This window comes from Mixophyes fleayi, chromosome 6, assembly GCF_038048845.1.
Source record: "Mixophyes fleayi isolate aMixFle1 chromosome 6, aMixFle1.hap1, whole genome shotgun sequence".
NCBI lineage: Eukaryota > Metazoa > Chordata > Amphibia > Anura > Limnodynastidae > Mixophyes > Mixophyes fleayi.
In genome coordinates, this window is record NC_134407.1 from 108,167,614 (window position 1) to 108,239,702 (window position 72,089).

Below are 72,089 nucleotides of genomic sequence, written 5' to 3' on the forward strand. Positions count from 1 at the left end.
TCCAAACACTTAAGAAAAAAGGGTTGGGAAAGGGAGGGGGAATGGGCGGAGATTGGGGCGGAGATCATCTGATTTAAGAAGAGTTGGCATTTATCTCCGGATCCGCTGAATAGATAAGAAGGAATGCTAAGAGTTTTCCTTAATTTCTTGCTTAATCTTAAAGTAGCTGGGGGTCATTGTTAAGCCCAAAGCAGCTATAGTAGCCGCACTGATTAACAACACTAAACTGTTTAAAAAGCATCATTCGTTTAAAAACTCACAACTAGAGATGCTCAGGCTCGGTTCCCCGAGAATCGAACACACCCAAACATAACAGATCTGAGTACAGAGCCGAGCCGGCTGAATACTTTCGCGTACCCCCGGAATTGAAAACGAGGCATAACGTCATTGTTACTTCGTCGGATCTCAGATCTCGCGAACTTTGGATTTTATAAGTGCTGCCCTCCACGGCAATCCAACACCATTTCACAGAGGGGCACAGAACGGGTAACACAGTTCTTGGCAGTCTCTAGTGCAGTGTTATAGGTAGAAAAGAAAGAGGAGGGATAGCAGTGTTCTTCAAAGTCTCCAGTGACATTGCTAATTGTTATTGCTGAAATAGAAATAATAGGTCTGGCAAGCTTGGTTTTCTAAGCTGCAGTCATATTGTACTGTGTTATATAGGTAACATACAAAAAGGAGTGCTCTATTGCTCCATTACTAATTGTCATTGCTGAAATAGAAATATGTCACGAACCGTGGCTCCACTGCTGGCCGCGGCGGCTCGCTTCTTTCTGCTTCAAGCGTCCCAGCCGTCACAAAGACAACAGGGACGTCACTTCCACCTTGTTCATCTCGGCTGCCTAGGCAACAACCTGGACACTTGGTTCACCCTGCCGCTGCGCCCGGCCAGCTGTCTAACAGTAGGGCGCGTGCGCAGGTCTGTGTCTGTAGGAGCTCAGCCTCCTATGGCTGATTGGGGGATTGGTATTAGCAACCTGGACTGAGTTTTCATCTAAGCACCCTGCATGTTCATTGGGCCACATCACTATTTAAGGCAGTGAGGACTGATCCTCACTGTCGGTTATAGCTTTCTGTCCCTGGTTGCTGACCTGCTCCTTTCTTCTGTTCATGTGCTATTTTGGATTGATTCTTTATGTATGACCCCTGGCTTGCTTACTGGACTTTGTTGGATTGCCTGTGATCCTGACCTCTGCCTGTTTTCCGGATACGCTGTTTTCTGCCGGCCCTGACCCTTACCTGGACATCACTCTGCTGCCTGCTGTTGCCCCTCTGATCTCGGCCTCCACTAATTCTACCATCAGGCCCTTGTCTGTGCTGCAGTAATATTATAAACTTGTACTAATCTGAGTTAAGACCTGGGGGGCATCTGAGTACCTGTGAACGTGTACAGCTCTACGGGAAAGGCAGCTGCTATTGGTGAAGATCTCTCCTGCCTGTTCTGCAAGTTTATGATATTAACTGTCAGCCCTAACAAAATAATAGGTCTGGCAGACTTGGCCTTCCAAATCTGCAGTCACATTGTACTGTGTAATATAGGTAAAACACAAAGAGGAGAGCTCCATTGCTCCATTGCTGATTGTCATTGCTGAAATAGAAATAATAGGTCTGGCAGGTTTGGTCTTCTAAATCTGCAGTCACATTTTACAAGGCAGCGCCGCTTTAAATTTAAGCGCTGAAGACACCGAACTCGCGGGAGTTCAAGAATCCGGAGATTAATACATTTACGCCCGGGTGTCTTGGGAAAGCTAAGTTTTTTCCTAGCAGCAATTTCCAGAGAAACTGAAGGAGAAGAAGTCATTGTGTCATGTACCACTTGAGCTTTCAGTTTGCTGACCAGGAGCTCATTGCATCTCTTGAGATCTGAGTCAGTTGGAAAAAAGAAAAGACAAAGTTCTTAAACCTAGGATCAAGCACAGTTTCCAAAATGTAATGATCCAATTTCAAGATGTTGATAAATCTTGAATCCTGGCAAAGCGAATAAAGTATTTCATCTACAAGTCCAACATTATTAATGGAATCGCTTTGTTTCATTTCCTCCTTCAATTTCTCTGGCTGCTTTTCAAAAAGTCTAATTAGAGGAATCACTTGACTCAAGCTAACAGTGTCTGCACTCTCTTCACAGGTGACTACTTCGATTGGTTTCAGCACCTTGCACAACACGTAAAGTATTCTCCACTGCACTGGACTAAAGTACATTCCCCCTAAATTATATTCTGCTTGCAGCTGCTGCATTCTCCTATATGCTGTAGCAGAATCCCGAAAATTACCCTAAAAATTTTGGGACAAAGACAGCATCTCCTGCATGTCATTGTTATTTTTTACAAAGTGCTGTACCACCAAGTTTATTGTGTTTGCAAAACAGGGACTGTGATGGAACTTCCCCCGCTGTAATGCTCTAACAATATTGGTGGTGTTATCAGAAATCACATATCCTCAGGAGAGTCCAAGCAGGATAAGCCATGTTGCAATGACATCCCTTAGTTTTTCAAACAGAATGTCAGTGGTATTACCTCAGACCTGCCCCTTGTCTAGTCTTTGATATCCACCTCTCACTCCCTCCTTCAAGACTTCTTCCGTGCTGCTCCCCACTTATGGAATTCCCTACCACGCTCAATCAGACTTTCCCACAGCCTTCAAATCTTTAGATACTCTTTGAAAACTCATCCCTTTTTTAGAGGTGACCTTATTATCGATAACACTAATCACACTAATACACCCTCACAACTATCCCAATCTCAACTCTGAGCCACACTTGCTCCTCTTGTTTCAGCTGTGCCTTCTTCACTTTAAAATGTAAGCTCTCTAATGAGCAGGGTCCTCCATACCCTTTGTTTTCATGTCTACATTAATTTTGTCTGCCTTGTCTGTTCTTGTTTTCTGTATGTCTTGTTTTATGTATGTAAGGAGATACATAAAACAAGACATACAGAAAACAAGAACAGTCTTCCCTGCAGCACTGTGGTGCCTTACAAATCTACGATGATAATAATAATAATAATAATAATATGCCTCTTAGTGAAGCAGATGATACACAGAGTAGCCTGCTTCTGAAAAATGTGACGTTCTTGGCAGGGACAGCTGCTGCTGTCCCTGCTGCTGAAGGCGAATCACCAACCCAGTGGGCTGTCACAATCATATAATATTTAGTTTGCCCAGTTCCGCTTCTCCACATATCTGTGGTTAAGTGTACAGTGGGTAGAATGACATTTTGTAAGCCCAATAATTACATTTTTACGAACCTTCTGGTAGAGGTGAGGAATAGCTTTTCCAGTAGAAAGGTGTCGTCATGAAATTTGGTAACGGGGACAGAAGACCTCAAGTAACTGTTTAAAACCAGCTGCATTAATAGTGCATATTGGACCCAGATCTAATACTAGCATAGTCGCCATGGCGTCTGTGATCCGCTTTGCAACTGGGTGACAGCTGCCATACTTGCTTCCTCTTGCAAAGGACTGTTTAACAGTTAATTGTTGTAAACTACTAGTAGTCTTCTTCTTGGTCTGCTTCTGGGTTGAAGATCCACCCTCAGCAGCAAGAGCAGCAGCAGTGGGCCTAACGCTCAAGGATTCTTTTGAAGAGTCCTGAATATGGGAGGAGTCATCTTGCCTTAGAATCTTGGATACAGGACTAACTCTGATCACTTGTGAGGATATTGATGAAGAAAGTGTTGGGGGTGTAGATTGTAGGCGATAGGATCTAGCTGAGAGAAGGGAGGTAGCTGATGCTAGACTGCTTGTTATTAATTTTTAGCATAAGTTTCTGAATTTCACAAAAACTTTCCAACTTGCTTCAAATGGCGTAACATGGACGAGGTTCCTAGATGGTTAAGGTCCCAACCTCTACTGACTGTGGCTTTACAATGCTACAAATGGCTAGACAACTGATGTCAGGATTTGTGTAACAATAATTCCACACATAAGAGGTGGATTTTTTGGTCTTATCCCAGGCATGACAATGGCCTTCTTCTTATCACTGGCAAGAACTGCTGCAGTCTTTGTTTGAAAGTGTATGTAAATAATATTATGATCTGTGAGGTGGTCAAAATTGACTGCAAATGACTTGAAATTAGTGTTATTGAGGTTTATAATAATGTAGGGGGGAAAAAGCAAAAATATGTGATTTTAGTAAAAAAAAATAGGGATTTTAGAAAAAAATCGGTATCCAAATCCAAAACATGCCAAAACCGAAACCAAAACACGAAGTCAATCCAAATCCAAAACCAAAACCAGAACATGGGGGTCAGTGAACATCTCTACTCACAACTAATATGCACAACATACATCTTGATACACTTCACTCAATAATTTTTTGTTTGTAGTTTTATTTTATATTAATATCAAACTTGAGACAATGTATTTGTACTCTTTTATAAAAACAACCATGGTGGATGCACAGTTCTAATAAATTGCATTGTAAAGTGGTTGATGTGTAATTTCTAATAGTTAGCCTATACCTTTTTTGGTATAGGCGTTAAAAAACGCCTAATAATAAAATATGAAAGGCATAGCAGGTTAATTTGTTCGGATACATTTAGCGAACTTAAACCAAGCATGTTCTTGCATAAGGGACACATAGGAAATACACAGAAATATGGGAAGGATATATAAACTCCATAGAGATAAGGCCGTGAGTGAGAATTCGAACTCCGTTTCCCACTGTTGAAAGGTGGATTGTCTAGCCACTAAGCCAACGTGCGAGTTGAAACAATATGTGCATGATATATACTAGAACGAAAAGCTGAGCATGAACTTCTCCCAAACTTTTTTTCTTTTATAATTTTTCTTAATGTCAATAATTATACAATTAAATGTTATAGCCCTAAATCTCTGGTAGATACACACAGTTTAAATAATTTGCTATGGACATTCATTGATGTATAATAATAATAATTGGACTTAAAATTGATTGTCATTTCTTCCTTCTGCTTTTTTTTGGGCACTTAGGTGTTTTTTGCGTTTAGCTGTGTATATTTTCTATTTGTTTGGATTCAACTTATTTGGAACAGCTGCTTGTCTGTGTTGTAGATCCACACAAATTTCAACATGCAATATAGGCATTATTCCACAAAATGGGTCAGGAGTCGAACTCATGACCTCACTGATGAAAAGTGGATTGTCTAACCACTAAGTCAGTGTTGGCTTACCTGCGACACTCCAGGTGTTGTGAAATTACAAGTCCCAGCTTACCCTTCCAGCAATAAGCTGCTATATATTGGCAAAGCAAGCTGGGACTTGTAGCTTCACAACACCTGGAGTGTCACAGGTTAGCCAACACTGCACAAAGGCAACGTGCTGATTGAACATTACACACATTATATAGACTTGAATGACAAGCACCATGTTTAAAAGTCCTCCTAAAAAATCATACAACACAACACATGCACCACTGCCAACATGAAGGTTTAAGGATAAACGATAAAAATTTACACACACACATTCTCTTGTTCTCCGACATTAAAAATGTGTCATCTGTAATTTTGAATTGTAAATAACCATGGATGCAGATGTAACGGCTAATAATTCGCAATCATAAATATGTATGATACTCTGTAGATAGAGCAAGCACCAAAACGTATACTTGCGTACTCTTCTATAAGTGACACATTGGAGTAAACCCACAGACACATGGGTAAATACAAATCCTGCACACATACAGTCATGATTCTGGATGCAAACTCATGACCTGACTGTTGACAGCGCATTTGTCTAACCACTAAGGCATACTTCAGATTGAAACAAACATACAACACAACACAGACACTAGTGGCAACCTAAAGTGTTAATGAGCATAACTAAATTAACAATTGCACACACCTTCTTAGTAACAGACATAAAGGATTATGTTTTTTTATAAAAAATAAAATATGAAGTTCTTTGCTAATGCATCTCAGAATAATTCACAATTTAAAATAAACGCAAACATTTTTTATTCTGTATAAAAGTAAACAACAGATTTCCGTAACCAGCGTTGCATAGACCCAGCATCAGATTTAGTCATTTTATACCACAGTGGCCCATACACCTGCATATACTTGTCTCATTACAATCCACTATAAAAGGCTGTGTCATGTACACTTGAAGTTGGCTATGGTGCAGTTTTCTGGTGTGGCTTTGTATAGTGGACTTTTATTTGTATTGAGAGCTATATTTTAGCTTACTCTTTTATAGACACTTTAAAAGTTTATGTTTGTAAGATATTATATGTTTCCACAATAACAGTGCACCTCTATTTTCATATGTAATGTGCATTTTAATGTGTGTGTTGTTTGTCTTATAAATTTTAAAACATTTTTTTTTATTTTTTGTTGGGAGTGGGTGTTGTGAAGCTTTTCGCTCTAATATCTATTAAGATGATTCTTATGTGTTTTTGGTACTTCCCCATGTTGCATGTTTGTCCAACAGATCTCTAGCCCTCCTGAAACTGTGGAGGCAGGACACTTCAGGTTCCATACTGATTTGCAAGGTAAAATCTTTTTTTTAATTTTTTTATATGGTTTATATCACACTTTTCTCTAACATCCTAAAAATACAATTGTTTGGTGATGAAAGTAAAGGCCTGTTTCATTTTCTTAAACATATACAAATGCATGCACCAGACCATTTGGACTTTGAAATCTGCAATTTTGAAATTGGGCTGTAAAGGCTGCCTCTGCTCCTGCTGAGATTATCACATGTGACTTTTAGAGTATAGGTTAAAATAGACCAAAATAAAGGCATTCATTGGTGTACTACGAGGCCTTAGCTGGGACATGTCTGTCTCACCTGGATAATATTCAGTAATTAAGCATAGTCTGTGTTAATCATAAATCTGACTCACTATGTGAATGTTCATTTCTGCCCAGGTACATAAAGTAAGTGTTGTCTGTTTATTGATTTTAAGGCACCGATTTGTCAATGTGTTTAAATGGAGATACCTTACATTCTCTTTCATTTTGAGGATAAGTGAGAAAAAGACACCATTTTAGTAAATAGCTAATTGTTTGTAATTTATTCCAACAGACCTTATGACCCAGCTGTCAGCTGGAGCACAAACGAGGTGCGGCACGGATCATTTCATGGAGGAAGATCAACACATGAAGGAGTTGCCTTTTGCAGCATGTAAGCATCTATAGTTAACAATGTTAATCTTTTTAGGTTATTGGGGGACCTGTGTTACAGTTAAGGCATTATAATTTTAAGATTTTACATCTTAAAAGTACAGGTGTCTTGAAAATACTCACAGTCCAGTAATATTTTGTTTCAAAATGGCCTTAGGTTGATTGCTTTTTCTCTAATATTTTAAACAGATAAAGAAGACAGCCATTATGGGTTCCAGCATGATCTGCCTTTCAACACTTCTAACCAATGGAATAAAAGCAACATGTATGTGTTTGTATTTGATATTTGTTAATAATTTTTTAACAAAGGAGTTCGAGTCAGTTTGTTTTCATTTTTTGTTTAATTTGATTACTGAAAATGTGTTTATAAATATATATATTTTTTAAATTTCAATACTCATTCTCCTGTAACTCTCTGCTGCTTTGGACACTGTTAAACACCCTCTTCTCCTACACATCCTTCACTCCATTGTCTTTCTAGACACAGTTCTCTCCTAGGTCACTTTCTAGCTCTCTAAAAGCTCCTGTAGTGTACCCACCTCTGGCACATTCTCCCTTCCAGTTTCTATTGAGCTCTCATAAGGCTCCTTTTTTAAAAAAATGTAGTACATTAATATTGTATATCTCTTGTCTTGGGTACTAATTTGGTCATTTTGCCTCCAATACCACTACTCCCCCGAGGACACCTGACCGTTTTCTTTCAGCGCTATCTATTGCAATTTAATTACAAGAAATGTGTTCAGGTTGTTTAAGCCAATAATAGATGGACATTTAAAACATACCCTAATATTTAATTTACATTGGTCCCTTTGCAGTACATCATCATTTCTTTCATTTCAATTAATTGATTTGTTACAGGTGACCTTAGACTATTTAGCAATATTTTCAAGTAAAACCACATGAAATCACAACAAAACTACACTTTGCCTCTTACACTTAGTAAATTAGTATTAGCTATAATTACCCAGGTGCTTAATGGCCTTTATTGTCTGGTCTGCTTGTATTGTGTGTACCTTTTATGTCTTTGTTTATTTTGTTGCTAAGAAGGGAAAGGATTTAACAGGATTTAACTAAGGGTGTGCACCGGCCACTTTTGGTGTTTTGGGTTCTGATTAGCTTGAGGTTTTGGGTTCTGATTTGTTTTGCCAAAACACCACATGAAAGGTTTTGGTTCTGCTTTTGGGTTTTGGGTTCTGATTATTTTTTAAAAAAGCATAAAAAGTGCTAAAATCCATATTTCGGGTTTTTTTTCACTCCTACACTATTATTAACCTCAATAACATTCATTTCCACTAATTTCCAGTCTATTGTGAACACCACACACCTCACAATATTGTTTTTAGTTCAAAGGGTTGCACTGAGGTAGCTGGATGTCTAAGCTAAGCGACACAAGTGGGCAGCACAAACACGTGGCCGATCGTAGGTGGCTGTGTAGGCTTGAATGGCTTTTTTGCTGCTCCTCCATCCTCTGCAGCATATAGAGGGTGGAGTTCAAGCACGTCACTACCTCTTGTTTTAGTTGATGGCAGGGCAGGTTAATGCTCTTTTGATGTAGCAGGAACAGTGAACGTAGTTTAATATCTGATACTAATATTTCTGCACTGCAGGAACAGTGAACGTAGTTTAATATCTGATACTAATATTTCTGGATTGCCTATTGAAGTTGAATCTCGACGGGATTTGGTACCGGGGACACAATACCTTCATCAACAGTCTAAATTCCACTGCACAGTAGGCGGACTCCGAACGCATGTCTAACACCAACATAGCTGTTAGGGCCGCAGTTATCCGCATTGCCATAGGATGACTATATAGGAGTGGCACTGCTGTGGCAGACAGGATGGCAGTTTGAAAAATTAGGCCCCAAATAGCACATAATGCCAAAAAAATAGTTGCAAGATGGAATTGTCCTTGGGCCCTCCTACCCACCCTGATGTTGTTGAAATAGACATGCGCACTGTAACAAACCAATCATTTCATCGACAGGGCCTACAAAACTGTGGCTGAAATGATTGGTTTGTTTGGACCCCCACAAAACGAGCTGGCAAAGAAAAAAAAGAGGTGCAAAATGGAATTGTCCTTGGGACCTCCCACCCACCATTATGTTGTTGAAATAGGACATGCACACTTTAACAAGCCAATCATTTCAGCGACAGGGCCTACCAAACTACTGTGGCTGAAATGATTGGTTTGTTTGGGCCCCCACACAAAAAAAGCTGTTCATCTCTCCCTGTACAAACTAAACTGGCTCTACTGAGGCAAGATGTCGTCCTCATCCTCATCCTCTGATTCCTCGCCCCCTTCAGTGTGTACTTCCTCATCCTCACACATTATCAATTGGTCCTCGCTGGACTCCACAACCACAGGTCCCTCTGTAGTCTCTGGAGGGCAGTGCTGTTCTTGATTGAGGAATTGATAATTCATTTTTATGAACATCATTTTTTAAACGTTTTACGGAAGCAACCTCCTTTGCCGCTCACTGATCAGGTTCCCCGCTGCACTAAAAACTCTTTCCGAGTACACACTGGAGGGGGGACAACTCAGGTAAAATATAGCCAGTTTGTACAGGGGCTTCCAAACTGCCTTTTTTTCCTGCCAGTAACAATAAGGACTGTCTGACATGTCTACTTGGATGGTGTCAGCAAAGTAATCCTCCACCATTTTTTCAATTGTGACAGCATCCAATGCAGCGACAGTAGACATGTCTGCAATGGTTGGCAGGTCCTTCAGTCTGGACCAGATGTTCTCAGCATCCCTGCCAGCGGGTCTTTTAGGAAAACTGAGCTTTCTCCTCGCAGCCACAGGTTTTGAAGAAAATGGAGGAGCTGTTGGTATGTCACGGTCCTCTTCAGAGGACAATCTCCTGACCAACAGGTCTTTGCACCGCTGTAGAATTGTGTCCGCCGGAAACAGAGACACAACATACGCTTTAAACCGAGGATCCAGCAAGGTGGCCAGAATGTATTCCTCTGACTTTAAAAGAGTGACCACCCTCGGATCCTGGCAAAGCGTACGAAGGGCTTCATCCACAAGAGCTACATGCTTGGTGGGATCGCAAGGCTTTAACAGCTCCTCCCTCATTTTCTCCAGCTGCTTCTGCAACAGCCTGATGAGGGGATTTACCTGACTCAAGCTGGCAGTGTCGGAACTGACTTCTCGTGTGGCAAGTTCAAACGGCTGAAGAACCTTGCACAACACGGAAATCAGTCTCCAATGCGCTTGACTAAGGCGCATCACCACTCCTTTTCCTATGTCGTAGGTTGAATGGCCTTTTGCTGCTCCTCCATCCTCTGCAGCATATAGAGGGTGGAGTTCCAGCGCGTCACAACCTCTTGTTTGAGGTGATACCAGGGCAGGTTCAGCCTTTTTTGATGTTGCTTGAGTCTGCGGTAGGCACTGGCAGAATGCCGAAAGTGTCCAGCAATTTTGCGGGCCACCGCAAGCATCTCCTGCACACCACTGTCACTCTTCAGGTAATGCTGCACCACCAAATTAACGGTGTGGGCAAAACATGGGACGTGCTGGAAATTGCCCATATGTAATGCCCGCACAATGTTACTGGCGTTGTCTGACACCACAAATCCCCAGGAGAGTCTAAGTGGGGTAAGCCACTGCGAGATTATTTCCCTCAGTTTCTCTAAGAGGTTGTCAGCTTTGTGCCTCTTATTAAAACTGGTGATACACAACATTGCCTGCCTTGGAACGAGCAGCCGTTGTGGAGATGCTGCTAATGATGCAGCTGCTGCTGTGGAAGGCGATGCATCTACCCAGTGGGCTGTCACAGTCATGTAGTCCTTTGTTTGCCCTGAACCACTTGTCCACATGTCGGTAGTTAAGTGGGTACAACCGCATTTTTCAGAGCACTGAGGACACTTTTTCGTACTTCTCTGTACATCCTGGGTATCGCCTGCCTATTGAAGTGGAATCTCTACGGGATTTGGTACCGGGGACACAATACCTCCATCAACTGTCTAAATCCCACTCCACTGATGGCGGACACCGGATGCATGTCTAACACCAACATAGCTGTTACAGTCGCAGTTATCCGCTTTGCAATAGGGTGACTACTGTCGTACTTTTTGCTCATGGCAAACGACTGTTGGACGGTCAACTGCTTGGTGAAAGATGTAGCGTTCTTGCGACTTCCCCTCTGGGAAGATGACCGACTACCAGCAGCAGCGGCAGTAGTAGGCCGACTGCTGCAGGATTCCCGGATTGAAGAGGATTCAGTCTGGCTGGTGACATGGCCTGCAGGACTAAATCTGATGGAGGTTGTGGAGGAAGTTGACGAGGAGGGAGTTGGTGGTGTGTATCCAACAGGACCAAGGGATTTAGATGTCCCTGGACTGCTGACGGTCCTAGCCACAGCTCCTGAACTAAACACAGAATTATGAAGGTTTTTCAGGTGACGTATAAGGGAGGATGTCCCTAGGTGGCCAAGATCCTTACCCCTGCTTATTTGAGCTTTACATAAGCTACATATGGCGATACATTTGTTGTCCGGATTGGGATAAAAATAAATCCAGACAGAAGAGGTGGATTTTTTGGTCTTCTGACCAGGCATGACGATGGGCTTTTTCATCCCATGGACAACAACTGTTTCCCCCCCTGGTGCCTCATTTAAGATAACCACATCAGCATCCTCCTCGTCAAGTTCCTCCTCAGTGCCAGCTACATCAATATCCTCTTCCCGGTGTACAACATTCACACCTTCATTAGCCAAATCTGTAACTGGACTGTGGGTAATCCTTCCAGCATATGCAGAGGGCGTGCTGCAAATGGTGGAAGGAGCCATCTCTTCCCGTACAGTGATGGGAAGGTCAGGCTTCGCAACCACCAACACCCTTGGACTCGCCTTGGGGATTTGTGATGACATCTCTCTAGAAGGCAGAGTTGTTTGCTGTGTTGTTGATGACTCCTTAAGTCTCTTAAATTTTTTAGAGGGGTGGGGAGGAGGAGGGCCTAAGCCGTTCCTTGCCACTCCGTGTCGTAAATGGCATATTGGCAAGTTTACGTTTCTCCTCAGATGATTTGAATGTTCTTTTTTTGCTAATTTTTGTGAACTTTGGGTTTTTGGATTTTACATGCCCTCTACTAGGAGATTGGGCTTCGCCCTTGGCAGACAACGTTGATGGCATTTCATCTTCTATGTCATGACTAGTGGCAGCAGCTTCAGCATTAGGAGGAAGTGGGTCTTGATCTTTCCCTACTTTATCCTCCAAATTTTTGTACTCCATTATATGCAGCAAGAGAGAGCGTACCCCTAAACCACGCACACTTTGGGACTGCAGAAAGAGTGAACGTAGTAATATAGATTGCAGTTCCTATTTTTTGGACTGCTTAAACAGTGAACGTATTAATATAGATTGCAGTTCCTATTTTTTGGACTGCAGAAACAGTGAACGTAGTAATATAGATTTCAGTTCCTATTTTTTGGACTGCTTAAACAGTGAACGTAGTAATATAGATTGCAGTTCCTATTTTTTGGACTGCAGAAACAGTGAACTTAGTAATATAGATTGCAGTTCCTATTTTTTGGACTGCTTAAACAGTGAATGTAGTAATATAGATTGCAGTTCCTATTTTTTGGACTGCAGAAACAGTGAACATAGTAATATAGATGGCAGTACCAATTTTTTTGGACTGCTTAAACAGTGAACGTAGTAATATAGATTGCAGTTCCTATTTTTTGGACTGCAGAAACAGTGAACGTAGTAATATAGATTGCAGTTCCTATTTTTTGGACTGCAGAAACAGTGATCGTAGTTATATAGATTGCAGTACCTATTTTTTTGGACTGCTTAAACAGTGAACGTAGTAATATAGATTGCAGTTCCTATTTTTGGACTGCAGAAACAGTGAACGTAGTAATATAGATTGCAGTTCCTATTTTTTGGACTGCAGAAACAGTGAACGTAGTAATATAGATTGCAGTACCTATTTTTTTGGACTGCTTAAACAGTGAACGTAGTAATATAGATTGCAGTTCCTATTTTTTGGACTGCAGAAACAGTGAACGTAGTAATATAGATTGCAGTTCCTATTTTTTGGACTGCAGAAACAGTGATCGTAGTTATATAGATTGCAGTACCTATTTTTTTGGACTGCTTAAACAGTGAACGTAGTAATATAGATTGCAGTTCCTATTTTTTGAACTGCAGAAACAGTGAACGTTGTAATATAGATTGCAGTTCCTATTTTTTTGGACTGCAGAAACAGTGAACGTAGTAATATAGATTGCAGTTCCTATTTTTTGGGACTGCAGAAACAGTGAACGTAGTAATTTAGATAGCAGTACCTATTTTTTGGGACTGCAATAATATATTGCTCTAGTATTTTTTTATAATTTTTAAATTATTTTTTAGTATTTATTTTAAAATATTTTTGTATATTTTTTTGGGGGGATTTTTTATGAGTTTTTAATAATTATAAAATTTGTATGGACTTAGCACAACATAGCACAGGACTAAAGCACCACTGGACTCAGCAGGACAGACACTGGCCAAAGCACCCCTAGACTCAGCAGGACAGAGCACAGGAGAAATGCTCTACTGGACTCAGCAGGACAGATCACAGGACAAAAGCACCACTGGACTTAGCAAGGACAGAGCACTGGACACAAGCATAAAGCACCACTGGACTCAGCAAGGACAGAGCACTGGACTGATCACACAGGAGCACCAATACCCTACACACCCTCCCTCTTCCCTGATGTCAGGCAAAATGAAGATGGCCGCCGCAAGCTGAGAATTTATGACATCCGAGTCTCGTGAGATCTGACGTGAGACTTGGATGTCATAGCCTCGTTTCGGATCTTTTTTCCGAGTGGAAGTACCCGAACAGTGCTCAGATCCCGTCGGATCCGCACTGTTCGGGTGGGCTCGGATTAGCGGAATCCGAGCCCGCTCATCCTTAGATTTAAAAGTGTAAAAATGTAAACAAGATCACATGACCAGTTTATTAGGACAAGCTGAATGTAAATTAGCTCAGTTTTTATATATGATCTTGTTGGCAGTAGTAAAAAAGAATTTTCTTTCAAACAAACATAGAGATTAATTCCAGTGAAATATGAAAACATTACACTGATTGCAGAATCTGGATGTTAATATTTGCAGACAGCATCTGAAACTGTGTGAGTAAATAACAGTTACCATTGAAATGCCAATCCCAGTTTCAACATGTTTCTAAATGTAAACTGACAAAGTTACTTGCTAAGTGTTTTCCCTTATTGCACTATCATTCAATTATTTACTTGGCCTCACAGAGCATAGTGTCCACCGTCCTGAATGGCAAACAAGCCCCGAGTACTCACCTCTGCCACACATTCCCTAAGGAGATGTGAACCCCTCACCTCCCCTCCACATAGGGGTTTCCATCCATGTGCATTTATAAACATCTCCCTTTCTCCCTTCACTAAGCAGTGTGTGTGTGTGTGTGTGTGTGTGTGTGTGTGTGTGTGTGTGTGTGTGTGTGTGTGTGTGTGTGTGTGTGTGTGTGTGTGTGTGTGTGTGTGTGTGTGTGTGTGTGTGTGTGTGTGTGTGTGTGTTGCAAAATAATGTAATCATAATGAAACTTCACACTGGTGCAGTCTAGGTCCAAGGATGGGCAGGCTATTTCTAAGTAGCACTACTAGGTGAGGAATATGCCACAGTTGTATGGTCATGCTGTGACCTAGAAGGACTGAGTTGTAAAGGAAAGGAAAACATTACCAATCTGACAATTTTAAACTTTGCACAACCATGTCACAAAGCAAGGGTGAATAAAATAAGTTATTTAAAAAAACAAAAAAAAACAATGCTAATATATTCATGTAGCCCACACAAAGCATAAAACTAAAATTTGTTCAGTTATACTAGGACAAGCCCTAACCCTACTAAAAATCTTCCATGTATTCCCTAAGACTTTTTTTTTAAAAAAAAAGTTACTGCGATTAATCTCAAAGACCAAACCATTCCACACTGCAAGTGGTGCAAATGAGTACTCTATTTTGTATATAAGCTACATTATGTCTGTGTTATCAAAATTCACGTAATGAATTAAGCACATAAGAGCAAAAAAGAAACCTGTACATACAACACAGACCCCAGGTCAATAAAACCTTTGCTTGTTCTACATTAAGAGGTACACACATATTTATGGACCCTGCAATAAGACAGCTCTAAATATACCTTTATTTATAAGAAATTAAGCATCCATGCTCCTCACTATTCAAAGTTCCAGTTTACTCTTATGTTACACACTTGTCCCTGTGCCTCAAACAACTTTGGCCCCCTAAATTAGGGATTTGCATTTGTTATGTACCTTGGAGTTTGGCGGTATTGTTTTGTGGAGGAGGGGCGGGCAGATGCTTGTGTATGTGTATGCTTGCACTCACCAAAAAATTGACAATAATAATAAATTGTTTTTGAATTTGCAAACACATTGCTGGCCCATTTGAAACAGTAATTTTTGTGCATAGATATTAGTGTTTTAAGTTATGTTGTACTGATTTAACAGTGTACTCACAAACAACATGTTAGCATTTTTCATTAAAACATAATGTTTAGACTATAAACTACAAGCAAAGATTTATAATTGAAAGTTTAATTTTATTAGCATTAGACTAAATTAAAAAAATAAATAAATAAAATAAAAAAAAAAACATATTAAAAAAAATCATTTTTTTCCTCTTTTTGCCATGTTTACTTTTGGCTAAATGTACCTGGCCTTTAGTCACCCGTGATGTTGAGGGCCCGGAGGAAGCATCAGAGCTCTCTTGGTTAGCACAGTGTGACCGATGGTGTGACGAAGGGGCAGGGGGGTAAGCATGGGCGTAGCCAGTGGGCTCAGGAAGGGTGTGCCGAGGGGTGTGTGGGGGCCAGAGAATGGGAAGGAACCAGAGAAGGGCCAGCAGCCAGAGAAGGGAAAGAAGCCAAAGAAAGCCCAGCAGCCAGTGAAAGGTAAGGAGCCTGAGGAATAGAAAGGGGTGAAAGATTAGGATGAGGGAACTGAGGGTCTGGGGTTGAAAAGATAGCGTGTTCAGTGTTGAATTGGGCGAATGAGTGTCATTTAGTGGAGGGCGATGTAAAGTGCGCTGCTGCAGTAAGCTTTTTGACGAGATTGCACTTATTTGTCAGGGTTGAAATTAAAGTGGTCATGTGGTGGTCAAATTTGTGCTCAATACAGGTGAGGGTAGCGGAGATATCACAAACGTGGGATTCAATGGACTGAGTTGCGGATTGGAATTGTTGGGATATGTGCAAAAGTGTCTGCTACCTCGAGTATCGTGCATCCTCCCTTCGAGGGTCCTCAACATCACGGACAGCCGTCCCCACTTGTTGCATGTTAGTCGCAGCCACATCACCATCCTCCTCCTCCTCCATCTCTGTAAAATTAAAAATAAACCAGATGTTTAGTTTTTAAAACAAGAAACCTACAGGTTTCCTATTTTAATTAATGGAAATTGTGATGCATCCATTTAGATGATTATGACTTTATGGAATGTAGCAACAAACATGCATTGGTATTCCAACATAACACCCAGGAAAAATAAGTATATTTTGTATTTTATTTATCAAATAGCCATAATTATGTTTATGGATAGATTTTAACAACAGATTTACACATTTGAGAATCAGTGTGGAAATTAGAGTCAGTATGATGTGCTGCAAAAACTGAGTATTATTGGCAAGGTAGCATTAACCCACATACTGAGAGGAGCCACATGTTCCTAAACACAACAGAAACATTAACAGATGCAATTAGTATATAGTCCAAATTTACCTGGGGGAGATAACAGTCGTGTTAGGGGTGGGTCGCAGCCGGTATCAATTCAGCCCACCCCAACCAGAGACTCCTGTGAAATGCTGACACTAACTCGCTCCTCCAGTAGGGTTAATTGTAGATCTTGTGGTGGGCCACCACCAGTTCTTTGAGCGGGCCTCCTTCCTTCAATGATTTTTTTTTAACTTTTGTTTATAGTCAGCCCAGCTGTACAAATGAGATAAATATATTAATTTTAAAATCTAAAAAAAAACAACATGGAACATAACATTGATAACTTTCAATTTACACACATAAATCACACTCACACACACACTGCTAAATGTGTGTGCCTTGCCCTGGGTGGATAATTGTAAGAAAGTAACATGTAAATTTTTATGACTACACTTTGACACCTCAATGGACATTCCCTAGGTACAAATCTGGCCTTCAAATATAAATGTGGCAAAAAATGTGTCAAGGTAACAGTCAGCTGACTTGTAATACACCAAAATTCTTTTTGGATTTGAAAGGTAAATAATATTACTGTTTCAGCTCTTCTTGAGACATCCTCTGACATGGAGTGATGGCGTTCATTTGTTCTGTGATTTATTCCCTTCTTCGAGATTTTTCTGCAGCGGACAGGCTTGTGGTGATGACATGGAATTTTTCCATTGCCATTTCAACAAAAAATGCAATTTCTATCTCTGTGAAATTCTTGCGCCTCCTTGAGCACCAAAAAGGCAAATATATATTTGGGGACAAAATCTAAGGAGAGGGCAAAAGAGAGGCATAAGGATTATTGATAGTGAATATGATATTTCACATTTATTCTTTGGTCAAAAGTTGATCTCTATATACATTTCAATGATTCAAGCCAACAATGCTCTGAAACCCATTATCAGAGTGTTGCTATGAATGTGACACTTTACACCTGCATATAGAGCAAAACTAGACTCATGCACAGATGCAAATACACTAACATTGCTTTCTGTAGAACAAGTTATTTTCCTATTACTAACCACCTATGTAATATCTATTGAGACATATCATATAGTACTCTCTCCAAAAATGTCTTAGAAGTCCAAAACCTACAAATGTCTCTGCAAAACTTAATCTGAAAATAGCAGGACTGAAGGAAGAGCACAGCTGCCTTAAAATGCACAATTAATTGCAACTCCAGGTGTACATGTCTCATCCTAACTGCCGGAGTACACGTCTCATCGCCCTGTCTCCACCACCCCCACGCTAGAATACGATGGTTAGGGCTAGTACTTTTGCTAGATGCGAGTTGCGTGTTCTTGCCCAGGGCATGGACAGTATGCCCGCAGGCAGATATATCTCCAACAAGATAAAGTTGCGGGCATAAAAGCGGGTGCGCTGCTACATTTGGAGGTGGTTTCAACGCATGCGCTCCATCATGCAACTGCAGAGGCACAACCTGTGGCGTCTACAGCCTCAGCTTCTGCAGGAGCTATGGCAGGAAATTGAGAGAAGTGAGTTCTCTATTAATGGCGAAAAATTGTGTTGGCCACATAATTGATTTATTTTGAGCAATTTGTAAAATTTTAGCATATGACATGCCCTACCCAACATCTTAATCTGTCTCCAGATTATAAATGTAGCTCCCACTCCAATGCAAACTGCTTTTGTACATGTGACATATTTATGCTTTATTAGTTTTACTTTTATTACTGATTGAGGCCCAAATTGCAGACCAATAAGGCATGTTTGGGATTCAAACCCATGGACCCAGTAATACCCCTGTAAGGCAGAAGTTTGAACCACTAAGGCAAGGTGCTGACATTAACTTTCAAACAATTATAATATAGCATTGTCAGATGTATTATGTTTTCAAATACAGTTGTGTGCAATTTAGTGCCGAACGATCCCAGTTAGCTGTTTTTCACATTTTAGCAGCACCAACACAAATACCTCCTGTAATATATCTCCCTAATCTGTCACTAATTATATGCTCGATTTAATTCTCATGGGTACAAAAAGTAACAAATTGAACTTAATTCTACAGTCATAATGAGATTTTCACATCCCTAAGTCTAAACCAAACAATTCTTACAGCCCATGTTAAAGTGGTGTGTGTCTGTCATGTTTATATCCTTTTGGTAAAGATTATCTTTATCTCTGGTGAAAATTAAATGTTTAACAATGTCAGATTACATTATCATCTGACTACATCTTTATAATTATGAATCAGGTTGACCTTTTAACAATACACTTATATGTAATATTTATTCTAACAGACCGTATCAATTGTGCCAGAGGAGAGGTGGAGGAGGAAGAGGAAAAGGAGGAGGAGGAGGTGGCTGAGGTGGTGATGCAGGAGGAGGAGGAAGTGGCTGAGGCAGTGATGGTGCAGGAGGAGGTGGAGGCGGTGGTACTGCAAGAGGAAAAGGAGGTGGCGGAGGCAGTGGGGGAAGAGGAGGTGGCGGAAGAGGTAACGAAGGTCAGTCATGAGGTGGTAGCATTGGTAGATGTTAAGTATTGACATTAAACCCTTTACATCATTTTCTGCCATTTAGACACTCATTGTAGTGGTAATAAATCCCTGATTACACACATGGTCAATTAAAGTAGACATACTTATAAATGTCACAGGTTTCCATTATGATGGGCCTACTAAGTGTTTTTGGAAAATACACTCTCCACCCGGCCCCCCTCTCTGGGCACAACAGAAATATGTATATATATTAATCTGGAACTAAAAAGCCTTAGGCTTCTTGCACCAAATGTATTTTGCATCACATTAGACATTGCTGTAAGTTGAAAGTTATGTAACAGTACACATCTCTGCTAACTCCTATGTGTTTTCAACATTTGGCAGACATGTATTATTTTTTTTATTTTTCTTTTACAGCTCCCAAATACACCTCCATAAGGCCGTGAAAATGGCTGAAATTTCGGATCGCATCAGCCGATATGACAGCAAAATCACCAAATATGAGAAAAAAATGAAAAAAGATCTCAAATTATTAACCGACCTTTATGGTTAATGTTGATTTTTTATAATTTCATATATGTTTTTGTATTTCTAAATTTCAAAATTAATATAATCTAATCAAACCGAAACATTGGTGTGTGTGTCTTTATTAATATATTACAATTACACAACATGTGGGTATTAGGACAATAAAAAATGGAGATTTAAATAAAACATTAATAACATTTAAGGTAGATTGTTTCGTTACTACTACATCATCATTTCCTCATTTATATAGCATTACTAATTGCTCTATAGCATTACTTGCTCTACAGAGAAGGTAATCTGTGCCAACAGAGCTTATAATGTAAAAGCTGTTATAAAGACAGCCTTGGGTCAATTTGTTAGCAGCAAATGAAGCTACTAGTATGTCATTGGATTTTGCGAGGAAAGCCACACTAACATGGGGATAACACTAACTCCACAAAGATAAGGCAATAGGCAGGAATCAAACTCATGACAACAGCACTGGGAGGCAGTGGTGCTACACACTAAGCCTCCATGCAGACCCAGTGTTGGCTGCAATGTTTATCTTTACAAGTTGGGGACATAACATGCAAGCAGTAGATGAAGAAAAAAAGGTTTGCCGTTGCTAGTTTCATTTCACAAAAAGGAACCTGTGCTCTCAACCAACAACCCCCCCCCCTCCAAAATGTAGGCCATTCGTAGTAATACCATACACATAATTTGCCCTGGGGCCTGAATCATTAAGGAAGGTAAATGCCAAATGCCAAACCAAATTAACACCTTCTCAAAACCATCTTGCATTGAAGGGGAAGGTAAATGTTAAATATGAGGTCAGATTAAAATTTGAAAAAGAGCATAGCATACATCAACTTAGAACGTCAGAGTAAACTCACGCAAACATGGAAGAGAACATTCAAACTCCACAAAGATAAGGCCATGGTTGGAGATTGACCTAATTTCCCCAGTGCTGTAAGGCAAAAGCGCTAGCGCCTAAACCACCATGCTGCTCCACTGTAGTCTGCACAGATTTTTGGTAAAGTTGAGTACATAACATAACATACAAGATGTAGATGGTGAAAAAACAAGCTTTCAAAACAATGGGGTATATTTACTAAACTGCAGGTTTGAAAAACGTGAAGATGTTGCCTGTAGCAATCAATCAGATTCTAGCTCTCATTTTGTAGAATGTACTAAATTAAAGATAGCTAGAATTACTATAGACAACATCTCCATTTTTTCAAGCCTGCAGTTTGGTAAATATACCCCAAAGTAGCATTTTACTCCAAGTAGCCTGTCTCCTCAAAATCAAGCCACCTCCTCTGAGTCTTAGGCCATTCATAGTAATAGATGTCAGAATCCTTTTTGAAAGTAAAACATTGTAATAAATAAAAAATGCACTTTGTCCTAACAAAGTTGCATTTGAGGGGGGGGGGTACATCTAAAATATGAGGGCAGAGTTATCATTGTGGTAGAGCATGTAGTAGATCACATTTGAACGACAGAGCAAAAAGTATATCACACATTTTGTAAAGGTTATGACAAACATTTTAAGCATATATTTATTTTAATATTTATATGCATGTTTATTTATCCTAGCGAATTAGATGCATTTGCATCCATATGCGCTCAGTTTAACTCAAACAAACTATACAATCTTTCATATCTATGATTTAAAAGGTGTGTTGATTTAGTTGAGTAACATTTTAAAATCATTTGTCAAAGGTAATCTAATTATATAAATGCTAACATGATTAATTAGGTACCAAGTATTCTATACAATATACACTTGATTGTGTTTTAATATTTGTAAACAAACCCTTCACACTTCCCACATTTCCTGTTATGTAACACTTTGTTCTCTTTAAATAAGATCTGCTTAAGATCCGTTGCATCTTATTTTCCGTTGCATAAAATACTTAAGATGGGTGTGTCATTGTACTTTCTGTTCCTTGTTGAATTGCAAATTTTTTATCACCCTGTTTCTTCTTAAAATGCTCATCGCAATTTCCGCACAAGATAAGATCAGTAATGAATCAGGCCTAATGTCATTATCCACACACATCCCACAGGCTCAGGTGAGTCTTGTATTTGGTAATTTAAAAGAAGAAAGGGTCAGACATTGAAGCACTCTAGTCCTATATTTCTATATCCAACAATTACTGATTAAAAGTAATCTTTACTAATAACTTTTAAAAACACTGTTTTGTACATTAGTGACAAGTGGAATATATATATATATATATATATATATATATATATATATATATATATATATATGTAGAGGTGAAAAAATAAAGAAATAAGTGAATTTAAAATTTAGACCCTTGGGGGGGACTGATCCTATTCGGTCAAAATTTCACTTATAATATGGAAAAAGCAGTACAATTTATAACACTAAGATTATAAAATGACTTATAAATATAAAAGTCAGGTTTATCTTGATTCCCTATGTCATAGTGAGAGAACCATATCTGTAGTTAAAGTCTTTCTTTGAGATTCAAAGTGTAAAATAAAAAAAGTATAGAAATATATTGTAATATTCAATTTTAATTTCTAGAGAGAATATATTGTGTGTGTATGGGAAAAAACAGGGGAATATAGTGTACTGTTTATAGTAACCCCTAATCTGGATACATTTCTCATATATATGGAACAGTTTTAAATAGCAATTATTAAAGTGACAATCTATTTGTTATCTTCGATCTATTCATATAATACTCAAAGTGTCTATAAAATCTTAAACATTTTATTCAGTTATTAGTGGGTGGTGTACACATGCCTTTGTTAGCAAACTGTTATGTTTACCCACTGTTAGGATGTCTGTAACAGGGGTGGAGGTTATATTTCACCCTCTCACTTGATGTCAAGCTAAATTAGCTGCTTGTAAAACCATGCTAAATCAGATTAGTATAATTATTTTCTTTATGTAAGAAATACAAAATAATCCCAGATAAATGTATTATTGATTTACTACAAGCACTAAACTTTATATCTATTGTCCTTATGCTTATGGTCTGATCCCAGTGTCGATTTAATAAATAGGACACACACATAATCCACACATAACTATTACATAGATAGATATCTCATATTTCGCACTTTGTGGGACTTGCTATTTTCCTATGTTAGAGCGGAGATACACCGCAAACAGTCCCCTCTCTTCTGAGTCTGACGTCATATGATGTGACGTACAACCTGACGCACGTTTTGCCTAGATAGCTTAATAATGGCAATTACCCTTCTGCAGTGTGGACGTTAGATTTATACTTCAACTTCGTACTTCTGTATTGTTATTGATATGCATTTCAACCAATCTCTCGTCCCCTATGTTGATTACTATGGAAAGCATATCTTCATTCATATGATTGATGTAGGTTTTGAATATCCATGACTTTTATATTGCATTCTGCAGCAAAAACTTTATAAACTTCATACCACAGATTCATTCTTCCGCGCACAACCTTTCCTCATGTATAACCATATCTCTTACCACTAATAAATAAAGACACTGACAACTTCAGCTTTGGCTTAAAAAAGGTCACAGTTTATTAAATGTATAAACCTGGTGGGGCGCGAGCACTTGCTTTCAGCTAACTAAATAAAAGCTAAACCAAACAGTGTACGGCCCCCCGGCCTACCACTGATACCGGGACCTAGTCCTTTACGATTGTCCGGTGCTAAATCTGGCGTAATAGTGACCACATCACTTCAGGGCTCACGAATGAATTGCCGTACAATGCAGAACACAGGGTCCCCGTACCGGGTAACCACGAACCAAGATGCTTCGAAGTATGTGGTGGCATTAGCCAATCAGCGATAGCACCGTACGCCCTAGTTGCCAACTGCAAGGGCTCTCCTGCTTAACCTTACTTACTCTGTGACTACCAAACCTTATCATATAGCAAAAAACAACAGGGTGGGTGGGAGGGGATTTCTGAGACGGAAGAGACCCAGTATCCTCTGCGTGAGAATATATGGGCACACAAGCCTAAACACTCCCACAGGATTCTATTGGCTGGATATGACCAACAACTTAACCCTCAATGGGTAAGTGCTATGCTTCTGAACATGTGGATAAGTTTAAGGACGTTTGGCTTTATGTGCCTCACTTCACATAAACTTCATACCACAGATTCATTCTTCTGCGCACAACCTTTCCTCATGTATAACCATATCTCTTACCACTAATAAATAAAGACACCCACAACTTCAGCTTTGGCTTAAAAAAGGTCACAGTTTATTAAATGTATAAACCTGGTGGGGCGAGAGCACTTGCTTTCAGCTAACTAAATAAAAGCTAAACCAAACAGTGTACGGCCCCCCGGCCTACCACTGATACCGGGACCTAGTCCCTTACGATTGTCCGGTGCTAAATCTGGCGTAATAGTGACCACATCACTTCAGGGCTCACGAATGAATTGCCGTACAATGCAGAACACAGGGTCCCCGTACCGGGTAACCACGAACCAAGATGCTTCGAACTATGTGGTGGCATTAGCCAATCAGCGATAGCACCGTACGCCCTAGTTGCCAACTGCAAGGGCTCTCCTGCTTAACCTTACTTACTCTGTGACTACCAAACCTTATCATATAGCAAAAAAACAACAGGGTGGGTGGGAGGGGATTTCTGAGACGGAAGAGACCCAGTATCCTCTGCGTGAGAATATATGGGCACACAAGCCTAAACACTCCCACAGGATTCTATTGGCTGGATATGACCAACAACTTAACCCTCAATGGGTAAGTGCTATGCTTCTGAACATGTGGATAAGTTTAAGGACGTTTGGCTTTATGTGCCTCACTTCACATAAACTTCATACCACAGATTCATTCTTCTGCGCACAACCTTTCCTCATGTATAACCATATCTCTTACCACTAATAAATAAAGACACCCACAACTTCAGCTTTGGCTTAAAAAAGGTCACAGTTTATTAAATGTATAAACCTGGTGGGGCGAGAGCACTTGCTTTCAGCTAACTAAATAAAAGCTAAACCAAACAGTGTACGGCCCCCCGGCCTACCACTGATACCGGGACCTAGTCCCTTACGATTGTCCGGTGCTAAATCTGGCGTAATAGTGACCACATCACTTCAGGGCTCACGAATGAATTGCCGTACAATGCAGAACACAGGGTCCCCGTACCGGGTAACCACGAACCAAGATGCTTCGAACTATGTGGTGGCATTAGCCAATCAGCGATAGCACCGTACGCCCTAGTTGCCAACTGCAAGGGCTCTCCTGCCAAGCTGATGACCTTAAAGGGCAGCCAGCCCCCCACCAAGTGACCTAATGACCTTAACCAAAGACAACCCAATCTGCTCTATAAACAAATCGTTCCCTACATCCAACAGATGTACCCCGTCTTGACTATATAGATGAACTTTTGCAGCTGTGATCAGAGGATGAGGAATAACAACCCCCCCAGGGACTGCAACGTCTTGCTCGCCATTCTATTGGCTTTTGAAAGCAGCGTTTTCATAATGGCCATTGATATGGGGGACCTCCACCTAAGCCTAGGTATAATATTAGACCAGCATATGCGCACTTGCGGCCAGTAAGCCTGGATAGCACGCAGATCTTCTCTTATTGCTATAAAAAGATCAAGGGACTTTCCCTTACCCAAATCGTTACCCCCTAAATGCAACACTAAAATGTCTGGTCTTCCTTCACTACACTCCAATTTCTTCAATAAAGGAATAAGAGCACTCCACTGCATACCCCTATAACCAAACCATTTAATTTGGAAAGAATCAGGTATCTCTGAACCTCTTACCTCCCTATCGTGCCTGGATGCCCAGTACACATAGGAATGACCTACCAACCATATCTGTTTCTCTCGATCCGATGCACCTGTAAATAAAATTTGCATTAATACCAGATTGCACACCACGATCTTCCAGCTCCATTAAACACCACTCAAAACTCCTTTACCTGCCACCTTTACCAATCCTCTGAGATAAACCTCTTACCATCTGCTTAGCAATCCAACACCAGCTCCAAATCAACCATAACCTCATATCATACGCAAGAACATTCTTACATGAATACAGCGACAAACCTTAGAATAATATTAGAAACCTACAATAACAGTAAAGTGATAAGGGGTTAAAACATTGACCCAGGTGGAGGTAAACACCCAACCATTCATGGAGGCACACCACTAATCAGGCCTTGATCCAGAAAGGATGAGAAAAATCCCTCCACGCCCCCGCTAAAAGCGACGAGCAGCGGAGCCCTGGACTAACGTACAACGAAGGGGCCTGCTAGCCTAGCTCAGGTCTAATATATTTCTTATAAGCATCAGACTTCCATCTACCTATAGACTTAATTGCAGATATAGACGCTCCTCTCCCAGCCTGTCACGGGCACTAGGAGTCTTTACCCAGGGATCACCAGGTGATAAGCTTACCAGAGCAGTATAGGTGGTAATATGGTACTCTGGTAGCGGGGTGATCACGGAACAGGAGACAGCAGATGATAGAGATGCTCGGGAAAGTCTATGACTAGCAGCACTGGTAATATATATGTAGAAATACACGAGGAACTGAATGGACAAAGGACACGTGAGGGTAGTCAGTGGTCTGCAGTAGCAAGTTGTACCACTGCTATAATGAGGAATGTCCAACAGAAACGAGGAGGTGATGAGAGTCAGCGGTCTGCGTTTAGCAAGTTGTACCACTGTCTGGGTGAAGGAATAGAATCCAGGTGAAGGTATCCGGGGAGTCAGTGGTCTGCGTTAGCAAGTTGTACCACTGCTATGTGAGAGGACACTGGCACAGGTGACACAGGAAACAGGAATCAGTGGTCTGCCTCTAGCAAGTTGTACCACTGAATATATGAGTGAGGAGGAGCACGGGGAGAGACTGCAATACAGAGGATACACGGGCACCTTGAACTTGATCCACAATGACATGCACAATATAGTAATGACTGAACAGCACTGCAATAATACAAAGTCATAGAAACTATCCAGGCAAAAGATAACACAGTCAATGATGGCAAAAGTCTCAGCGGATAGTAAGCTCCAGAGGAGAACAACTCAGTCCAGCAAGATATGCAATACACCAGCACAGTCAATGAGAAGTATGCATACCGTAGTTCAGGAGCAGGCTGTCAGACAGGAGTGCAGAGATACCTGAATGGCTGGAGGCCGGCAGGATGCGACGTCCCTGGAGGGTGAAGCGGTAATCAAGTAGGTGCAGCGCACAGGTAGGTAGACCAGCAGGGGAACAAATACTCAGGAAGCAGTAGTATGTAGAACTGGACTCCTGGAGGACCCTGAAGAGTAGCGATGGTCTAGACGGGATGAAAGCAGTGAGGCGCAGATCCGATGCAGACTGGCGAGTAGACACCAGCAGGAACACAGAGAAGCATGGAGAGCGGATCAGCTGCTGCAGACACGAGTAGAACTGAGGAGTAGCAGCCAGCAGGACTCTGCAGGTACACGGAGGTAGCGGATAGCAACCAGCAGGTACAGCCACGATGAAACACGGGAGAGTAGAGCTGAGCTGGAACTGTTGAGCACGGAGAGCAGCGGATAGGAATCAGTTGTAGCAGTCTCGAGGAAACACAGGAGAGTTGAGATGAGCTGAAGACTGTAGCGCACGGAGGCAGCGGAGAGGAATCAGCCAAACAGTCACGATGAAACACAGAAGAGTTGAAGTGGTCTGAGGACTGTAGTGCACGGAGGCAGCGGATAGGAATCAGCTAACAGTCACGATGAAACACAGGAGAGTTGAAGTGGTCTGAGGACTGTAGTGCACGGAGGCAGCGGATAGGAATCAGCTAACAGTCACGATGAAACACAGGAGAGTTGGAGTGGTCTGGAAACCACAGGAGTAGAAGTGGTCTGGAAACCACTGGAATCAGCAGCGCTGAATACACGAGGAAACACAGGAACACCTTCAGAGGCTCATGGGGAATGAGACTCCAAGATCAGGCAACGAGGTATGGACAGCAGGTGCTTTAAATAGGGAGTGTTGCCTGATCAGCCAATTAAGTAAAGAGACAGGTACTGAAGGTTTTGAAAGGGCTGCGCATGCGCAGACCCTCAGGATGGTGGACGGCCACGGTTCCTAAACACACGGGAAGAAGCACTCACAGTCTGGTGAGTGACAGTACCCCCCCTTTTAAAGATGGGCACAGAACACCTGGAACCGGGCTTGTCCGGATTTTTGGAATAAAACTTCTTAAGAAGAGCTGGGGCGTTGAGATCTTCAGCTTTGATCCATGAACGCTCCTCAGGACCAAAGCCCTTCCAATGAACGAGGAAACGGAGAACTCCTCGCGAAATTTTTGCGTCCAATACATGAGTAATCTCGAAATCTTCCTCCTGATGAACTTGAACTGGCTGAGGTGCTGAAGGAGGGACCGAGAAACGGTTGATGATGAGAGGTTTGAGCAAGGACACATGGAAGGCATTGGAAATACGAAGGTTCTTAGGAAGAAGTTTGAAACAAACTGGATTTATCACTTGAATGATCCTATATGGACCAATAAAACGGGGAGCGAATTTCATAGATGGGACCTTCAAACGAATATTTTTGGTAGATAACCAGACACGATCTCCAATTTTCAGTGGTGGAATAGCCCGCCTCTTCTTATCTGCGAAAGACTTATATTTGGCAGATGTCTTCTTTAAACAGGTTTTGACCTGAGACCAAATATTTTTGAAGGTCTGACAAACAGTCTCTACAGCAGGAACTTGGGTGGGAGGGAGGGCAGGAAATTCCGGAAAAGACGGATGGTGACCGTAAACCACAAAGAATGGAGTTTTGGACGATGACTCATGGTACATGTTGTTATGAGCGAATTCAGCCCAAGGAAGCAATTCTACCCAGTTGTCTTGATTGGCTGATGAGAACATCTTTATAAAGGTCTCGAGATCTTGATTGACCCGTTCAGTTTGTCCGTTTGATTGCGGATGGTAAGAAGATGAGAGTGCTAATCGTATGCCCAAGGTTTTACAAAGGGCCCGCCAGAATCTGGAAACGAATTGTACTCCTCTATCTGACACAATCTCAGACGGACATCCATGAATACGAAAGATTTCCTTAACGAAATGTTCAGCCAGAGTAGACGAGGAAGGCAAACCAGACAAAGGGACAAAATGAGCCATCTTCGAAAATCTGTGTACCACTACCCAAATAGTATTACAATTTTTACTAGATGGCAGATCAGTAACAAAGTCCATACTAATATGGGTCCAGGGCTTGGACGGAATGGGTAGTTTTTGCAGCAACCCCGCTGGAGTTCTGCGGGAGGATTTAAACTGAGAACACAATTCACACGAAGCAACAAACTCTTTGACGTCTCTCCTCATCGAGGGCCACCAGTAACTTCAAAAGAGAATCTCAAAGGTCTTGCGTTCACCAGCATGTCCAGAAAAACGAGAAGAATGGAACCATGAAAGGATTTTCCTCCTAAGAGTAGGAGGCACGAGGGTCTTCCCAAATGGTAGCACTTTAGTGGAAGAAGCAGCCAGCGAGATACATTTGGTGTCTAGTATAGAATGGTTGGGAACCTCTTCAACGTCAGAGGACGTCATAAAAGCTCGAGATAGAGCGTCAGCTTTCTTGTTCTTGGCAGCTGGTTTGAAGGTTGTGATTAATTCGAAACGGGAAAAGAAAAGAGACCATCTTGCTTGACGAGGATTCAAGCATTGGGCAGACTGTAGGTATGACAAGTTCTTATGATCCGTGAAAATCGTCACAGGGTGACGAGCTCCTTCCAATAAGTATCTCCACTCCTCTAATGCAACTTTGATAGCCAGCAACTCCTTGTCCCCGATAGTGTAATTTTTCTCCGCAGGCAGGAGACCCCGAGAGTAAAAGGCACAAGGATGGAATTTTTGTTGCTCCGATCGTTGGGAGAGAATGGCTCCTAAGCCCACATTAGAGGCATCTACTTCTAGGAAGAAGGGAAGTGTCACATCAGGCTGTCGAAGAATGGGAGCAGAGGAGAAGGACTCTTTAAGAAATTGAAAGGCTTGGAGGGCCTCGGATGACCATTGCTTAGTATTGGCCCCTTTACGAGTCAGGGCCACAATAGGAGATTTAATGGACGAGAAGTCTTGAATGAAGCGTCTATAGTAATTGGCAAAACCTAAAATACGCTGGATAGCACGAAGAGTAGTTGGCTGGCGCCAATGTAATACAGCATTCACCTTTTCTGGATCCATTTTTAGGCCAACTCCGGAAACAATATACCCCAAAAATGGAATCTGGGGCAACTCGAATGAACATTTTTCTAGTTTGCAGAATAATGAATTTTTCCGGAGTCTGGAAAGGACCTCTGCCACATGTTGGTGATGAGAAGGCAGGTCCTGTGAAAAGATCAATATGTCGTCCAGGTAAACAACGACACATACATATAACAAGTCCCGAAAGATCTCATTAACGAAGCCCTGGAAAACAGCGGGGGCATTACACAACCCGAAAGGCATTACTGGATATTCATAATGCCCATCTCTGGTGTTGAACGCTGTCTTCCATTCGTCACCGGGCCGGATTCTAATTAAATTATAGGCACCACGAAGATCCAACTTGGTAAAGATCCGAGCTCCCTTGATGCGATCAAATAACTCAGTGATCAACGGAATGGGATACCGATTTTTAATAGTAATGGCATTGAGTCCACGAAAATCTATGCAGGGGCGTAGTGATCCATCCTTCTTTTTTACGAAGAAGAACCCGGCTCCAGCGGGAGAGGTGAAAGGTCGAATAAACCCTCGCTGGAGATTCTCCTGGATGTAATCAGATGTAGCTTGAGTTTCAGGTAACGAAAGTGGATAGACCCGACCCCTAGGAGGAGTCTTGCCAGGTAGAAGATCGATCGGACAATCCCATGAACGATGAGGAGGAAGAGGTTCAGACTGAGCTTTATCAAAAACATCGGCAAATGAAGCATACTGAGGAGGGAGTCCCGGTGAGGAAGATGAGATGGAAGATTGCTGTATTTTAAGAGGAATGACTTGAGAAAGACAACGATGATGACATTCAGCTCCCCAAGACGTAACTTGAGGAGTGCGCCAGTCAATCTGGGGAGAATGATATTGAAGCCATGGAAGGCCTAAGACATTCGGACTTGTCGTAACAGGAAGAATTAAAAACGAAATCTCTTCATGGTGTAGCACACCAATCTGAAGCGTTACTGGAGACGTACTCTGGGTGATGAGACCATTGATGAGACGTGATCCATCTATAGCAGTCACAGTAATCGGTGTTTTCAAAGTAATCACTGGTAGGGACCATTGATTCACTAGGGATTTAGAAATGAAATTTCCTGCTGCTCCAGAATCAATCAGTGCTTGAGACTCAAAGGATTTGGTAGCAAAGGAAATCGTAACATCAAAAGCGCAGACTTTTAATTTCGTAGAAGATGGAGAGGACTCCAGGGACTCTAACTTCACCTCTCCAGAACTAGTTAGGGCCTGGCATTTCCCGATTTCTTAGGGCAAGAACTGAGCAAGTTAATTTGGAACGTCCTATCTCCATGGGGATCACAGAAGGTGAAGCTGGACGAAATTGAGGGGTTGAGCGAAGAGGTGCTTTAACTGAAGTTGTTTTCTCAGATTCTCTTTCACGAAACCTCATGTCTACACGATGGCAAAGAGAGATCAAATCTTCTAATGACGTAGGAAGCTCTTGGGTAGTCAGTGCATCTTTAATTTTATCGGAGAGCCCCTGCCAGAAGGCGGCAATTAATGCTTCAGTGTTCCACTGAAGTTCAGAGGCTATTATCCTAAATTGAATGACGTACTGGCCTACTGTATGAGAACCCTGACGTAAACGAAGAATGCTGGAAGCAGCGGAGGTCACACGACCTGGTTCATCGAACACACTTCGGAACATAGAAATGAATTTGGCACTATCTTGTAATACAGGATCGTTTCTCTCCCACAGAGGGGAGGCCCAAGCCAGAGCTTGTCCAGAAAACAATGAGATAAGATAGGCCACTCTGCAACGATGGGTAGAAAAATTTTGAGGTTGGAGCTCAAAATGAACTGAGCATTGGTTGAGAAAACCCCTACAAGTTTTGGGGTCTCCATCGTACTTTGACGGAGTAGGCAGGTGAAGCGTGGAAGCCGTAGACACCTGGGATGGCACTGGGGAAACGGAGGAAAGCACAGGAGCTTTAACATTAGCTGTAACGGTCTGTCCAGATGTTCCTTGGGAGGCTAACGACTGGTAGCATTGAAGTAACAGCTGTTGGCGAGCATCCTGTTGCTCCACACGGGTGACCAGATGCTGCAGCATCTCTTTGGCTGTAGGTTCCGTATCTGGGTCTGTCATGGCCTGATCTTACTGTCACGGGCACTAGGAGTCTTTACCCAGGGATCACCAGGTGATAAGCTTACCAGAGCAGTATAGGTGGTAATATGGTACTCTGGTAGCGGGGTGATCACGGAACAGGATACAGCAGATGATAGAGATGCTCGGGAAAGTCTATGACTAGCAGCACTGGTAATATATATGTAGAAATACACGAGGAACTGAATGGACAAAGGACACGTGAGGGTAGTCAGTGGTCTGCGGTAGCAAGTTGTACCACTGCTATAGTGAGGAATGTCCAACAGAAACGAGGAGGTGATGAGAGTCAGCGGTCTGCGTTTAGCAAGTTGTACCACTGTCTGGGTGAAGGAATAGAGTCCAGGTGAAGGTATCCGGGGAGTCAGTGGTCTGCCTTAGCAAGTTGTACCACTGCTATGTGAGAGGACACTGGCACAGGTGACACAGGAAAAAGGAATCAGTGGTCTGCCTCTAGCAAGTTGTACCACTGAATATATGAGTGAGGAGGAGCACGGGGAGAGACTGCAATACAGAGGATACACGGGCACCTTGAACTTGATCCACAATGACATGCACAATATAGTAATGACTGAACAGCACTGCAATAATACAAAGTCATAGAAACTATCCGGGCAAAAGATAACACAGTCAATGATGGCAAAAGTCTCAGCGGATAGTAAGCTCCAGAGGAGAACAACTCAGTCCAGCAAGATATGCAATACACCAGCACAGTCAATGAGAAGTATGCATACCGTGGTTCAGGAGCAGGCTGTCAGACAGGAGTGCAGAGATACCTGAATGGCTGGAGGCCGGCAGGATGCGAAGTCCCTGGAGGGTGAAGCGGTAATCAAGTAGGTGCAGCGCACAGGTAGGTAGACCAGCAGGGGAACAAATACTCAGGAAGCAGTAGTATGTAGAACTGGACTCCTGGAGGACCCTGAAGAGTAGCGATGGTCTAGACGGGATGAAAACAGTGAGGCGCAGATCCGATGCAGACTGGCGAGTAGACACCAGCAGGAACACAGAGAAGCACGGAGAGCGGATCAGCTGCTGCAGACACGAGTAGAACTGAGGAGTAGCAGCCAGCAGGACTCTGCAGGTACACGGAGGTAGCGGATAGCAACCAGCAGGTGCAGCCACGATGAAACACGGGAGAGTAGAGCTGAGCTGGAACTGTTGAGCACGGAGAGCAGCGGATAGGAATCAGTTGTAGCAGTCTCGAGGAAACACAGGAGAGTTGAGATGAGCTGAAGACTGTAGCGCACGGAGGCAGCGGATAGGAATCAGCCAGTCACGATGAAACACAGGAGAGTTGAAGTGGTCTGAGGACTGTAGTGCACGGAGGCAGCGGATAGGAATCAGCTAACAGTCACGATGAAACACAGGAGAGTTGAAGTGGTCTGAGGACTGTAGTGCACGGAGGCAGCGGATAGGAATCAGCTAACAGTCACGATGAAACACAGGAGAGTTGAAGTGGTCTGAGGACTGTAGTGCACGGAGGCAGCGGATAGGAATCAGCTAACAGTCACGATGAAACACAGGAGAGTTGGAGTGGTCTGGAAACCACAGGAGTAGAAGTGGTCTGGAAACCACAGGAATCAGCAGCGCTGAATATACGAGGAAACACAGGAACACCTTCAGAGGCTCATGGGGAATGAGACTCCAAGATCAGGCAACGAGGTATGGACAGCAGGTGCTTTAAATAGGGAGTGTTGCCTGATCAGCCAATTAAGTAAAGGGACAGGTACTGAAGGTTTTGAAAGGGCTGCGCATGCGCAGACCCTCAGGATGGTGGACGGCCACGGTTCCTAAACACACGGGAAGAAGCACTCACAGTCTGGTGAGTGACACAGCCGCTGCAGTAGCTGCCCTAATCCGAAATGAGTGGGTACCATACAACTCTTGGTTCAAACAAACATGCTTCAGCGTAGCTTTAAGTACTGCATTGAACTGAAACTTAGTCAATGGAGCCCCATCCGTATGTATCAACCATGGCTCAGATCCACTGGGTCGGACCCCCTCCAACGTAGAGCATAACATAACCGCACAGATACTCTGGTCCTCGTGAGCTTTAATCGACATCCATTACCCTTTGCTCTTTTGATCTGTTTTTGATCTGAGAATCTTACAAGAGAGGACATTATGTGCAAGCAAAACATGCCTAGCCACTAGTGCATTACCGATAACATGTTTAGAGGGGGAAACCAATTCGCTGACTCTGAACGCACCAAAAAAGGCAAGGGAAAATGCAGTACTAAACAACAGAGTTTCATAATCTGACTTTGTAACACTAGCCAGCGCAACTATCAACTGCCTCAATAGACTCGCATCTATAGGCCTACGATGATCCTCGACTGATGGCTGCTCCCTCGCCCACCCTCTCATGGCCTTTGATATAAGAAAACCCTTTGTTACGTCATTAAACCCATATAATCGGGCCATAAAGAAAATGCCCGCTAACATGGAGGACATAACCGCCTTAGATAAACCCTCCTTGAAACGTTCCCAAATAAAAGCGTCCATATCCTCTTTCTGACCTCCATCTTGTCGACCCTTTGATTCCAGAAATCTACACCACTGTTGCCAGGCTGCATGATACACTCTCCTGGTAGAAGGGGCCAACGATCTTACAGCTAGATCTTGCAAGCCTGGTCGATAATCTGCCAGATAGATGGGGGACACGGGGAGCCAGTGAACTTAGCCTGAGGAGCCAAAGTTCTAAACCTTGTCCATTGAAAGCGCGATAAGGCATCTGCTATGTTATTGTCTACGCCTGGAACATGCCTAGCGCTAAAAGTGATGTCCTTGTCCAGGCAACGCAGTACCAAATGTCTTAATAAGGCTATAGCAGGAGGAGATGAAGAACTCTGCTTATTGATGCATTGCACCACCCCCAGGTTATCACACCAGAAAATGACTTGTTGACCTACCAGCCTATCAGACCACAATTCCACCGCAACCACAATAGGAAAAAGTTCCAAAACCAGCAGGTTTTGAACTAACCCTCTAAGCCGCCATAAATCGGGCCACAATGCAGCACACCACTCGCCGTCAAAGTAGGCTCCGAAGCCTGTCGAGCCCGCTGCATCGGTGTGCAGATTCAGCTGCTCATTAGAAGCGATGGGACTGGGCCAAATACGAATCCCGTTAAATTTAACGAGAAATGACAACCAAACGCGCAAATCCTCCCTAATTTCCTGCGACAGTGTCACCCAAGCATGAGGACGAGTGAAACCAATGATTGCCATTTGCAGCTTCCTGCAGAAAACCTTCCCCATAGGTATTATTCTGCACGCAAAGTTAAGAGACCCCAAGAGAGACTGTATGTTCCGCAACTTCAGGGACCTAGACCGCATGGCCATTTGAATTAAAGTCGTCAGCTTGGTAACTTTTTCCAATGGCAACCGAACACATCCCTTAACCGTGTCAATCTCTATGCCTAGAAACGACAGGCAGGTCATAGGTCCCTCAGTCTTGTCCTGAGCTACTGGAACCCCTAAAACTGAAAACAAATACTGCGCATCACGCAATACGTTGGAGCAAACTGGGGAATTGGCCGGCCCCATGAAAAGGAAGTCGTCCAGGTAGTGAGCAATACCCAGATGACCAGATCCCGCCTGCACACACCAGTGAAGGAAGGAACTGAACTTTTCGAAATAAGCACAGGAAATAGAACACCCCATCGGGAGGCATAAGTCAACATATATACCGTCCGGAAGCCTAAAGCCCATATAACGGAAAGACTCCGGATGCAGGGGTAACAACCTAAAAGCCGATTCTATGTCTAGCTTTGCTAACAACGCCCCTACCCCAAATGATCTAACCAACTCCAATGCCTCCTCAAACGACTGATACATCACTGAACTATCTTCCTGGTCAATAGAGTCATTAACTGAACCTCCCTGGGGGTGCGACAGGTGTTGTATCAATCGATACCTCCCCGCTTGTTTCTTTGGGACTATGCCTACTGGTGATAACACTAAATCCGCTAATGGAGACATTTCAAACGGACCTGCCATGCGACCTAAAGCCACTTCTTTTTGAACCTTCTCTAACAAAATCTCGGGAAAAATATAGACAGACCTCAAATTCTTTGCAGCCTGAGCGCACACAGCACCCTTGATAGGTAAACTAAAACCATAACTAAATCCTCTAAATAAAAATTCTGCTAACTGCTGGTCAGGGTGAAGGCGTAACCATCTGGTCAAAGCTTGCACATTCACTGGTGAATGTGCTTTACTGCTTAGCACCTGATGCCTGCCCTCCTCTGCCTGCCCCTTCTCTAATTCTTGTGCAATCCCAAGCCGGGTGAGTCCCTCTGCATAGGGTGCAAATGTGTTTGTATTTACAAGCGACTCCCCTTGTACATGTACCGCTATTGAAAGCGAAGCATTTATTGCGAGCGGGAAAGGAGGCCCCCTGCCTCCCTGGTCCTGGAAACCTGGGTACAGCATTGCTTCTCAACTCTGAGACTGAATGTCTAACCATATCCATCCATGTTTCAACATCCTTGGTACCAAACGGGATGTCCCTCCTACCACTCAACCTTTCTCTGAACACTTGATCATACTCTCTCCAAATAAACGGGGCGTCTGACTCATACATTACCGTTATCATATGCAGATAACGCAGAATATCACGCATGGCATCCGGTCTGGTTTCCAGATATACCGCGGCAAATGAGCAGAAACCAGAAATCCACTTGGAAAACGTTTTGTATGCCTCCTCACCCACACCTCCCTTACCTGCCGCTTTTTCTAACTCTTTTTTAGCACGCCCCGTGATTGAAAAAATGTCTACATAAAAACCTTTGCTTATTCGGTCCCTTATGCATGGCTTAATAGCGGAAGTAAGACCTGTGTTCGCGCAACGCACCTTGTCACTGCCATCACCTCCTTCTTCATAAGCGAGTACTGCGCCTCCTGAATTCCTAAGCCCTTTTGCTTCGCCAAAATGCTGCTGCAACACTTTCATGAGCTTGCGTGGCCCTGCTTCTGTGTCAGATTCGTTGCTACCCGAGGATGACATGGGAGGACTACATGAATGATCTACCGGAGAAAAACAATTTAAGTACTCACCGCTGCTTGCTGCTTCCTGCCTGGATGCAGGCGACGCCTCCCTGGTTCCGTGCGACATTGAAGTATCGCCTTGTGCACCCGACTCGACCCGACCACCAGCAGAAATGCACTCGCCTCCTGGCATGCTCTGTAATACTGAATGACAAGACATATCAACAGCGGGACTGCTCCCCTGCAAATTTACCACCGCACCCACCCCCCCATTGTCAGTGCTGAGAACTTGACCCGGGAATGGCACTAAGTTGAAACCAGGTGGCATTGGGAATTGGCAGGACGGTGCCTGTGATTGACAAGCAGAAGTCTGCATCATTTGAAGGTGGGCACTATGTACGGTAGAGGATATCGTGCCAGCATAGGGGGTAGGCAAAGACATGGGAAAATTAGGAGGGGGTAAGGGGCGGACCATTCCCCAATGGCATCACCTCTGAGCGGCATTCTTTGTTGAGACTGTGTCTGCGTAACGGGACAAAACTCTACCTGTGTGGGCTGGGGGAATGGGCCTCGTAATGGTAGGTAGGAACCGGGACCAACTAATGTCTGAGAAGGCATATACCATGTATGCGGTTGGGCCTGATTATGAAACACATTTCCAACGGGACCTAGCTGTGGGAACCTTGTTCCGTTACTGTGACAGCCTGTCCTGTGAGCCTGAGGGATGGGCTGGGGAGGGGGGAACGGGGTAAATGAGAAACCGCTAACATCCTGTGAGAATAATAAAGGAGACATTCCCTCTGCTTGAGAGCTCGAGAAGGGGGGCTGTGTGTTAAGAGCTGCCCTCTCCCTGGCCTGATTCTGAACATCACTGTCCTGTGATTGTACGTTTTGGTTCAACCTGGGGTCAGGTATCTGAGCAGGCAAAACAAGATCCCTTGCAGCCTGAGACACAGCGACTGGCGGTGGAAAACATACCAAAGACATGAGAGGGGGGGCGCTGTTGGGCCTCGTGTTCTGCGGCTGCATCTGCCTCACTGTCCCTACTTCTGACCTGGCATACGATGGGCAGACTTCCTTACCCTGTGGCCTTTGAGCCATGGGACTCCGTTCTCTTCCCCCCACCCTTGAAGGGTTAATATTGCGTCCTCCACTGTTTTCAACAGACCGAGCAAACACGGGAGAGGGAGACCCTCTCCTTGCCGTGCTCTGTCTGACCCTGTCTGGAACTGTAACGCCGGAGACTGGCTGCACAGCCTCTCTCTCCGGCGCATGCGCCGTCCTATCAATGGCCGCCGTGGTTGCGGCCTTCCCCCCTGCTGAACAACCGCGGCGGGAAGAGCGTCTAACCCTTTCTCTTCCCCGTCCGGCCGTACAAGGTGCTGCGTGCTTCGCCCCGCTGCTGCCTTGGCGTGCAGACATAGTGTCAGCCCCAGTGGAAACAGCGGGCATCTGGGCTGCAGAGGAAGCGGGGGGGACATTGCGGGGAGGAGAATCAGTTCCCTCCGAGAATCTAGAGGGGACAGGGGCACTTCTCTTCGGGCGGGACATGTTTTATGGGCAAAAGAAAAAAACAAACTTATTTGGAGTAATGGGAAGAAAAATAAGCCGAAATAAACGGCAGTAAAAGTAGAGAAACAGCAGTAAATCCAATCCCACTGACTATATAAAGCTCAAGTTCCCACCACTACCGCAAAAACAGCTAGAAACACAGTTGAAAGACAAAATGCAGCTACTTAGTCTGACACAGCTATTCCCTGGGGATTTCTGCGACGGAAGAGACCCAGCATCCTCTGCGTGAGAATATATGGGCACACAAGCCTAAACACTCCCACAGGATTCTATTGGCTGGATATGACCAACAACTTAACCCTCAATGGGTAAGTGCTATGCTTCTGAACATGTGGATAAGTTTAAGGACGTTTGGCTTTATGTGCCTCACTTCACATTATTCACATATGATTCACATTAATATAAAAATAAGAACTGAAGTCTCCGAGGTTACATGAAAATCCTTCCATCTGAGGCAATAATGTTATACATGGAGTTATTACAGCTTAATAAAAACAAAAAAGGGAAAGGGAGATGCACAATGAGTACATGTACTCTTATACTTCCATGTTATACTTCCATGTCAGGGCTTCCTTTATTGATGTTTAGCATTCAGTAGCTACATATACTCCTGTTTAGTAGGTGATCCATAATCAACATCCATATTTACATTATGTTTTCTTCCTTAAAAAAAGGAATAGTATTTATTAGATGTCCATATTGTTATAATAGGTTCCACATTTAGCATAAACTAATACATTAATAGTTTTCACAAAAAGCTGACATAACTTGTGTTCTCATTTAGACCTGTAGGTATAAGTGAATTTAACAAAAAAATCCACTTTCTTTCTATTTGTAAAAGTTCTTTAGTTACGTCACCCCCTCTGATATCAGTCTTTATTTTTTCTATACCATAGGTCTTCATATCTCGGGGACTGCATCTGTGTTTCTGCAAGAAGTGGCGTGCCACAGACGTAAGTTGTTTAAATCTACTCTTGTCTGTTTCAGCATTTCTTATTGTACTGGTATGCTCTAATATCCTCTGCTTTAGCATTCTGCTGATCATGCTCACGTATATTTTATTACATGGGCATGTAAGTACATAAATGACACCCTTAGTATTGCAATTGATAAAGTGTTCAATTGTGTGTTTTTTACCATATCTATCAGTAATATCTACAGTTTTGATCATGTGTGAACATGCCTTGCAATGTCCACACTTGAAGGATCCTTTAATTGGTTCATCCCTTCTATTTGCAAAAAAGTGACTTCTGACAAATTTATCACCTAAATTAGGTGTTCTTCTCCAACTAAAGGAGGCTTTAATATCCAAATTTATCGCAAGTACCGTGTTTGATCTTAAGATTGGCCAATGAAGTTGAATAATACTGTGAATTTCCCTCCACTCTTGAGAGAAGTCATCAACAAATTTAATTTGGCTCTCAGTACTTACTTTCTTTTTGCCATAAATTAGGTCATCTTTTTTCTTTGTTTGAGCTTGGTTGAAGGCTTGTCTAATCAGTCTTTTGCTCTATCCATGTTGTAAGAACCTCGATTTCAGTTCTTCAGCTCTTTTTTTATAATCAGAAGGATCTGAACAATTTCACTTCAATCTTAGGAATTCACCATTTGGAATGTTTCTAATTACAGGAAGATAGTGGGAACTCTCATAGTAAGTATGCTATTTGTTGCTGTTTTCTTGAGGAATAAATCCGTTACAACTCTACCATCACTTTTCTTTCTAATGGTCAGATCTAGAAAGTTGATACTATCTTTATCCATCTCATATATCAAACGTGGATTGTTAGGATTATCATTGAGAATGTTGATAAATTCTCCAAATAATTCCTGATCACCTTTTCAGATGATCAGGAGATCATCTATGTAACGCATCCAAGTGATGACAAATTCCGTATATTTCTTAAAATTTTCTTTAAATACAGATTCTCTCTCCCACCTACCTAAGTATAAATTGGCAAAAGTTGGGGGCACAGGCTGCCCCCATGGCTGTGCAACTTACTTGTTGTTTTCAAAAACAAAAAAAGTTCTTTCTCAGAATAAATTCCAGAAGGTCAATCAAAAATGAATGAAATATTGAATTGTCATTAGCTTGTAGATATAAATCCACAAAGATACTTGCCTGTTCAGTCAGGCCAACCAATTCCCAAAAGAATTGGTCTTTCTGGTGGTATAATAGAGTTTTTGTAGATTTATGGTATCAAGTATAAAGTAGGTATTTTAGGATTATTTACTGTTAAAAGTCAGATTTAGATTTTGTGATAGCCCCATTCTCTAAGGCTTGGTTTATCAGATGGTCATATGACGATATATAGTCATTAAGGGGGTTGGAGAAAAGTAATCGATAGCAGTTCTTATCCTTTATCTGTCTATACAATTTCTCCTTGTATATGGTTGCTGGCCAGATGACAATTTTACCCCCTTTATCAGATGGTTTAATGACTATGTTTCCCCAAGATTGTATTTCCTTCATAGCCTTTCTTTCCTCTTTTGTTAGGTTATCCTTATTTCTCTTCCATCCAGATTTTTTCTAAAGCGATTAAAGTTAGTAGATGGCAAGAAAGAAAGGCCATGACTTAATAATTTCATGTGTGGCTCTGTCAAAATTTTGTCTGAAAGAATATTAATCTGTAGCATTTGAGAATCATTTATTTCCCCTTGTACTTCCTGTTGGATTGGCGACTCTCCCTCCATGTTGTGCAAGGTCTGCCGCGTAAATTTCTTACACCCCACTCCTAATGTGTTTTGGTCTGCGACCCCTTCTCCTAGGGGTCTCTGTGTGTCCCCCCAAAAAATATGTGTCCTCCTACCTCTCCTAGGAGTTCTACTTATGCTATGAAAGTTGACATCCTCATTATCATTTTCAGATGAGTCAAACTCCGATGAATCAGGGTTTATTGATATATTTCGTCCTTCCCTATTCATCGCAAAAATCTTCCATATAAAGACACGGTCGTTGGCATAATCTCTTTTATCCCTCAAAAATTTGGATTTTCTCTTTTCCATTAGACTATCTTCAAATTGTTCAAGATCTTGTTTGAATTTTTCATAGGTTTTTTGGAAGAAATTAATTGTTTCAAATTCTTTAAGCTTAAGACTTAATTGTTCTATGTCCCTTGAGTATGACTCCAGCATCAAATTGTCCTATTTCAGAATTATTTGCATAAGATCTTTTGAGCACTTCAAAAGAGTGGTTTCCCACTCAGATTTCAATTCACTGGTGGCCATTTCGTATTTTGGGAATAGTTTGAGCCTAACGCCTCGTGGTGTAGATTGTTTAATATAATTTTATATCGTAGTTGTATTCCACCATGTCTTACTCTGTTTGTATAAAAGAGTCGTGTATGTGACAAAAATACACATTTAGTATACATATGGCACTTTGGGGAGTATTCAATTGTTCCTCCGGCCGCCGGGAAAACAAGCGCGTTAAAACTATTACCGTTTATACGGTAATTACACGCTGAATTTCATCTCGCAGCTCCCTGAGCTGCGAGATGAAATTCAGCGAGTAAACTACCGTATTAACGTTTTTTACGCGCAATATTACCGTATAAATGGTAATAGTTTTAACGCGCTTGTTTTCCCGGCGGCCGGAGGAACAATTGAATACGCCCCTTAAAGTTAAAGAGAACCATTTATGAACTAAAAACAAAGTGGGGACAGAGAATATTTTTTCTGTGCATTTAATACTGTTACTAGGACACCACAATTCTCATGTCTGACATTTGCCACAGCAGACTTTTTGGCTATGACTGATGTGCCAGAAGAAATGTACATTTCTGATGCTTTGCGTAACATTTGGTTTTTGAGAGCACATCAATGTTATGTTTCTGTCACTGTCTATTCTGCTACCTTATCTACCAAGTGTTCCCCACACCGCATAGATTGTAAGCTCTTTTGGGCATGACCATCTGTACATTCTATTTCATGTCATTGATCCTCTCAATGTACGTAGCTGATTAATATGTTAATGCTTTATAGTTAAAGTAAAAATGTCTACCAGGTTAAACTATCTGCTTTAAGTATAGCGTATATCACATTTGGAACCAGGGGCGGATTGGGAACTTAAAGTGGCCCTGGAAAAAATTATTGAAGTGGCCTCATGTGGGCGGGACCAAAATAACTGTAGGTGGGGCCAACACAAAAGTAGGCGGGATTTAGAACTACTGGAATCTGTTTGTAGTAACATTTAGGAAAACCTAGATGTGACGACTTTACACACAGTGGGTCATTTCTAAAGCAATGCAAGGCAAATGCTGCCAATCCGGTGTCATAAAATTACATGAATCCTTTTACATTATCTGCCACTGGTTTATGCCTCTGTGCTCCAACTTATTTAGTTGCCTACTAACACATCCTTCCAAAATTCCCTTCATAGAAACATACCTGACTTTGTTTAATAAATTTAACTATTACGAAAGATGTTGGCACAATCGTATTTGATCAGACTGCCAGAGCAGCATATGAGCAGCTCATGCCCTGTTGTTTCCCTGACATCATGAGATGCAAATTAAATCTCTCTCTATATATAATATATAAATATGTGTACCGTGTGTTTCAAAAATGCATTATTAATAAGCCTTATAATATATGGCTGTCTAGGTGCGATCATCACAAAGGTGAAACAACATCTGCAAGAAAACACTTAATTTGCAACAAATGTGTATGAGCCCTAAATGTGCCCAGTGATTGGGGGTGGTTTGAATTAACAGTGTAGGGAGGGTTGACAGACAACGGCATAAGTAAAGGCGAAAGCTATTACAAGTGTTTGCTGGTGATATACTAAGTGCAAAGGAGGCATGATTAATTATATTGTCAGTGCAATGGGGGCTGGCCATATTTTCAACAAAGTGATCTGAGAATGGGACCAGTGCAAGGTAGAAGGAGGCAATGCAAGAACCACTAAAGTATCATCAGAGCTGGAATAAGGCTCTGGGGGGGGGGGGGGGCGGGGCACTTAAGACAGGGGGGTTATTGTTTTAGATACATTTTAGATAAATACACAGGCAAAACTGTGTGCACTACTGTTAGGTGCACGCATCTCTGCCTTCACGAGCAGTACAGTGTGAAGCGGGACATACCTCCCAACTGTCCTTGCTGTCTGACCAAATCCTGAATAAGCAAGACAGTCACCCAAATTCGGGACTGCCCCATCAGATTCAGGACAGTTGGCAGTCTGTCCTGCTCTCTCCTACCTGTTCTTGTCACTAACACGACCTGTGGCTGCTGGTTTCTTTAGATCAGTTGCTGCTTGTCTGGATACTGGAATGCTGGAGGCCCTATTTGGAAAAAATAATGGGTACATGAAAATTAGAAAATGCCAACCAGCCCCAGCATTAAATCAATAGCATTCACAGTAAATAATTAGGCCTCCCTCTAGCCTAAACATTAAAATAATAGTACTCACATTTGATAAATAGATCTATTTCCATCCAACCAGCCCTGACAATAAATTAATAGTATACACATTTAATAAGTAGACCTACTTCCCTCCAATCAACCCCAGCAAAACATTAATAGCATTTACATGTAATATTACCATTTCCCACAATCATTTCGAACATTAAATAATTCATATTCACATTTAGTAAATAACTCTCCTACCCAAACTCAGTCCCACGTTGAATTAATAGCCCCATATCACATCAGCTTTAAAGGTCCCGCCACCCCTTCTTAATTTAATAGGCCCCACTATTTAATGAAATAGCCCACAAATAAATTAAATTGCCCCACCATCACCCCACAAATAAAATAGCACACATTAAATAATTAGCCCCCACCTAAACGCCACCATTAAATTAATAGCCTACCTTCCACCGATGTGCTATTAAGACAGCCCTCCTCCCTTCCCTCATATCACACATTATAGCAACATAACCCCCTTTCCTTCACAAATTATAGTAGCCCTTCCCTGTCCTTCACACTTCCTATTGTTTAGTATAGACAGCCCTCCCTTAGTATAGGATAGGCAGCCCCCCCTTAGTATAGGATAGGCAGCCCCCCATTAGTATAGGATAGGTAGCCCCCCTTAGTATAGGATAGGTAGCCCCCCTTAGTGTAGTACAGACAGCACCCCTTAGTATAGTATTGGCAGCCCCCCTTAGTATAGTACAGACAGCCCCCCTTAGTATAGTATTGCCAGCCCCCCCTTAGTATAATATAGGCAGCCCCCCCTTAGTATAATATAGGCAGCCCCCCTCTTAGTATAGTCTAGGTAGCCCCCCCTTAGTATAATATAAGCAGCCCCCACTTAGTATAATATAGGCAGCCCCCCTCTTAGTATAGTCTAGGTAGCCCCCCCATAGTATAATATAGGCACCCCCCCTCTTAGTATAGTCTAGGTAGCCCCCCCTTAGTATTGTACAGACAGCACCCCTTAGTATAGTATTGGCAGCCCCCCCTTAGTATAGTACAGACAGCCCCCTTAGTATAGTATTGGCAGCCCCCCTTTAGTATAATATAGGCAGCCCCCTTCTTAGTATAGTCTAGGTACCCCCCGCTTAGTATAATATAGGCACCCCCCCTTAGTATAGTCTAGGTAGCCCCCCCTTAGTATAGTACAGACAGCACCCCTTAGTATAGTATTGGCAGCCTCCCCTTAGTATAATATAGGCAGCCCCCCCTCTTAGTATAGTCTAGGTAGCCCCCCCTGGTATAGTATAGGCAGACCCCTTAGTATAGGTAGCCCCCCCTCACTTACCTTCAGTTACTCAAGCCAGTGACTTTTCTCACATCAGGCAGACAGGAAGTGAAGTTAGACTTCCTGTCTGCCGAACAGCAGCCTGGGAGCCCATACAGCAGCAGGCAGCCTAGCGATTGGCTGCCTGCTGCTGCCCACTGAACACCAATGGTTATTGCTTCCCCTGCTTCCCCGACCAAGATCCCCCCCCCCCGCGGGTGGGGGGGGGATCGCTTTATATAAACCTCGCTTTATAATGCATTTTATTTTATATGTTCATTATCCCTACAGCACTTTTTTTTACATACCTGGCTGATTATAAAGAGGTATATATCATATTATAACAATAAACTATATAATAATGATTTATTACAGTACCGAACACAAGGACTAATTTATCAAAATGCAAAAAAAAGTACGCTATAAAAACCTGATGTTTTTGCCAGCAAAAGGGCTTGTTTTTGCATTGCCCTGTATACTAATAGGGTTATTATTTGTTTTGGGATTAACATAAAACAAATAATATGAGGGGTAGTACTGGGAGGAGATGCAGGCCGCTAGATGTCAATCTGACACCTAGATTAAGGCTCTTGGGGGACCAGGGTACTTTAGACAGGGGGCCCCTATGATATAATATGGTTATCATTTTAGACAAATTTTAGACAGATACATAGGCAATACTCTGTGCACTACTGTTAGGTGCACGCAGCTCTTCCTTCATAAGCAGTACACTGTGAAGTGGGACATACCTTCCAAATGTCCTTGCAGTTGAACCAAAATTTGATTAAGCTGAGACAGTCATCCAAATTCGAAACTCTCTCCTACCTGTTCTTGTCACTTTCATGCTAGTGTGTTTAGTTACTGCTTGTTTGGATCCTGGAATGTTGAATGCCCTATTTGGGGAAAAACATGAGTACATGAAATTCAGAAAACTCCAACCGGTCCTGGGGGCAAATGTATCAAGCTGTGAGTTTCTGGAGGGTTTCAAAAGTGGAGATGTTGCCTATAGCAACCAATCAGATTCTAGCAATCATTTTGTAGAGTGTACTAAATAAATAATAGCTAGAATCTGATTGGTTGCTATAGGCAACATCTCCACTTTTCAAACCAGGCAGACATTCTCAGTTTGATACATTCACCCCCTGGTGTTAAATCAATAGCACCAATATTTCATAACTAGGCCTTCTTCTAGCTCCAACATTAAAATAATAGTATTCACATTTGATAGAGAGATCTATTTCACTCCAACCAGCCCACACATTAAATTAATAGTATTCCCATTTAATAAATAAACCTATTTCCCTCCCTCCAAACAGCCCAAGCAATAAATTAATAGCATTTACATTTAATAAATATTACCATGTCCCACAAACATCCCTGGCATTAAAGAATTCATATTCACATTTATTAAATAGCCCTCCTCGCCAAACTCAGTCCCATTCTAAATTAATAGCCCCAAACCACCACAGCATTAAATTAATGCTCCCGTCTCCTCACCTTAAATTAATAGGCCCCAATAAAAAATTAAATAGTCCCACCATCATCCCACAAATAAATTAATAGCAACCACCATTAAATAATTAGCTCTGACCCAATCCACCATTAATAAATTAATTGATATATTTATTAAACGTAAATGCTATTTTCCGCAACCATCTTTGCCATTTAATAATTCATATTCACATTTAATAAATATACCTAATTTTCCCCAGGGTCACATTCAATTAATAGCTCCCAAACCTCCCAAGCTTTAAGTTAAAGGTTCAATCACCCCATCTTAAATTTATATGCCCCACTATTAAACTAATTAGCCACACCAATAAATTAAATAACCCCATCAATAAATTAAAGTGCTCTACCATCACCCCACAAATAGAATAGCACCCATTATATAATTAGCCCCCACTGGCATTCCACCATTAATTAATAGTCTACCTCCCACATTATAGTAAGACCCCCCTTCCCTCACACATTATATTAACATATTGTGCCCCCCCCCACACACACACACACACACTATATGAGCATATCCCCTTCACACTAACATTATATTAACATGCTTTCCCTCTACACACACACTATATTCGCAGACCCCCCCACAATATATTGACATACCCCCCTCACACTTACCTTGGTCCACCCATGCTGTGTGGGTGTGCTTCTCTGCAGACATGGGACAGCATCTGTCATGTGGTATGTGTCCCATGTGACACCAAGGCTCTCAGAGTTTGGAGGCTGGACATAGAGGGAGGGGGCAGTCATCAAGTAATAGAAACGTGGTCTGGTCCCTGCAGCAACCCAAAATAGTATTTCTGCTGTCTGGCCCAGGGGACCTATGCCCCCTTGCCCCTCGTTCCACCTCGCCTCTGATCTCTACCTTTGAAGTTGTCTAATAATCTGTCCACTTGCATAACTAAAAAGCCTCTGAAGGCTTCTGTAAAATAGAGAATGCCTGGAAATATCTGCAGTCTCTATCTCTTGAAGTTCATCAGAATATATTTTCCCTCAAATTGCAATCTTGATTTTGCATTTATGGGCAGAATCAGCTGCATTACTGCATATATTTTACATTTTTCCTAGAATGGATCAATCATCATCATTTATTTATATAGCGTCACTAACTCAGCAGCGCTGTACAGATAACTCACTCACGTCAGTCCCTGCCCCATTGGAGCTTACAATCTAAATTCCCTAACACACACACAGATCAATCAGTATGTCAAGCTCTGCCCATCATATATATCAAAAATGTCCTCTACTACAATAAAGCATTCTTCTATAATAATCCATGTGCATCCATAACAATAGATGCAATTACACAAAGATGACAAAACAGAAAGAAATGTCTTTTTTCTGTGTCTCTGCATTTGTTACTTTTGTAAATGGCCCTCAATGTCTTAATGTACTTTAGTTTAAGACACAATATTAAGTTGCAGATCAGATCGGTGGTAATCGCATTTACGATGATGAAAATTCCGACAGGCTTTAGTCCGACAAGAAAACCTGAAATCTGACAAAAACGAATACAATATAATAAGACTTACCTGGACACCAAAGTTCCAGATCTCCGATGGAAGCGGCATGCTTACAGGCTGTCATTTCGAAGACACAGGACTTCGGCACTTCAGTTTGACGTAGGCGTGACTTACATCAATGGTAATTTAAAGCGGCAATGTCTGGCCCCTGCAGATTAAAAACTTAACTGTTTGCGGCGGTCCTGCTCTTTTTTTTTTACTTCAATCAAGAAAGAAGAATCGTGGATGTTACAAATATGGGGCTCTCCTGGCTGAAGACTGCAAGCAACAAGGGGGGCTTTGTGCCCAAGAAGAACAGAAGACATTACAAGCAGGGACTTTTGGATACAAATACTTTGGTGACATTACAAGCAGGAACCTTGGATCTACAAATTATTTTTGGACTTTTCAAGCCGGACTTTGTAAATTACAAATTTGTTTTGGAATTTTACAAGCCGGACTTTGGAAATTACAAATTTTTTTTGGACTTTAGGATCTCTGAGGAGTTGGGTGCTCAGTGGAAAGAAAAACAATTTCTGACTAAGCTGGGGCCGGTGACCTGTAAAACCCTAACAAACCGGATTTTGGATACAAAATTATTTGGGACGTAGTTGACAGTCATTTTTGGATTAAAAGCTGCTGACGATAGATGAAAACATCTGTGGTGAGTATAGGGTATTTATTATTTTTAATAAAAATATGTGACATCAATGAGGGTGTTTACTGTCTTTATTGTGGGTTTATTATTTTTATTAAATGGATTTGGTTTTAAGAGGGTGTAGTGATTTTGTAAACATTTTCTTTTGTGGAACTACAGGTCCCAGCTAGCCCTGGGTGTCAGGGCATGTTGGCACTTGTGGTTCACCAATTGCCAACATGGCCTGGCTGCCATGGGTATGCTGGTGCTTGTAGTTATACAAGTATCAGCATGCCCACACTATTTATGACACCCTGGCTGTCTGGGACTTGTAGTTCTACAAAACAAAATGGCGTCTGTTCATTTTTTCTACTATAATCACCGTTATTACCCTACACCCAACACCCAGGGGTGTAGGAAGAGCCCTAGTGGTTTCAGCACTGGGCTGGGTGTCCCTAGAGGGGGGGCCCGCTCATTTTTTTTGCCGACCCCACTCCCTAGGGAATCCAGCCCAGCACTAAACAGCTTTGGGTTGGTGGTCATTATGGCAGGGGGACCCCTGCCGCGTGTTTTTTTTACCTTTGATATATTTTTAACAGTTTTTACAGTTGCCGGAGCTCCGGCTCTATTGCGGAACTGTGGTGTAACATTTCATATATAAATAAATATTTATTTAGATTTTGTATTTTACAAAGCCATTTTAAATTTATTCTTTCTTGTAATGACACCAGTTACAATTGGCTCTGTGTAATTATTGATTTTCACTAATTGTTTATTTGCTTCAAATTTCCCTTACACTTTTTCATATATATGCCATTGAGATGGAAATATCTTACTGTGTATTCTGTATGCTACATGTTATGTTTTTTAGATGTGAGTGTCTACTAAAACTGCAAATGCAAAAATGAGAAATGAATGATTTTACAAAAAAAGAAAACTTATCATATTGATATTATCAATGGGTCTCATAAATGGTACTAGCAATGAATTTAGGTCAACAAGGTTTAAAGGTGAAAATGACAAGTGAAGCCATAAGCTTAACGTCCCTAAACACAGATGATAGGGTTAACGAATGGTTCTTACCCTTTCGGGGTTAACTCCTCTCCAGTTTCCAGCAAATGGGATTAGCTGGGAGGATACTTCTGCAGAGTATATATCCCTAAGTAAGGCATGCTGAATCCTCTTTCCCTGCTGAAAATCAACAGGAAAACATCGGACAGGCTTAGTACCTTTTCACTGCATTGCTTTTTTTGCCCTACTATCACAACTTTCTGGTTCTATCTCTCCTGCTTTTTCAGCTGTCCTTTCATACATTTACCCCTCTTTGCACCCCTTAATTTCTTACCCGCCATTACCTTTATCTTCCCTTGCCATACCTCATCCCCGCAGGACTGCTGTCTCTTCTTTCCGATTCTTAGACCCCCCTTTGCCTGCCGTGGCTACCAGGTCCCCTACATCAAATACAGAGTGCGGTGATGGTCCAGAGCTCCGGAGCGGGCAGAGGCGCTGCCTGTCTCCGAAGCAGCTCAGAAGCCAGCCAGCAGACGCCGGGGAGAATGTCTCCCTCTCGTCCCCGACCAGGCACTGCTGGCCACACTGAGCCACCAATGAACGAGGTTGGCAGTGAACCCACTGGCTCCACCATTCTTCTGCCCCACACAGCATGGTGGGAATGAATCTGCAGGTGGGCAGGCAGCTAGGCTCCTTGGCTGCTCCTCCTCACCCATCAAGTAATTTAGACATCCTGGCTACATTCAATGCAGGAGGCATCAGTACAGAGACATCACAAGGGGTTGTACCCTCTGCCCCACCAGCATCATTAATGGAATACCCATCATCGCAGTATTGTTTGGGGGAGCAACCCTTTTTAATGCAGACCATTAGCTGGCCGCCTCCGTTTGCCCCTATGGTTGCCAACTCGCCATGGCGCAGTCAAGGCCCTTTTCCCCTTCTTTGTTCTCAGGACTCCATCCTCTTTCCCACCATGCACTGTCAGTCCCCCAATCAGCTAGGACTCATCAGTCAACCTCCCCCTTACTGGCAGCAAAACCAATTTCCCTCTCCACTAATGTCCATTGCAATTCGCCCTGCTCTAGCCAACAATAATGTGCTGCGTCAGGATCATTCAGACGCTTGGCCATTCCCCTTAGCCGCATTATCATATTTTCCACACCCAGGGGCTTATAGTCAGCAAGAGGCACTACAGTCACATTCACAATGGTCGGCACCTTATTCTCCCCCCAGTGATTTGTTTCATTCAGCAACTAGTGCTGCACAGTCACCCGGCTTTTGGGAGCTCTCTGTATAACAGCAGCCCCCTACGCTAGGAGCCGCACAGCCTCCCAACATGCCTAGTCAAGTAGTCCAAACTCTCGAGGCTGGCGGCTCAGTTAGTTTGCCACTCCTCCACCTTTCCCCGATCGGACAGCAAATACTAGCTCAGCCCTGCAATTCCCCACTTGTCAGGAATCAAGCTAATACTGCGCTATGAAATATGTTGGCGCTATATAAATAAATGATGATGATGATGATGATGATACTGGTGTTTTGTCAGCACAACAGTTACGCAGTAAAAGGTGGACTGGGATTTCCCCTGGACTGAGCGCATCAGCAGAGAAAATGAAGCAGAAGACTTGACAACCCGACCCCATGCAACCGACAATAGTGTCCAGCACATCGGCGTCCTTGCCGGCAGCAGATTGTGCAGTGGTGTCCTCAAGTGAGCATGATAGACTTTATTATGCACTTTCACAAACACACAGCCCACCGTTAGCTTCAACTAGTAAGGGTTCGTCGGATGACGACCAGGACCCGCATAAATGAATGAAAATCCTTCACACTCATTTCACCGGGTCCAAAATGCAGCAGCAAGAAGTAAAATACCCAGCAGGCCACTAGGGTGCAGCTCAAATGTGGTAAAATGCTCATATACAGCTCTACTTGTTTTAAGGATAGGCTAAAGAGGGTTTTTACGTAGACTTGTTTGAGCTCACCGAAGGAGCTTAGAAAGAATTTGTGGCAACCAATGAAAAGGGGGGTATAGGTTGCGGTTCTCAAAGTTAGTCACCAGCGCAGTGGGCTGTTGAACAGGAATGGTCAAAGCCAAAGAGTAGCGCAGTACACAGGAATTATCAGAAGGAGCATCAGGAACAAGCAGAAGATCAAAACAAACAGACTATGCAGTATCAGAATGGAATACAGGAGAATAAGCCAAGGAACAAGCCAAGAATCAGCAAACACTAGGAGACAGGAAATTCACAGGAAGTGCTGGAGTTGGAGTGAACCAATACTCTGGCACCTTAATGGTGCCAGACTGTTCCTTATATAGAGTAGAGTAGGAGCTGATTTGACTGCCGACAAAAAGCTCCACAGAAGAGAGTCCTGTTGCCTAGCAACAGGACACGATTGCTACTGCGCAGTGAGCCATCACAGGGCCGGAAGAGCGTTCCGCTGCTAGGCAACAGGAGACAGGCAACGGTCCCTTGCACCTAGCGCCTGAAAATTCCGATATACAATCCACACAGAAAAAGCACAAAATGCTTGCTTTATGACAAATACACAATGCAAAAGACCACTGTTCTAGTATAATGCACATACATATCACAACCTCTGTATATTCTCAACAGTGCATCACACTACCGCAAAGATATTATGTATCTCACATAGGGCCTATTTTGTTCAATCATGGTTTCCACATTGATTCATAAAACACAAACTCCACATACACATTTAAAATACTGTATTCCTGTTTACAGTACATACACTGTATATTATAAATCAGATGCATAGACCTACAATTATACATTGCAATAGATCTAGTGAAATTTTGGTATGGGTACAAAGCAGTCTATTGCAAAAAGCATTGCAGGGGTTAAGAAACAGCAAAACACAATGCCAGTCATCTTGAAACCATGGCAAGATTAAATCAAACATACTGTCCTTTTTTCATAAAACAGAATAGCAACGTTACATGAAAACTAGACAACAATTAACCTCTAGAAATTCTACATCTCTTACCAACCAACTTCTGTCATTTTATCACAATAAACTCTAGTATATAAGCATTATTGCCTAGTTGTGAATGCAACTATAATTTTCTATAATGTGATAAACTTTTGAAGGTCCTTTCTGGCTCCTTAGTCTTCAGATACTAAGGGCTAGATTTACTAAACGGCGGGTTTGAAAAAGTGGAGATGTTGCCTATGGCAACCAATCAGATTCTAGCTTTTATTTATTTACTGCATTCTACAAAATTACAGCTAGAATCTGATTGGTTGCCATAGGCAACATCTCCACTTTTTCAAATCCACTGTTTAGTAAATATACCCCTAAGTGTGTTTTGCACCACTGAAGACAGGTTTTACTATAAGACACAGTCCAGTCTTCTCATCATAGAGTGTGTAGCACCAATATAAACAGGGAACTGTAAACATAACCCCTTTTCTCTGTGAAGTTGAGGATTATGAGCATATTTGCTAGTCTATTAGCTACTCACCAATCTTTCATTGACTTTTTTTTTCAGGGTCAAGTAGAGTCTGGTTTCATGATGGAGACAATTGATATTTGACCCGAAACAAAATTTATTTTGATGTCAGTTCGCTATTTATCAATCTATGATTTCCATAATTTTAGAGACTAGCCTTTTGATTTAATAATAAAAGCACAATTTTATGATACTGGTCACATTGACCCGAACAGTACATCTGTATATTAGACACAAACAGAACAGCAGGGTTAATAATCACATATTATTACTATCAGCAGTTAATAAATCAGCCAAGAAGCTAACTTTCTCATTAGAAGTTCCCTCCTTTCAGCTCACTTTTTCCAGCATGTATCTCCAGAGAAGAAAAAGGTGCCATGATTCTACGTGTCCTGGTTTCAGCACCGACCCAGCTCGCTCAGCTACAAGGTGTTTCCGGGTGTTGGTGGTAACATGACCGCTTGTCCGGGGCGGGCAATTCAAACTGAGCTAGATATTTAAACCTCGCTCTGATACTTATGCAGTGTCAGTGTAACTTATTTGCCGTGCATCTGACTGCTGGATCTGCAGCCTGTGCTTGTTTGGTCCCTCCTTACTATGTATGCTCCTTTTGCCTTTCTGTGTACCGAACCACTCCCTGGCCTGACCATCTTTCTGCCTGGTATATATTGCAAGTGTACCGAACTTGGCTATTTCTGACTCTACTTCTGTCTTCTGCATTTTTCCTATTTTGCCTGCATGTGTACTGGATCTTGGCTTGTCTCCACCTCCCTAATGTCTGTTGTTTGGCATTCCACTGCTTTCATGTGCACCAGTATTTGGCTTGTTTGACTATACTCCGGTGTGTTCCAGTGCATACCTGCCTGAGCAGCATTCTCCCGCAGTACTACAGCCTGAGGCAGGTCAGAAGACCACAACCTGCGAGTTCTTTGAAGCAAAACCCATCCCACCTTCCATTGGTACTTAGTGAACACTGAGGAACTCATTATACTCTGCACCTCTGGTCTGCCAGTGCCAATCAGTGTTAGTACTAATGTACCATCAGCATTATTAGAGAAGGTGACTTTGGTCTCTATTAACCTCAAGCTCTCAGGCACACAGCTACTAATTCATATGGGGTAAAAAAACATTGTGCAGCCCAAGCTCTTTTACAATATTTGTGATTTCATTGCTTCTTACTTTACTCAGTCTCTTTATGACCATGAAGATGATGTCTTATGGCATATTGGGGATAATCATAGTAAACTTGAAATACAGTACTAAGGATCTAAAACAAAATTATGTTTTCCGCAGACTCAAGTGGACAAAGTAGAGTTGTGACAGGACTCGCTATAATCAGGAAAACATTTACAGACTTACAAGCTAACTGTTACACTCGAGGGTACACTCAGTCTAGATTTGTTCAGGCCTAGCAGGGTGCGGAGTCTAACAGCCCCCTGGTCTTCACCAAGAACCACCGCAAGTCGGGATGGGCTTGGCTGCAAGCGGACTGCAGGTCGCGGCCCCTGGTTTGGCCCCTAGACGTGAGCTAAACAGGTGAATATGGCAACACAATGTAAATAGAAATCAGAGGGGTGAGGGGTGAGGTGCAGAATCGCTGGTCAGATGGCGGACGTCACACTGGTCTGAGCAGGAGAGTAGTCTGGTCACAAGCCGGGTTCGATACACAGGTCAGATGGTAGCCGTACACAGGACTGAGCAGAAGAGCAGTCTGATCACAAGCCGGGTTCGGTACACAGGACAGATGGCAGCCGTACACAGGACTGAGCAGGGGAGTAGTCTGGTCACAAGCCGGGCTCAGTACACAGATCAGATGGCAGCCGTACACAGGACTGAGCAGCAGAGTAGTCTGGTCACAAGCCGGGTTCGGTACACAGGTCAGAAGACAGCAGCACACAGAGAAATCCAAGAGACCAACTACCAAGGAAACCAGGTCTGGTACACAGGATAAAAAGCCAAGAGAGAGACACAGGAACTCAGAAACACAGAGTCAAGAGGACTAACCTGTAGATCTGACACAGATGCACGTCAGATCTTCCTATTTATATTTGAAATTCCCACCGTGAAGTCACGTGATGCCTCCGGTGAAGGGTCATGTGATCCTCTTCGCCGCGAACCTGGAAGTGCGGCTGACAGCACTGGATCGCGGACAGGTAAGAGCCCTTACACTAACATTCCAGTTTGTAAGGCGCAAGTTTACAGTGTGCAAAGAAATGGAGGGTGCATCCTGTTGCTGCTGAAAAGTTGAGTAGATTGTTTTGATAGCGGGGTTTATACAAAAAGCCAATTCCCTGATGGGTGGTGTACCATACAGCGCCCAGTCCATGGTGGCCAATGTGCAATAGAGAGTTCAGTCCCTGGTGGTCTTGTGTACAAGAAGAGTAAGGGCGTGTTCAAGTAATTGTGACTAAAGTAGACATGGACACATACACAAATACACCTATTGCATGGCGTATCTCTTGAGGGTGCTGGAGGACTGGTGCAATGAGACTCAATGATGATGATGATGATGATGATGATGATGATGATGATGATGATGATGATGATCAGCAGCACTAGCTAGCAACGTCTGTTGACCCCTCTACCTAAAATCATTAATGTAATTGCTATTTTATATGAAGTGTCAACCAGTGCTTGAAGTGGGGCAATATGTGTTGTTATGACTTTTGGGCACTTCTTCGCCCCACTTACTTACAAGCAGCACACATGCTGTATATGCAAACACATGTGAGTATAAGACTGTTGTTGCAGTTACCTGAAGAGACTGCTGTCATTGCTGAGCAACCCCATTCCCGTACTTTTCTTATCAGCACCAGGGCCCTTTCACATCACCAACCAGCTCCCGACCCACCTCACATCAATGAACCTCCATTCTCTTCCAAATCTGGAAAAGTTTTGTAGTGCAGTAATACTGTCTGGTCTCCACTCCTTACCCACAGCCTTCCTCTGTGCAGCTATTGGTAACCATCCAACACCATTGCTGCTCCTGCATGTTATCCTTTGTTTGAACTGCCTCTTCAATGTCTTCTTTCACTGTTTCTGTTGCTTCTGTGTTTCCACTTTCCATTTTCTCATTGCCACAGTCTTACCTTGACTCTCTCCCACTAACATTCCATTGCTTGAATTGCCTATTAGCTGTTCATACATTAAGTGCCTCTTTGCTGTATTCACTGCCTCTGATGTCATAGCTATTTTTCTTTTTAAGTGGCCTAACATTTGACTTTGTCTTAGCTGTTGACAGGACCCTATATTCAGTCTTATGTCATTCTGGATTAAAAGAAAAACAAAACATCACCTTCACCAAACACACATGCATATTTCACCTTTCCCCCGCTGATTATTTAGAAAAAATATGTATGAAAAAAACTTAAAACATTTATCATATATTGCCGATTCAGAATTTACTAGTGAGGGGGAACAATAGGAGCAGGAACAAGAATAGATAAAAACGAGCAGAGGGTAAGGGAGGAGCGAGAGAAAAAGTCAGTGAGATACAGGAGAGAGCGGTTACCTACGATTAAGATAAGAGCACATGGGGACAGCAGACAGAGAAAGGAAATGGATAAGAGAAAGATGAAAGAAAACATGGAAGATAGAATGGGAAGGAGAAGAAACACGGAAGATAATGTGGGATGTTATAGTAGTATAAATATTATCAAGAAATGAGGGAAAATGTGTGTATACAAATGAAGCATGACATAGGTGGAAAAACACAGGACAGGTGGGGACACAGATCAGTAGCCTAACATTGACTAAAATGTTGAATATTATATTATAATGGGTTCCTGGGCTAAAGTCATTCTTCAAGTGCTACATTCATCCTTTAATAGTTCTCATGGTTTTAGTACTAAAAATGTACCCTACTTCACTAATTTCTACAGAAAGATCAAGAGACTGGCTAAACAACTCCAACGTACATTTAACCTACATTTGCAAGAATAACACATCAAGAATAAAAGACAGGGAATGATTAACTATCAAGGGAGAGGAGATATGGTCCTCTTGTATTAACATACCTATATTTGACTTGCTTTGATCCTTTTGTTTGATGGATAAACATTTTTACATTTGGATTTTGCTTCATGGACAATTATTCTTTATTTTTATTACGAGAGAGGATATTTTTCCACTATTGTTTCCCTAGGAGGCTTTTCCTATGGTGTGCAAATAACAAAAGAGGGTTTTTTTTCATCTCTTCCACAGTCGAGTGGTGATTATTGGACCCTTTATCTATCCTTTTTTTTTGGTTTTTAAATCCCATTTAATAAGAACACTAGCACAATAAAGACACAAAGAGGTAGCGGTAGAGAGTTTAGTCTCAGATATCAGTCAATAGGGATTCTGAAGGAGCAATTGCTCCTGTGTGGCATCTATGCACTGGGATTATGCCATAGTTGGGGAGTGGTCATGCATTGTTAAAACACATAGTGGTGTCAAATATCCTTCTTCTGTTTCCTAAAACATGTATATTTGGAATCTCTTTAGATTTATTATTAAATAAAACCTCACTTAATATATAATTAACCTTTAGTTTTTGCCACGATTATTATTGCTAGAACCTGGATGGCTATTAAAAACCTGATTGTTGTGGGACATGGAATTCCAGAAATACAATAAGATCTGGCACAGGTAGGCCAAATTTAGATATGCTGTTCAATTCTTGTTAAATGACCAGGACTAGGTCCCCAGCTCCCGTGTCCAGTCCGGCATGTGTGTCTTTATATTTTGCGCATTATACAGTTTAGATTTTCTTTCTTATTCTGCCTTTTTTTTTCTTATTTCACCACTAATCCATTAACATGTGGGGCCTGCTCAACTGTTAAAACTACCATGCAATTTACAGACTTTGCTTTATCATTTTTAATTGTGTGCTGCTTGCTTATTGATATCTATTTCTAATTTGTCTAAATATTTGTATTGGTCACTTGTTGAGTTCTGTTAACATGGTGACTAAATATAAATTCTGTTTTCGATAAGTAATTTTTTCTTAGGACCTGGGGATATTTACAGTTTCTAGCTAAAGTAGTATATGGGGTTAAGTTTCTATTTATAGCCAATGTAAAATATTTATAAAAAATTTGATTAAAAAAGAATACATAATGGAGTTCCATATCTCACAAGTTGGCCATCTGTCTTTCTCACTTCCTTTTCACTGACCTACCCATTTTTATTATGGGGGATTTCAACATCCTCATCAATAACCCAAATGGAAGTGGTGCCTCTACACTGCTCACACTTACTGTTTTCTGTCATTTTTCCCCAGTGAACTTCATCACTCACCCAATAATGTAAACAATATATGTATCTCATGTTCTAACATCTCTGTGCCATCTCCAACTTTTCCAATTCAGCCTCCCCGCTCTCTGACCAAAGCCACATGTCCTTATACCTCATCATGCCTCATGAAACCCCTCTGCACAAAAAATTGTATGTACACATTAACACCTAAATAGCCATGATTTGATCTTTGATGGTCTTTTATGTATCACTTTTCTTGAGGCAATGCTGTACCGGGCTATGGATCTGAATAATGATGCAAGTTATTATGGATTCTTATATGATGCTATGACGATAATGAACTAATTTATATATATTTGCTATCTAATTCTGACAAGTAAAAAATATATCTATCTGGAAAGAAATGTATCCAAGCCTTGTTTCCGTCTGTAATTTATAATATAGAAATCGTAATCCAAGCCCCGTTCTGAATTTATTTCCTATCAATACAGTCGTTTCAAGCCTCATTTTGGATTTAAAAATTATTCTGTAATGAATCATGTCCAAGCCTCATTTTCAATGCCACTGTGGGATGGAAGTTGTTTTGGTTGTTTGGACTATAAAAACTCATCGGTATGAGCGAGTCCTTTAGCCTTGATAAAGACTCTATATTTGGATTTGAAACGCTTTGGATAATTGTCTTATACCATACACTTTTTGGGGGTACCTTCATTGGAACCTGTAGAAGGAGGACAACCCTTGGGATACCATTTACCATTCTTTTCCATGTGATACCATTAACAGACTCTCTGGTATGAGTACTCAATCCTTAGTTCATTAAGGATGTTTGACATTGTTTTTAATATGTAAGTGCAATGTTTGCATAACCATTTTGCAATTTACTAAAAGGATAATGCACTAGATTTTTTTTCTCGTTTTCCTTCCATTTAGTGGGAGTTTTGAATGTGGAACAAAGTCCAAGAATAAAATTATGTGATTGATAGGACCATAACAAGAAATCTCTCTGTTATCATATTTCCTAAGGACTATAAGTCCACATATTGCCACGGGAAAGAGATGTTGCATTGGTGACTGTCTTATCTTTTGGACAAAGACCCTTTCCTCTTCAACTTGGAGATTCACTTTTACTATTATTTACCACTTTGGCTGATTGAAGGAAGATTTCCAAATTCTATGGATCCAGGTGAGTGCTTGATGCATATATAATATTGTTATTATTTGTTACATGTTATTTGGGACTTAATGGTGTTCTGTATATATGCAACCGGCAGCACACAGTAAAGCACAGCCAATACACATCCATTTTTCTTATATTATATATTTTTGATTTCATCTTTGTCTCATCCTCGCGTGAATTACCGTATTTCTCCATGTATAAGGCGCTCCCATCTATAAGACGCACCTTAATTTTGGCCTCGAAATTTGAAAAAAAATATATTACGGTAGCTGTCAAAAAGTGTGCGGAGATTGCAGGCACAAATGATTATATTTATATTACTCTTCTTGGCAGGGTGTGCTGGCCGGCCAGCACACTCTCCCTGCCTGTCTCTGCCGAATGGACCTTAACAAAGTGTGCAGCCACCGGCAGTAAGCCCCTGCAATCATCCCCCCGCTGCCACTGTACCACTGCCCACCTCCCCCTGGATCCCCCCGCTGCCACTGTACTGCTGCCCCCCTCCACCTGGATTCCCCTGCTGCCACTGTATAAGAGTGTGCTGAGATTGTAGTGGCTTGTGTTTTAAACACAATCAGAGCAGCCGGCCAGCACACTCTCTCTGTCTGGTTCTGCGGAACAGACCTGCACATAGTGTGCAGCCACCAGCAGCAAGCCACTGCAATCGCCCCCGCCCCCCGCTGCCACTGTAACACTACCCCCCCCTGGATCCCCGCTACTACTGTATAAGATGCACCCGGTTTTTAGACCCCAAGTTTCTGGAAAAAAGGTGCGTCTTATACATGGGGAAATACGGTATCTCTATCTCTTCTCTATCTCAATTCAACTGTGTTCTTTCCTAATTCTGCAATCTCCTTCTACAACACTACACTCACTGCAGTCTTAGACAAAACAACTCCAACTAACACACATCAACTCTGGTGATCCAAAACCTAAACTTGGCAAACTGGCTTATCATCTGCAAATGTGCTCCTGTACTGCCAAGCTCCAACTAAAAAAATTATTGCTAAGCAAACCTACTTTTAATCTATAATAAGCACCCATCTGACTAACTCTCATTTGCCTCTTTCCCATCCTCATCTTGCTCTTTTCTGACCCACCTTACCCTTCTTCCCTCACTACTCATCATCATCACCTACTTCAGAGTCAAAATCAATGATCTGGTAAGATGAGATTGTTTGACAGATGGCAATCACACACAACTTCTCCACTTACCTACACACCATCAGTTCTTTCCTGCTGTTGTTGAGGACAGTAGAAGTCTTCACACTGTCCCTTTTTCTACCCCTTTAACATGTCACCTTAACACCATACCCTCCAAACACCTTCACTCCCTTCCAAAAAAAGGCTTGCCTGCACGTAGCTTACCTCTTCAACCTTTGCCTCTGCACTAGTCTTACAGACCAATGTATCTCTCCCCTTTGCTTCCAAACTGCTTAAATAGCTTGTTTGCAAACACTTGACCCACTTCTCGATCTTCTGTTATTGGACTTTCGTCCACTATCCTCCACTGAGATTGCCTCAACAAAGTGACCAATGATCTAATTTTGGCAAAGATGATGGTTCACTTTTCCCTACTCATCCTCCTTGACCACTTTAGATACTCGCTTGGACTTTGCTGCACAGTTCCAGCCTAGTTTATATCCTACCTTTCTGAATGCTCCTTTATTTTCTCTACTACTGACACAAACTTCACTTCACTTCCTCTCCCTATTAGGACTCTTAAGCTGCTGTTCTCATCCTTCTGCTTTTCATTTTTTACACCGCTCCTCTTGGTGAACTAAAATGTTCCATTGGCATTCAGTACTACCTCTATGCAGATGCCTCCAAGACTTCTCCTGTACTGCTCCCCACTTATGAATCTCCCTACCCTGACTTACCAGACTTCCATATTTCTAGTACCTTTTAAAAACCCACTATAGCCTCTCCTACTTCCACCTGATTCTTCTGCCTTTTCATGCTCTACCAGCTACAATACCATCCCACTAGCTTCTATTTTGTCAGCATTGCCCTCTTCCTTTACATTGTAAGCTCTCACAAGCAGGGCCCTCTCTACCCTTAGGCTTTCACCTCATTTGTTAACCTCAATGTATTTCTTCTGTTTTCATGTGTGATTGTATGTTGTATGATTTGTAACTGTGACTTCTGGTGCCTTAATGATGATGATATGAATGTATATATAATAGTATTTACTTAAAATATATTTACAGGGCCTCATTCGGCATTAGGAGCCAAGCCAGCTAAAGGGTGCAAATTTGCACTTGGACAAACCATGCTCCAATGCAAGGGGTGTAAATGCAATTATACTTTGCCTATACAGAAACATTGCCTGATTTTGCACACGGCACACAGATACAGACCAGTTTTATCTTAACATTGTGATTTACAGTTGAGCTAAGTGATGTTCCTATTCCAACTCTACATCTGACCACATTTTTAAATTTAATACACAAAATCCAAAAGGAAGGACAAGAAATGATTACATGGGGCACTCAAATGGAATGTAAAATCAAAAAATAACTGATCTGAGTAAATAACTGTTAAATACAACTTTATTAAATAATAATTATAAAAGTATCCAGTAGCGAAATAATTAAAAAGTGTATATGGAAAATAACCATGTAGGTCAATAATAACTGGTAAAATGGACAAAAGAATTTGTCCAACCGCGACACTACTCGAGATAGGTATTTAGCACTATCACTTTATAATGATATATGTGTGCCAGTGAAATAAATGAATAATATACAGGATGAACACCCTTCAGATTAATAATTGTCATGAGATTATACCATTAGGTCCCCTGATGGCATTGATCTGGGAGATAATCTAAATACTCTACTCCCTATCTTCTCTTATTGCAGCGCCGGAGATCACTATAAACTAGCATGGCTGAGATATGACAGTCTAAAGACGGTACTTAACCTGCGGTGCAATATATCAGTAGTCATCCTCATACTCTCAGCATATTGCCTCCGTTGATATCTCCCAGTTCCCTCAGAAGACTGGTCTTAATGGTATGATATAAGCTGCTCTTGTCAGTAACAACTAAACGGCACTATAGTATTTCGGCCGGAGCAGTGTCACTCTGTTGCAATAAATAATCTTATTGTCCTGTCTAGTGAGGTAGAATTGTTGGGCTAAGTGTCTATTACTGGTAATTGGGTACACTCCGTTTCCAAGTATATATATACCGGAGAAATAAATAGATGATATGCAGGATAAATGCCCTTTAAATTAGTAATCACCATAAAGTTATATCACCGGGTCTTTTCATCATATGGAGTTGGGAGATAAACTAAATATTTCTCTCCCTATCTTCTCAATTTATAGCGCTGGCTGATCACTAATAGCTATGCCGGGACAGCGTGAGTAAAGATGTATTTGTGCATTCACATATGGCAGTCTAGAGACAACACTATGCATAGGGTACTATATATCAGTAATCATCCCCATACTCTTGATACACTGCCTTCAGTAATGTCTCACAGTTTCCCCAGAAGCCTGATCTTTTATAATATAATATAAGCTGCTCTTTGGAGTAACAACCGCCTCTAGTAACGTCTCACAATTTCCCCAGCAGACTGATCTTATAAAATAATATGCGCTGCTCTTTAGAACAACAACCAGACGGCACTATAGTATTTCGGCCGAAGCAGTGTTACTTAGTAACAATATAAAATAATATTATTCTGTCTAGTGAGGTAAAATTTCAAAACTAGGTGTTCATATCATAGATTGTATTAGTATGAGTAGTGAACGCAGCGTCCGCCAACGCACATTTCGCTATTAGCTTTCTCTGGGCAAGCCGATGTAATGAGAAGATTGGCTATTTATAGTGAAAAGCCCTCCTACCGGTTTGAAGTCAAGCCTAGCAAGGTTGTAGCAGCCAGAGGTTACTAATACTAACTTCCGGCAAACCCACGATCGCTCTTATAGAAACAGGAAGAGACAGCGGAAATGATCAATATAGGTAAGTATATATTAATAAAACCTAATCTTTATTAATAAAGGCATACACAGGAAGAATTAATGCTGGAAGTTTTAGTATCATGGCAAACAAATAGATATTCATGTATATGACATAAAGCTTATTTGTAGAAGCTCCATTAGGCTATGTCCATTCTACATAAGTATATAATGTCAAAAATTATGATACGTGCGGAGCAATAGACAATTATAATAATTATAAACGGGATGCATCTAACTCAACACCCCATAATTAAGTAACCTATGTTGACAAATATCAAAAATAACTAGAAAAGTTATGAAGTTAATACGGTTATAAGTATAGGAATAACTTCTAAAGATTAAAGGTGCATTAAATCGTGCCATTTATCATTTTAAATACTACTTTTGGGTACATCCCCAATGAAAGTATTGTGATTGTGAATGTGATTGTGCTAAATAATTAACTAGGTACAGGGAAATGCAAAGTGTAATGGGATGGGCAATAATTAGAAATGCAAATCATGAAATATCAGTCAAATGACTGAAAATAGGTAATAAAGTGGTAAATTAATGTAAGACGGTCGGTTGACCGATGAGTGAGTGAAATAACTAATACATAATTATTATTATTATGAGATAATTCCAATAGAAAATCCATCTGACTAATTCAACTAGATAATAATGGGTAAATAGGGTTTCCCAAAAGACCGGCAAAGAGAAATTATTGCTGTCCAGGCCCTTTGGATTGAGTATGTAGATTAATTTAAAAATACTGTATAATTGCTATGATCATTGAGACCATATGGGGCCATACTCCACATCAAAAACATTTTTTTGGTCTCCCTACGTAATAATTCGGTCTGAATGTCTCCTCCCCTGAGTCCTAAGTTCACTTGTTCCATGGCAAATGCAGTCAAAAGTCTGGAATCACTTTGATGGTATTTTAGGAAATGTTTGGCCACTACTATTAGTTGTTTTAAATTGGCCTTATCATTGGCAGCTCTCTTAATATTGCCAATGTGTTCCAGAACTCGTTTTTTAAGGGGTCTGCTGGCCATCCCCACGTATTTTAAATCACATGGGCATGTGAGACAGTAGATTACATTAGCAGAATTGCAGTTTAAATACTTTGAAATTTTCCATGTTTTCATAAATTTATCTTTATACTCCTTAACCTGAATTATGTTGGGGCACGCCTTACATGAGCTGCATTTGAAAAAACCATGGGGAATATTCAAGATCTTTTTCCTAGGGGTGAGGTAGTTATGTACCAGATGATCTCTAAGATTTTTGGATCGTTTCCAGGTTATGGAGATCCTGTCTTCTAATACTTGTTTGTAAAATGTGCCAATGTTTTTGTAAAATCTGTGTAATAGTTTTCCACTCTGAACAAAATGTTCCCACCAGTCTTAATTTAGAATCCTTAAGATCTGCCCTTTTCTTATTATCGGTCTTCGGATGAATTATGGTGTCCCTACTTAATTTGGACACACTTTTCTCGGCTCTTCAGATAACATTTTGATTCTATCCTCATCTTCGTAATCTACACTTCAGCTCTTCTAATCTCTGATTATAAACCTGTTTATCTGAACAATTCCTCTTAGTTCTCAATACTTCTGCTTTTGGAATACTTGTAATAACAGGTGGATAGTGGGAATTTGAGGAGTGTAATAGACTGTTTGTGGCCGTCTTTTTCCTAAACATGTCCGTATGTAATCTACCATCATCAGTTTTAGATATGGTAAGATCTATGAAATTGATTTTTGAATCTTGTATTTCTGATGTCAGTTTTAGATTAAGTTTGTTGTTATTTAGGGACGCAGTAAATTCATTAAATAATTCTTCATCTCCATCCCACAATAAAATAACGTCATCTATATAACGCAACTACAACAATATGTGGTCGGTATATATCTCGTTTTGTGGGTGGAAGACTACTTCTTTCTCCCACCAGCCTAAATATAAATTAGCATAGGTGGGAGCACAAGCAGTCCCCATTGCGGTCTCTCTGTTTTGTAAGAAGAATTTTTCTTCAAATATAAAATAATTTCTTGTTAATACAAACTGAAGTAAGGAGACAAGAAAGTTCAAGAAATCAGTACTTTTTATATACTTAGGAAGTATTGGACCGCATATAAACCATTTTCATCTGTAATGTTCTTATAGAGTGACTCTATATCATATGATGCCAGCTTAGTGGTCGAGTTAACTGTAATGTTATCCAACTTGGATAAAACATCTTGAGTGTCTTTTATATATAAGTCTAAACTCATTACATGTTTTCTCAAATGGGCATCCACAAACCTACTCGCTCTTTCTGTCAGGTTCCCATTGCCCGACACAATTGGTTTACTTTTATGGATTTTTGGCAACATATATATTGTAGCAATTCTGGGATTAGTGACTTTCAAAAAATCATAATCAGTTTTTGAGATTACATTAGTTTGAAGAGCTTGATCAACGATGTTATTATAACTGGCTAGGAAGTTGGCAGTGGGATTAAAAATGATCCGTTTGTAGCAATCTTTATTGTTCAATTGGTGGTAAACCTCTTTCTGATATTGTTGTTTTGGCCATAATTCCACATTCCCTCCATTTATTGGACGGTTTAATCAGGATATCCAAACTTATCAAATCTGTTAGTTCAGCGCTCCACTCTGTATGCAGCCTTCTATACAACTTCAAGCAACCACCATTGCTCGTAAACACATAGTCACAATATATTGGTTGTATACATATGGCGCTTACTTCTTTGCACTCTTATAGTATCCTAAACACTCTTACCCAGCATGTCACTGGATGTTTTTCTGTTATGCACTTTGAAAGTTGTCCTACACAATCTTACCAAGAACATCAGTGGGCATTTTGCCTGTAACATAAATCTCATAATAGTGTAGTATGTCTGATAAAAACACAGCCTATACACTCTACGATTGCATGCATTTCATATCCCGTGCTCAGAAATACTTTTCATAAGTGAAAAACTCCTCCGGCTTGTGACACCTGTAGCCCATTATTACGCATTTTGCCGGGACTTGGAGCTGTACAGATTCCATATCGTGGCTTGGCTGTCCAACTCACAGCTGTCCTGCCTCTCAATCATTCTCCTTGCATTTATTCCGACATCCATTTGTCTTAATATATACTTTTACAGGCATGATCTTTCCACAAAATTAATCATTGACAGGATCTTTATCGATTAAGCTCCCGTAATCAATGCCCTGCAGGCTCGAGCCTCACTCAAGACTCCAGACCGCAAAGACATTCTCCACATTTACATGGTTATGGACCTCCATATATAATCATTCTCATTTCGCTACACTTCTTAATGAGCAGTGATGTATATGGCGTCTTCTCCAATACACCTAACTAATACAACTTCCATTTCTAGCTATTCATATCCCAACATTTATATGCTAAAAGAGAACGGCTTTTTTACTGTACTATCTACATCATGTCCCAAACGGAATTTTATAAATCTCACAACTATGTTATTTCTGCTTTACGGGCAAGAATCATATCTTGTGTCTTCACATTCTGTTGGCATACTTAATAACGATCACATCTAAAATACAATTGCAATTGACATGTAACATTTTATACATAAGAAAGCATCTTTATTTTCGTTCCAATGAGTTCTTAAAAATACTCCAAAAAGGAGTTAGGTCATGGAACCGGACTGGAAAAAAAGAAGGGGAAAGATGAGAAGATAAGGGTCAGTTCAATGTACTATCATTCGACATTACACATGCACATCATATTGAATAAATCAACATACATTTCGCTTATCACTTATCTTATAAGAACCATTTTAGTTCAAAGTCGGCATTTAAGCCGTTTGGGATTAAGGTATCTATCTCATAAATCCACTTAATTTCAGATCTAGATAAGGTGGTCAAGTTATCGGTATTCCTCCAATTCTCTTCTATTTTATGGATACCCCAAAACCCCTTGATATGTTTTACTGAACTTGAGTGGACATTTTTAAAATGTTGTGAGAGTGCGTGGGTTTCAAGTCCCCTCTTAATGTTATACAGGTGTTCTCTCAGCCTCACCTTCAACAGGCGAGTGGTCCTCCCTATATAGATTTTTTAACAGCTACACTTTACAGCATATACCACATTTTTTGTATGGCAGGTTATGAAGTGATATCTGTAAATTTCTTACTGACTTTGTCAGTAGGCTTGTGGAAGGTTTTTGTCTGCAGACTTGCTTCGTTGATATATACCGTAATATCTAAGAAATTTACAGATATTTTGCTCCATCCGAAAGTAAGTTCAATATTACGTTCGTTGTTATTCAGATAGTTAAAAAAAGACTTTAACTCTTGTTCAGACCCCCTCCACACAAAGAAAATGTCGTTGATGTACCGCCACCAGGCCACCAGGCTCGCCCCCAAAGTCAGCTATATAGAATATAACAGCAACCACCATAAGATCTGGCTAGAGAATGTACCTCTAGGGCAGATGAAGAGGGTGAGGCGGAAATGCACAGAAGATAGGGTGTGTGAACAACAAATTATGGAGATGAAGAATGAGTTTAGTCAGAAAGGATGCTACATGGAAACACTAGAGAAGGCAGAAAAAATAGCGTATGCAACAAGTAGGGAAGACCTCCTCACATCACAGATAAGTGGTGTTTCTAAACAAAAATACAACAACGAATGGGCATTCATAACAGATTTTTGTACAAACCATAGACAAATTGAAAAAGCAGTGAGGAAACATTGGCAACTTTTGACAAAAGATCCAGTAATAGGTTCCAAAATACCCATACAACCTCGGTTTATATACAGAAAAGCACCGAATTTAAAAGATAAACTGGTCAGAAGCAGTCTACCAGAAGAGAGAAGGTGTTCAGTGTGCACTAAAGGTTTTCACAGATGTGGAGAATGCGCAGCCTGCAAAGCATGTAGAATGATAGATAATAAAACCATAAATGTTAAATTGAATGACAGGGAAATAAAGATTGATCACTTCATAACCTGCCATACAAAAAATGTGGTATATGCTGTAAAGTGTAGCTGTGAAAAAATATATATAGGGAGGACCACTCGCCCGTTGAAGGTGAGGCTGAGAGAACACCTGTATAACATTAAGAGGGGACTTGAAACCCACGCACTCTCACAACATTTTAAAAATGTCCACTCAAGTTCAGTAAAACATATCAAGGGGTTTTGGGGTATCCATAAAATAGAAGAGAATTGGAGGAATACCGATAACTTGACCACCTTATCTAGATCTGAAATTAAGTGGATTTATGAGATAGATACCTTAATCCCAGACGGCTTAAATGCCGACTTTGAACTAAAATGGTTCTTATAAGATAAGTGATAAGCGAAATGTATGTTGATTTATTCAATATGATGTGCATGTGTAATGTCGAATGATAGTACATTGAACTGACCCTTATCTTCTCATCTTTCCCCTTCTTTTTTTCCAGTCCGGTTCCATGACCTAACTCCTTTTTGGAGTATTTTTAGGAACTCATCGGAACGAAAATAAAGATGCTTTCTTATGTATAAAATGTTACATGTCAATTGCAATTGTATTTTAGATGTGATCGTTATTAAGTATGCCAACAGAATGTGAACACACGAGATATGATTCTTGCCCGTAAAGCAGAAATAACATAGTTGTGAGATTCATAAAATTCTGTTTGGGACATGATGTAAATAGTACAGTAAAAAAGCCTTTCTCTTTTAGCATATAAATGTTGGGATATGAATAGCTAGAAATGGAAGTTGTATTAGTTAGGTGTATTGGATAAGACGCCATATACATCACTGCTCATTAAGAAGTTTAGCAAAATGAGCATGATTATATATGGAGGTCCATAACCATGTAAATGTGGAGAATGTCTTTGCGGTCTGGAGTCTTGAGTGAGACTCGAGCCTGCAGGGCATTGATTACGGGTGCTTAATCGATAAAGATCCTGTCAATGATTAATTTTGTGGAAAGATCATGCCTGTAAAAGTATATATTAAGACAAATGGATGTCGGAATAAATGCAAGGAGAATGATTGAGAGGCAGGACAGCTGTGAGTTGGACAGCCAAGCCTCGATATGGAATCTGTACAGCTCCAAGTCCCGGCAAAATGCGTAATAATGGGCTACAGGTGTCACAAGCCAGAGGAGGATTATAAAAGAAGAGCTACATACATTGGAGAGACAACCTTGATAAAGACTCATATCGTGGAGTTGAAACGCGTTGGTTTTACATGGACTATACCAGGGTCGAGGAGTAACTAAAGGGATAACATTAAGAGACAGTCGGATAAAGACGTTTGACCGCCTTATAACAACCGTTCTCTGGTACGAGTCCATTTTATATGTTTATATGTTTTTAGACAAATGTATTAAAAGGTAATGCGCAATATCGCCCCTTCATTTCTTTCTTTTGAGTGTGGCTCCCTGAACAACAGGAGTAGGAAGTCAGCGGATACAAACTACTCACTAGAAACTTATGGGCGTATTTTCCAATTGGAACAGAGTAAGCGCACATCCAAAAGGGTGCTGAACGAATAAGAAGTTTTGGGTGTTTTTCTCTTATGAAAAGTATTTCTGAGCACGGGATATGAAATACATGCAATCGTAGAGTAGTATAGGCTGTGTTTTTATCAGACATACTACACTATTATGAGATTTATGTTACAGGCAAAATGCCCACTGATGTTCTTGGTAAGATCGTGTAGGACAACTTTTAAAGTGCATAACAGAAAAACATCCAGTGACATGCTGGGTAAGAGTGTTTAGGATACTATAAGAGTGCAAAGAAGTAAGCGCCATATGTATACAACCAATATATTGTGACTAATCAGGATATCCGCCCATTCTGAGATCTCTTTTAAAGCTACATATTCTTCTTTGGAGAGATTACTGGATCGAAATTTATTTTGTTTGGTTTTGAGAAAAAGTTTATCCAAATCTTTAGAGACTAAATCTCTATATATGCCAACCTGTGGGCAGATAGAGGCATCCGGGAAGAAGGTAGACTTAGGTTTAATTTTATATAAATCACCTCCTTTATTTTTATCCGGAGATATCAAAATACTTTCTTCTTCAGAATCAGATTGGTATAATTCTTCAAGTATTAATAAGGCCTGTTTCTCTGCTTCTGTATCTAAAGCCTTAATATTTACATTTTGCTGAGTGGTATTATCTTTAATGGGGTCAAAATCATCTCTTTGTTTTGTTTGAAAAACCTTTTTAATAATAATTTTCTAGAGAACAGGACCAAATCCTTTTCCCACTCAAATCTATTGCGATATTGAGTCAGTGAGAAGGAAAGGCCTTTACTGAGAAGTGTAGTTTGGGTGGGTGTCAGGGTTCTATCTGAGAGGTTGATGACCCTGAGAGTATCTTCTAAAATCGGGTCCGTCTGTAATTCCTCCGCATTGGGAGTGGCCTTCCCTGCTGTTCTTCCATCTCTTTTATTTTTTTGACCCTTAAATTTCTTCTCCCCCCCCCCCTGCATATCTTACGGAATTTTCGGAATCGCCTCTGTCCTTGTGTCTTGATCCTGATCCTAAAAAATCCCTGACTTGAGTAGGATCCTTGGTATTGTTAGAGCTGTAATGGTCTGAAATCTCATTTTCAGATGAATCCAATTCAGATGTACTGTAGATAGATGTCGTTCTAAGGGGTTTCTTGGTATACCATTTGAAAACCCTATCCTGTAAGTAGTCCTCTTTATATTGAGAGAACTTACTTCATTTTTTTTCCACAATGGTTTTTTCAAAAGTATCCAGGTCATTTTTGAGTTTTTCATATGATCTTTGAAAAGACTCTAAACCCTCAAAAATCTTTAACTTCTCACCCAAGACAGAAATTTCATGAGCATGAACAATTCCAAAAAGATGTTATCATGTTTAATAAAGATATTAATTAATTCATTGGAATACCTTGTGAGAGAAATCTCCCACTCTTTCTTGAGATCTTCATTAATCAACTCAAAGGCAGGATACAATCTAGGCCTCAATCCTATAGGGATCATATTTTGTTTGTTATAATTACAAAACATGGTTTTGTTCCAAAAGGTTTTTACTTGCTTATACATTATACTTCTCAATTTAAAAAGATCCTGTGTCCAATTTTTAGATGTTGATGAGTAATCCGACAAAAAAATCAACATCCCCTTCTCTCAACCACTTTTGCTGTCTTTTAGAGCGTTCTCCACTTAGAATAAATGTGGCCATTTTTACTATTTAACTACAGTTAAATAGAGCCTTTTAT